We start from the raw sequence: 72089 nt of genomic DNA on the forward strand, positions 1-72089 counted from the left end.
TTTCCAACACTATTTTTTGATTGCCATTATGCCAAATTTCTTTGGCGTGCTGTGTTTGTTTTGTTTGGCATTAATCCTCCATGGAACACGAACCATCTTTTCAATAGTTGGCTAAAGCTAGGAGGTTCCAATCATAATCATCTATTATTGACTAGGGTTGCGGCGTTTTGCTGGGCAATATGGATCACAAGAAACGATATCGTTTTTGATAAAGTTCACCCAAAAACTTTTTTGCAGGTTCTTTTCAGGGGGACACACCGGTTACGATTTTGGGCTCTGTTGCAGTGCTCGGATGACGACAAGGAACGGATTCTTGATGCTTGCAAGCTACTAGAATCGAGAGCCATAGAGTTCTTCGCATCGCATGGATGGTCCTTCATTTACCATCTTGAACTTTAATTCTGAATCTGTAATAAGTTTTAATTATGGGTGTGGTACTGTAATAAGTTTGATGCTTCTTCTTCTTAGAAGAAGGCTGAGGCCAGAAATTTTCCATTATCTAAAAAAATCTACACCCTCCGTGATCGCCAGAATTATTTGTAGACTAAGCGCCAACGAGAGATGGCATATGGACAAGCAGGTAGTATGCTTAAGTATTTTGAAGACAAAATTGCTGAGAATCCATTGTTTTGGTATGCATTGCAAATGGATTGTGAAGAACAAATAACAAACATATTATGGGCTGATCATAAAATGATAATGGATAATGCACACTTTGGTAATGTTGTTGGTTTTGACACTACTTTTGGAACAAACAAGGAAAGCTGACCTTTTGGTGTGTTTGTTGGATTCAATCACTTTAGATAAACTGTAGTTTTTGGTGCTGCTCTCATGTATGATGAGACATTTGAATCCTTCAAGTGGTTGTTTGAGACCAAAGCTCATAATGGACAGCAACCTAAAACTTTCTACACAGATCAGGATGTACCAATAGGAAAGGCAGTTGCAGAAGCATGGCATGGATTATGCACCTTCCACATCATGCAAAATGCTAAACATCTACACGAAGAGAAGGATGAAGAGAAGGAAAAGGTGAAGAAAAAATAGAAGAAGAAAATAGAGAAGAAAATGGAGAAGAATGGTGAGAAGAATGAAAGCTTAAGTATTCTATCAGATTTTAGCGACTGCATGTTCGAGTATGAAGACATGGTACAATTTGAACAAAAATTTAACCTCGTGAGGCAAAAGGTAAGCAAGCAAATTTTGTTGGATAGTATATACAAATTGAAAGAAAATGAGAAGTACACAATTGAGTGTGAGTTTGAACAATGACTTGAAAATCCATTTCAAATCTGTCATCCGGTTCTTTAAGCATTTGATTAAAAGAAAAGTTACCTAAATTCTAAATTTGATTAAAGGAAAAGGTTACCTAACATGGGTATGAGGAGACCACCACTATGTCGTTGCAGGCTAGCAAGTTGTATACACCTATTATATTTGAACCTTTTCAAGGTGAATATGAAAGATCCTTTGCAGCTTGGACCAAGGCGTTAGATGAAAATAATGCATATCTAGTAGGAGATTGTACATACGAGGAGTATAAATTTGTTGGCGATCCTTTGAAGCAAATAGTTCTATGCAGCTACAAGCAATTTGATAGAATTGGGATATTGTGTGGTCATGCTCTGAAGGTTCTTGATTTGATGAATATCAAGTCACTACCACCACAATATGTGTTAAAGCATTGGAGACAAGGAAAGCATGGTATGGAACTGTACAAGACAATAAGGGAAGAAACATAATTGAAAATCCAAAGATAGATGTTAAGCTTCGCTTAAGATATATGTTCCATAAATTTCTCAATTTGGCACATCAAGTAGCCAACTTTCCTCAATGTGTTGTGCCAGTGGACAGCACACTTGACATCCTTGGCAAGCAAAATTTTCATCTGTTCCGGATTTTCTAGAGAGGGGGGGAAACTAAGGGGCAGCGACGGTCATGCCTCCTAGCTCACATGCCCTCCTATCTGGCTTCAAATTCAGGTGTTAAGCTTCGCCTTATCTGGTTGTCTTCTGACTCTAAAGCTAAAACTTTCTTGAGTTTAGCCTTAGTTCTCTTAAGTAATGCTTCTAGATCGTCAATGTAGTTTGTCAGAAGGTCAAAACCGGTCATACATTACCCTGCATAAGATATAAAAGTAGACAAAACAAGGGTAAGCCTGTTTGAGCATAGGTCAATGGTTATTTCGATCACATCAATAAGTATAAGTTTATCAATACTTCCTTTCCCTAGCTACCTTCGCCGGCAACAGTGCCAGAAATGTTTATTGGTATTTATTAACTTGTCACTTGTTTTAAGTAGCCACCTATGATATGCCTACATCTCCTAGCATTACTTGTACTAGGTTGTCATCCCTAATGACGGTGCTAGAGATGCTTATTGGTTTTACCTAGTATTACTACTAGAATAATACTAAGTAGTTCTTTATTATTTCATATGACTAGAAAGAATATATAGAAATAAAAAGGAATTCTGCAAGCGCACAAATAATATACCATTGTAGCACTTCACATGAGAGTATTCCAGGTATCGTTATTTATATTTTTACAACAGGGAAGGTCTGGCAAGGACATGTATTGATAACTTATACTATTGATGGAGAAGTAAATTATAACCAATATTCTATTCATAACAGGGGTAAGTCATAGGATAAGATATATATATATATATATATATATATATATATATATATATATATATATATATATATATATGGTAAGTATTGATCAATGATAATGATAAATCACTCAATCACTCAATGTACTTCTTTCTATGGCATTAGCATGGTCAGGTAGAATATTAGAGGAATAAATACTAAGTCATTCTTAATTACAAGTCAAAGCATACATTGATTAGTGCAATTATACCTAGTAGTTATTGCTAAGTTTATCTTCATATCTACACATAAGGGATACTACTAAGGAAGATTAAGAACAAAGCTTGTCTTCCTTCATAACCACATCCTACATGCACCTATATTCGGGGAGTGGACTACAAAGGACTCAACGGAAGTGTCACATCCGTGATCTACCACATGACCCGGAATATAGGGTGAATCCATAGGTAAACAACATATAAGCACCATGCTTACACAATGTCGACCACCCACCCATGGATCCTTAGACTGAGCGCTATACGAACTTATGCATGAACATGATGATAATCCAACTATACTAACCATATAATCAAAGTAGACTATGAACATTATAATGATGAACATAAATGAGATGAATATTAATATTGTCATAACAATTATAGCAAGCATATAAAAGTAATGGAGTTACAAAAGAGATGGGGTACAAAGATTATACCAAACCATGCTCTTGACAAGATCAGGAATCCAAGCGAAGCCTGCTTGCCTCTCTCTAGACCTAGCCTAACTAGCTATGCCCTAGAATTGATGGAGCTCTGAGGATGATTAGGGTTTCTGTCTTCTCAAATGACTTCTCTATCTCCTGATGGGAGGGGGGTAGGGGTTGGTATATATAGGTCGGAGTGTCCATCGTGAGCCTTTGGATCAAACCGACTTAAAGGACGGCGTAGATGCAACCTAGGAGGCAGTGGATAACCGACATTCGAAGGAGAGGCTGCCATGTGGGCCCAGGGGGTTGAGCGCCCTCCAGGTGAGGTCAGCTGGCCCCACCTAGCAACCACTCAGGCTCTGTCTCGGTGTGGAGTCGTCTCGAGTCTTCTAGAGTCTTCTGGTGTCCGTTTCGCTGTGGATAAGCTCGATTAATTCCGACATATAGGTCCACCTTGACGGTTTTCTGGATAAACCCTGTAGAAAATATAGATTCACCAAAACTCATAGAATTTGTTAGTCTAAACCCCTAGACCTTTGTTGGTGATTATATTTTATGCCCTTATGCATGTTATATTGACGGTTTATAATGGTTGTTAACTACCGTCGACACCCATCCCGTGCCGTGTCGAGAACCACCCCTACGCATACTGGCCAACACTCTTGTGTCGCTACGGCTTGAAGACGCCTCGGTGCATTTACTATTTATAGGCACCAAGCACCCCAACCTAAGGAAAGAAGCAGGCGCACATCCTGAAAAATCATGAACCACTCCCCGAGAAAAACGCCCGCGTCCCATCTAACTCCACACTGGGCCCATATACTCAAATCAATCAAAGGCCCAGCTCCGGTCGAGCACAATAGGGGTGTTGCTGGACCGGGGCCGCAAGCTAGGTACCCACACGTGCCTCCCTCCCCAAGTTTTAACATTGCTTCGACCCATCACGCTGGGCCCGACCCTCGAGGGGCTGCTGTTGGGGGGAGGTACCCCCGGCACCGCTCTTCTCCTAACCCATGACCCGGTGCTGGCTTAGCTAACCTGCCCTCATCTTGGGTACCACCCCCACAACGAGGGTGTCCTTCATTGGTTTATTCCATCTGTGCGTTTAGGTGGCGTGCTCGAAGGTCAGCTGCGCTGGAGGAGCGTGGCGAGAAGGTTGCAGGACGATGACGATGGGCGGACCCTCGCCGAGAGCGCACGAAGGTTCAGCGCCCACCATGGAGGGGACCATCCTGACAGCAGTAGTGGCCCCATCAAGGCGATTGGGCCCAGGAGTGGTTGGCTGGAGAAAGGAGTTTATCGCCGTACCCTTGGTCATTGTATAGTTCTCAGCCTCAGAGTCCTAGCCGTAATGTAATTCCACCATGTCCCCGGGTATGGTCTATAAATACCCGGGGCGCTCGTGTAAGGAGGGCGTTTTTCTCAGCTACTTTTCCAGACAAATTAATAAGCATATAATCCGCATTTTCACACCGTCCCTCTCACCCTTGCTGCCTATCTCGTCCATCTCCCTGTGGGCAACCCTCGGCCCCTCCTCGCGCATCTCAGCGAGGGCGAGTGGCTAGGAGTGACCATACAAGTACTTCTCCCAAATCGAATGCACCCAAGGAATATCCAGCCTGTTATAGAATTTGTGAAAATGCTTTAAGAGCAAACTTTCATTTTGTATGCTTAAATTCAGCACCCCCAAGCCACCACTGTCTTTTGGAAACCAGACTAACTTCTTCCATGCAGCCTTTGGTGGAGCCTTATTATTAATATCAGAGCCTCTCCATAAACAATGTTTTCCTTGCAGCTCGGGAACTGACTGACGATGACTCGGCCATGATGGCGAGGCATGAGCAGTGGATGGTCTAGTAGGATGACACTAAGAAGGCATACCGGTTCCAGGTGTTCAAGCCAACGTCAAGTTCATCGAGTAGTTCAACGCCGCCGAGAGCCGGAAGTTCTGGCTTGCTGTGAACCAGTTTGCCGACCTTAGTAACGAAGAATTCAGAGCAACCTAGACCAACAAAGGATTCAACCCACATGTGGTGAAGGTGCCCACAGGATTCCACTACAAGAATGTTAGCACCCTTGCGCTTCCGGCAACTGTGGACTGGAGGACCAAGGGTGCTGTCACGCCCATCAAGAACCAAGGGTGAAAGTGTAACAGGAATTGGGGAATACGTGATGTATTACTCAATAACCAATGTTGTGTACATATAGGCACGATGGGGAGCCGGGTACGGCAGGCCCGTGGGCCGAGGCACGTTTACAATCTAACAAAGGGCAGTGTGGTAAGTAAAATTAGCTAGGTGACCACACATGCACAATTCTCCTATGTGTGCATATATAATATGTTTTATTATTTATTACAGCACTGGATGATATCCATCTGATCAAAATGAATGAATGCAGGTTGCTGTTGGGCGTTCTCAGCTGTAGCTGCCACAGAGGGCACTGTAAAGATAAGCAGCGGGAAGCTCATCTCACTTTTGGAGCAGGAACTGGTGGATTGTAACGTTCATGGTGAGGACCAGGGCTGCAATGGTGGTGAGATGGACGACGCCTTCAAGTTCATCATCAAGAACGGTGGCCTTACCACCGAGTCTGACTACCCTTACACCACGCAAGATGGCCAGTGCCAGTCAGGATTTATCCAACAGCGCCGCAACCATCAAGGGCTTTGAGGATTTACATCAAAAAAGGGCTTTGAGGATGTGCCTGCCAGCGATGAGGCTGCCCTCATGAAGGCGGTAGCCAGCCAGCCACTCTCGGTGGCAGTGGACGGCAGCGACATGACATTTCAGTTCTACTCTGGTGGTGTGATGACCGGATCTTGTGGCACTGACCTAGACCATGGCATTGCAGCTATTGGTTATGGAAAGGACAGTGATGGCACCAAGTATTGGCTGATGAAGAACTCGTGGGGCACAACGTGGTGTGAGAATGGATTGCTGAGGATGGAGAAGGACATTTCTGACAAGAGGGGGATGTGTGGCCTTGCCATGCAACCATCCTACCCTACTGCATAAGCCGAGCTTCAAATGCGTAATCACTTCCCTACATTAATACACGTGGGTTCAATAAACTGATGGTGTCTGTATATTGTGTCATATGGATATGTTCTGTAAATGAATACCTTGTAATTGGTCCAGATGTGGAAAAAATGAGTAATAATTTGAAAGTACTTTTGTGGCTTCAGAGTTCTAATATTATACCATGTTTCCCTTTCTATTTATGGGTGCAACATATATAACTGGTTATTTAGTTCGTGTAAACTGTCAGTAGATTGTTGCCATCGTCTCTTGAACTACTGACTGGTGCTGGATTGTCTAGTATATTTTGAAGATGTTCTAGTTTGTCTATTGCATAGCTATTAGCTATAGGCTGATAGGTCCATTTTTTATATCGTTGGGTACGGTTCATACTATCATAAACTGTTTAATTTTGACCCAAGTGGCATATGAAAACCACTTAAAACCAACTCGGTGGTCAAAATAAATGGTTTTGAAAGTTGACGTGCCAACGTTAGACAAAAGTAAGAGCCGAGCGGCCCAAAATGGATTTAATCAATTAATTTAGTTTTCTTTAGATATTCATGAAATTTTTTGTATATTTAAATTACTTAAAATATATCAGAATTTTGTATATTAAAATATTTATCTATATATTATTGGATTTTTATATATTAGAATTTTTGTTTTGAATCCGAATCTAAATTTATTTAAAATATAACCTAAGTGTTTGAAATTCTCATATTTTGAAATCTAAATTTTTTAATTATTCGAATGAATTTGGATGGAGAAATAACCAAAACCGAAGTTGTAGACCTCAATGAGATATACAACTTTGTAGCTGATGACCTTTCTATTTGAAATCATTTATGATTCCAAAATTCTGTTTTATGTTCTTATATTTTGAAATTCAAAAATTTCAAATTATTTAAACAAATCAGATGAAGAAATTACACTACACCACAACACCAATATAGCGTCAGACATCTGACGCTAAAAGTGTATATTTACCAATGGGTAGTCAGACGGTAAAAGTACGTGGTGTAGTATTACCACCACTGGGATCTACAACTTAATAGTTGATGACTGTTTGAAGTTCTGTTATTTAAAATATTTTAATAGATATAAATATTTATCAATAAGTTAATCTAAATATATATTTTTTTTTCATAAATATCTAAAGATCTAAAGTATTTTTTTCATAAATTAGACAATGATGAGAGTTGAGGGACCAAAAATGGGCTTAATTCTTGATTTTATTTCCTAGTTGCAGGAACTTTCTGGTCATCTGAGGGTAACAAAAGAAATAAACATACATGATTTACATAAACAAAGGAGCCAAATAAAATACCGTATGCTCCTAACATTTCAAAGGTTACATGCACAAGTAGTAATCTATGTAAGCTAAGATCTATGATCTCCTGCTTGTCCTCAGTAGAGCACTTACTATCCAAAAAACAACATAACAATTAAATGACACACATCATGTGAGTTTACTTTTACAATGATTCCTGAGTGTTGAAACATTAAAATACCAACATCTTTGGCCTCCTTCGAAGTTACAGAAGTCGCAATGCAAAGACTTGTTATGCTCAGCAATATATAAATTCCATATCACTAGATGCTTATTGTTTGACGACATGATGGATATTTTGCAGCAAATTCAGCAATATTCTTGCCTTTTTTTTTGTGACTAGCAATATCTTGCCTGAGTTTCCTCCTTTCTGCATTGTGCCTTGTCCATATTCTGCATCCACATAGCAAGCATTCATCCCAAATTCACCCTTGCTATCGCCGTCCATCACCTCAATCGGCTAGGCATGGCCGGCGTCATTGAAGCCGTCTGAAATGGCGGCGACGCGGAAGGGGCTGGGCGGGGGCGGCGCGGTGAGGAGGGCAACGTAGCGGGTGGTGACGAGCGTGGGGCAGAGGCCGTGGCATGCGAGGCGGTGGGCCAACTGGAGCAGCATGGGGCTGGTATGGCCCTGCATGGCCATTCGGAACGGCAGGAGCAGCATGTGCTCGCAGTGGCTCTCGTTGGAGCTGGAGGCGGCGGAGGAGGATGAGGAGGAAGGCGAAGTGGTGGTGCCGGACCTCGGCGCGTGGTGGCTCTCCGTGGCCGCTCATTGGCTCCATCTGTTCTCTTGAGTCTTCTTGTTGGCTTGCAGCGAGTGTTTTTCTGTTGGTAGCATGAGGCGGCCGTTAAATAGGTCGGGCAGTGGAGTGGCGCGCAAGGTTCTTCGTCGTCCTGAATAAAGGTCAGAAATTGCGTGGTCTGAAAGCAAAGCTGCGTTGACTTGTGAACTGGGTGCACGTGCATCATGCCGGGCAACTGGGCCGTCGCTTCCTAGTTGCTTCCTATCCAGTCACTTATTTGGAACGAGCTTTCTAGCTGTGAGGTAATGTTTCCGACCATCTCTAGCTTTGAGGTAATGTTTCCGACCATCTCTAGCTTTGAGGTAATATTTGAAACTGAAAGTCACAACTCACAAGGCCGAAGGTAGTCTGAATACTATGGTTTTCAAATTCAAATGTTGAGGTAAACATCGTGATTTAAAAGGATTCAAGCTTCAAATTTCGTTTTCTGAATAATGATCTTGAGGGCACTACTGCAGACAAAGATTTCCCTGTCGGTGCGAAACCGATAGGGAAATGTAAAATACCATACACCGACAGGAAAACACCGGACAGAAACAAAGCGACAGAATATAGATTTTACTATCGGTCGAGGTATTTTCTGTCGGGACACCAATTTCCTTGTCGGTACGGCATCGACAGGGAAATTCCCGTGCGTCGACAGGAAAATTCACATTCACCTGGTATCGGGTTCATAAACCCAGGGTCCCTCGGGGACCGGCTTCAGCGCCAAGGCTTGGCCCAAGAGTCTAAAAACAACAGGGCAAAGGGGCGGTCTAGCAACCGACCGGAAGGCCAAGCCCAGGAAGAGCAACGCCCGCTCGTCAGCTACTTCGGCCCACCTATCCGACTGGAGCGCTCGATTCGGGCTTCAGCCGCCTCCAGACGGCCTCTTCGATCGGAAGGCCTGCCCCGAGCCCAACTTCCGACTCCGACCCCGCGTTCCTCCGACCGGGGGCTCGTAGGAACCCTGCTCGTTGCTCTTCTCCGACCGGCGCACTCAGAGCCGACTGGAGCCATCCGACCGGGGACGCCTGTTCGGTAGGAACCAGAAGACGTGCGGAGAAAGGCAAGGCAAGGCTCACAAGTCAAAACCACTGTACCAGGGACCATACCCTGCACGGAACAGTACTCTGCAGCCACCCTGACACAAATAGTATTGTAGGCGCCGACATCTCCCTCTACAGTATTGTAGAGGCCGCTAAAACTCCCATACGGTAAGGCCTCCGCGTGTCTCTTGACATCAATAGCGGTATGGGCACCAGGATTTACCGTATCGGATAAACATAGCGAGACTCCTCACATGACTCTAGGCATCAAACAGTATTTGTAGGTACCGACGTCCACCATCCCTGAAAAAGGCAGCACGACCTCCCGTGTGCATCTGACATTCTACAGCGACAGAAACAGTATTGTAGGCGCCTACCACTATCTTATACCCGTCGGTGTGGGCAACAAGGCTCGGTAGGCGTGGGCAACAAGGCTAGGTAGCATACGTAACCTCACCCTCTCACTTGTAAAGCCATCCCCTTCATATATAAAAGGGGGTGCGCTTCCTCCAACAAAGAAGACCGACAGAAGGATCCAAGCCCAGTTCCTTTAGATTCATTAGTCCAATAGCTCACAACCATAAAACCGCCAGGTTCAGACCGCAAGTACGCGCTTGAACACTTAGCTCATAGCGGAGTCTCCGTCGCTCTCGGCCCTTCCGACCGGAGCCAACCGGGCCTCTTGTACACCCCATCTTTCTCCTTCTCGTTTGTAACCCCATAGCAAACTTCGAGCACCAAGGCTTGGGAATAAAGTCACCGACTGACCCCGACTGGACGTAGGGCACATTGCCTGAACCAGTATAAATCTTGTGTCATTGAGTGCTAGGCCACCTCTGATCACAACGTATAGCAAAACTACAAATATTCACTAGTTGGTCACTTTCTGTACTGACACCAGGTCTATTGTCTATCATTGACACATTTTACCAATAGGGAAATATAAACCATCCGTCCCTTGTTTATGGGTTTGTCGTCCATCCCTGTGGCGGATACTCTAGTAGAGGGCTCCTGATAAAGACGGATCACCCTATACAACGCTAGAGTAGTAGTCGATAGCGTAGACGTGGTATCTAGGCTAGAGGCTACCTTTGTTTGTCTCGTGCTCCATGGTTGAGGGGTTGGCGGCAGGTGGTGATAGCATTGTCCATCCCTTGTAATCCCCCATGTCCGGGTATGGTGTAGAGCTATAGGCCGGTATCGCTTTGCAGACTAGGCGTAAGCCGGTGCCCAAAGTGAGCAAGTAGAAGTAGAGGTTATCTATCCTTAGACTCTAAAACCATAGGAATCCTCTCTACCCTCTACCAACTCTACCCTTGTGTTGTCCTTGGATGAACTAGATAGAAGATTTACCTCCGTTCCCTGTGAAAATATGATACCCTGAATACTTCCGGGTGAAGTGCTACAATGGTACTTCCATGCGCTTGTGGATTATTTCTGTTTACGTTAAGAAATACCAACAAGCATTTCTAATGCCATTGCCAGGGAACAGTTGCTATTTTCTTTGAACCTAGTTCATCCTCATATATGTATCTTTTCTTTTTATAAAAACAAAAAAAAATCTTTTACCTTCTTCACCATGAAGCCAACTTCAATTTCATACCCATCCGCTTCAAAGGGCAAGTTCCCTGAGCGACCACCAAAACCAAAGTTTTCATCTGGCTATGAACTCCACCCTGGTTTAATAGCCATGGTTTGGGCACAACCCTTCTCAGGGCATGATAATGAAAACCCCTGCCAGCACCTGCATGAGTTTGAGGAGATGTTGAAAGGATCTAACAATGCCTAGAGGGGGGTGAATAGGCGTATCTAAAAATTTACTGCAAATGCTAAGTTCAAATCTGTCAGCCACTGTCGGAAGTCTCGACGTTTGGGTCGGAACTCCCGACGTTGTCAGAAGTTCCAACGCAAACGTCAGCAGTTCCGACGCCTACATGAACTACAAAAGCAGTGCCAAATTTAACTTTGCGGATAAATAATCTTACAACCTCACTTCCTAGTGGTTTGGTGAAGATGTTGGGTCACTCCCTTGACGCCATAATGACTCCAAACCGTAGATCGAGTCCAAACCCTAAAATGGAGATTTTGGAGACAAAGAGACAAACACATACAAGTAATCTCAAGTAATCTCAAGCAATCACAACAACAGGACACAAGGATTTATCCTGAGGTTCGGCAACCCCACAAAGGAGCTCCTACGTCCTCATTGTTGAGGTGACCACTAAAGTCGGAGTCTTTTCCACCTCCTTGCCTCTCTCAAAGCCACCACAAAGATCACTTGAGCTTTTCACTAAGAAATCGAAGGGTGATACAAACTTCCCAAGGCTCTTCCACAAGATGGAAGCTCTTGGGCAACGCCTAGCCGGCTAGGGGCAAAGCCCCAAGAGTAATAGATGCAAAATCAACCGGCTTGACGAAGAAATCAAGTGCTCAAGCTTTCCAAAGTGATGCTCTCACTTAATCCACTCTCCTTTCACTCAAACCCTAAGGGAATCGAAGATTAGAGCAAAGGAGGAAGGAGAGGGGTGCTTTAGTTGCTTGGGAGCTGTTCAGCACGAAGCGAGTCAACTGTGAAATGGGTCCATAACGGTTAGAACTGAAGAGAGGAGTATTTATACTCCAAGTGAAAATTCAACCATTCAGATCCACGTCGGGAGTCCCGACGTAGATCCTGGGACTTCCGATGTTAGCAGAAAACACTGTTCATAATGGGTCAGAAGTCCACGGGTGAAAGTCAGTGTCAGAACTCCCGACATTCGTCGGGACTTCCGACGCACACAATTGAACAAACAGTCAGCACCACTGATGCTGGGACTCCTGGCTTGGGTCAAGTCAGTGTCGGAACTCCCAACAAACGTTGGGACTTTCGACGGTCGGAACTCCCGACGATCGTCGGGACTTTCGACGAGCACAGACAGCCAGCTAGTCAGAAGCATAGGTGCCGAGACTCCCGGCTTATGTCGGGACTTCCGACCGTCAGGAGTTCCGACTTACGTCGGGACTTCCGACACCGCCAGTCATAGAAAAAATATTCTATGTGCTCATGAAGTGCTAGAGTGTCCCAATTTTTATTTAATTATTATGCCTGAGCACTCTTTCTTCCTTAGACCAAATCACTTTGCATCCCTCTTTATAGTGCGGCGGATCCTAAACTTAAAATCAAAATTAAAACCTTTAGAGAGCGTTTGAGTTCGTTCGCCTTTATAACTTCAAGAATTGAGGGATACCATTTCATCTTTATCAACTCTTTGATTCTTTCACGGGACTAATAGCTGCGACATATCTCATTTAGATCACATTAGTCCCTAATTTGGATGTCATCAATACACCAAAACCCACATAGGGGGGCAAATACACTTTCAGATGTGTTCATGTCTAAGCATCTCAGGCATGACACAGGAAACACTAAGATGGAAATTGTTTTCTTGGTCTCTCATGGAGAAGGGGAAGCAATGGTACACACACGCCGTAGAAAGTACGAATGGGGACTAGGATGAACTTAAGGACAAGTTTTGTCTTGCATTCTTCCCCATGTCCTGTATCGTCTCCCTACCAAGGGCGATCCTTGACTTTGAGCAGCGCAAGGAGTCTTTAGGTGCAGCCTGGGCTAGGTTTTCAGTGTTGATACACGCCGGCCTAGACTTGTCTTTACCCGATAGCATTTTGTTATGACTCTTTTGTTTGGGTATTGACATAGATGCTGATGTAAGCCTAGACATGACTGTCAAAGGTCATTTCACACACAAATCTATGACAGAACAAGTAAAATTCCTTGAAAACTTCATAGACAGTCACACTTCTTTCATCATAAGAACCTAACCCCTCTATGCCAAAGTCATGTTAAGTGTTGAGGAGTCCTCATTAGTCGAATCCAAACCCATACCATCCTTAGATTTGACTTATGAGCCTTCACCCGAACCATAAACACCAAAGGAAAGAGTACTTCATCCTTCGGAGTTTCCTATCAAATTCAATGATTATGCCAATATGTCGAAGTTATCACGTCACAAAAAGCACACAAAGGAAGTTTCCCCTAGAGTGGAACCGTCAAAGGAATGGTTAATGGAAGTGAAACGTTCTTCTGAAGCAATTCAGATTGTTTCACCTTCCACGACCATACCTTGCTTGTTAAGGGAAACAAACATAGAAGCCCTACACAATCCCATAGTCGGGACTAGTATCATGTCAGAATTCCTAGCGAAAAACCTTTTGGGTAACATGCTGCTAGTCCCGACCAATAAACTCTTCAAAAGTCCTTTGGGACTATTTTTCGAGTGCTGTGGGATCACTAGGGTCGTGCCAGTCATAATTGACAAAATCGAGGTTTTCTTAGACTTCCATATCTATGCCGTCTTTGAGTTTGATATTCTCATAGGCTACCCTTTGGAAAATCTTATCTAAGAAAAATCTTCCCATGGGGGCCTTGATGAAAAGTTGGGAACAACTGCTTCCGCCACTCCTATCCCTTGTCCCGAAAGCCCAAAGGCGAAGCAGCAACCCAACCATGACATGTTCGAGGAGGTGAAGTTTATATCTCCATTCATTTCACCTAAGCTTGCTTATGAAACTAAACAATCATCGTCACCCTCACTCGAACCCAAGCCATGTCCCTCTGGCCATCCAAACGTCGTTCTCAATGGCCGAGATTCAACGTTGATCGTACATGATGTATCCTTCAAGAAAAAAACTTTTGTGCCATGGACATCATGCTTAGTACCGTGTGCAACTATGAGGATCTCAATCCTCATTTCAAAACTTTTCAAGAGGACGGTTGTGGATACTTTCATTTATCACAAGTATTGCAAATCCCGAAGTTGCATTGTGGTACTAACCTTGCAGCTTGAACATTATTGCTAAATGTTTGGTGGTAAAGTTGGGAACTATACCACCACCGATAGCTGCAAGATGAAGTTTCCATGGTCAAGCTTAAAGACCATAAATCCAGCACTGTCGGGAGATACCCTGGATTATCATAAAAAAATTTAATGATTATCGTAAAAAAACAATTTCCTTTCTAATAAAAGCTAGAACATGTTGTCAAGTTAGTATGCACCTTCGGGTATTCTTGGTTGCTAACCCTTTCAGGTTGAGATCAAGAAGAACAAGGTGCGTATGATGCTAAAAAATATGGGAGCTACATCAACAATACACATCGATGTTCTTTTGTGATGGAACACACTCAAAGGGGAACCCCTGACATTGCATACTTAACTTTTACACAAAAGTCCATGTGTGGGGGAGGGTGGTGAAATCTCACTACAAAGTTCCATCCACACAAAAGGCCATCTTGGGTTCAAAAGAAAAAAAATGATGTTAGCTCTACCTTGCTATAAAAAATAGAAATATAAAAAAGAGAAAAACAATATATGATATAAAAAAGAAAAAAAGAAAAGAGAGAAGGGGCCGCAAGACGGTTACTCGTCTAGACCTTTGTTGCTACCACCAAGGACTGTGGTCTATACACACTATTTGTGTGTGTGGCATAACCTTGTTGGTTGCCTGGGTAAAGGCCATACCTAATCAAGCCACCGCTGCAGCAGTTTCAAAAGCATCCATCCACATAAGCTACTGGTAAGTGTACCTAGGTCACTCATTGTTCACCAACTCCTTTACTCATATTTATCTCCATGTAAAAATAAAAATTGATCATACAAGTTCATGCTTCTTTTATTTATGACAAATGCTCTGGTTTGGGTATATTCGAATATTCGTATACCGATAGGCTTTTTAAATTAAGCATGATGCTTAGGTTAAAATAGCCTTCTTTAATCAAATTTTAACATGGTGTTGAATTTTGGTTAATGAACTTTTAGTTACTATCATAAACAATGGAAGTAATTTTTGATGGACGAACCAAGGCTATGTATACACTATAAAACTTTACTGTAGCCTTGCTTGAGTTATGCTAAAAAGATAAAAAGTTGGGTGAACAAATAAAAATAAAAAATAAATAAATTAAAAAGATATTAGTACTACTAATAATAATAAAAATAGAATTTAGGCTCCTCGGTAATTCTGCTAGAAGAGCCCTTGTTTGTTTCTATTTTTATTTTTCTGTTAAATAAAAGCAGGTACAAGAATAAGTGTGGGGGAGACAATCCACACAAGCGTTCAAAACCTCCCCCAACAGATCAACAATTCCAACCTCGGTTTGTGCACCCTCTCTCCCTATATTTGGATAAAGATTAAAACTAAATAAATTTAAAATACAAAACAATTGATGCTCAATCTCCATGCTATCCTTTGATTAAAATTGCATACTCTTTATTCCTCGCTGATATCCCTATAACTTGTGAACAAACTATGATAGGGACCCCATGTTATCTAAGTAATTGGAATATGTGATATAGTAGGATGAAAAAGAACCTTGCTCTCTCATGTGAAGAACTTGGGATTTATTTTAAAAAATCAAAATTTGAATAGAATGCTCCTCAATGATATGCAAATTCCTACCAAAGCCATATCTAGTGTTTAGAACTTAAGACCTCCAAAAGTATGCTACTGATACCTGCATTGAGTCTTGTCAAATCTTGTTGACCCTTGTTAAGAAAGTTATCATGCTCCCAAGATCAAGATCATGCACACCCACATACATAAGCTATTCCTATACTAGGAATACACTAAAACATGCCTCCATTCACCCAAAATTATGCTCCTATACTGGGAGTAGACAAAAAAATGTTTGTTAGGAAAATACTCCATGTTCTGAAAAGATAGTGATCTCTCTCAATATATGGTTCAAGAGACATGGGCTATGCAAAAGTATAAAAAAGAAAAAAATGGGACACATGAAGGTCCTAAGTTATAAAAAATTTGGGACACATGAAGGTCCCAAGGTATTGAAAAAAAGGTGCGACACATGAATGTCCCAAAGTATTGAAAAAATATATATGATGAGCACATGAAGGCTCATAGAAAAAAGAGAAAATGATGATAGCCATGTCTCAGAATAAAAGTTCATGAGAGAGATCACTCATATCAAGGAGTATAGTATAGCTTTAACATTGTTTTATCCACACACTGGCACTTCTTGATCTAACGGTATGACATCTTTCTCCTTGGATCCGAAATTTGACTTAACAAAATATGCAGAGTAAGTATGCCTTCATATCTTTCTCTACCCAAAGATCCATATAAGCTTTTTAGAGGTAGGAAAGAAAGAAGGTAACACTATGATATGCCTTAGGTGAGGAACCAAACACAAACTTGAGTGATCTGAGAGAATCATTTGAGGAGCTAAGTTATGTTTACATTTTCAAATTCAAATGAAAACCGAAGTTTCTAAACTGATTGATGCAAGGGGAATTGAATCTATGCTGTTCCATTTTTCAATCACCCAAGATAATGTGGTAGACACTCCAAAGTTTACAAGTGCAGATGAAGCTTGGAATAACTTGTATGCAGATGTCATATCAAGGAGATGACCCATCTTAGTCCTTAACTTTACTCGAGGATGAGCAAAGGGATAAGTGTGGAAGAGTTTGTTGGCGGTCCTTAACTCACATGTTTTACCACCAACATTTATATAAAATCCATCCAAGTGAACACCAAACTTATAAATAGGGCTCATAACTAACAAAGTTCCACGGGTTTTGATGATTCATCAATTGTAGAAGTACATGTCGGGATAACACAAGAAACGTGTCAAAAGTACACAAAGAACAAGGCATAACAACACCCAACATAAGCCCAAGGGGAGAAGGCCCACTTACCAGGCAAATCAGGGCCCAATCAGGTGGAGAAAAAAAGGCCAAAACCAATATCTAATCAACTCAAAATAGCGCAAAACTCTGCCAAACCAATCTAAAGGACCAAGGAAGGCAACCCCCCCAAAGATGGGGTCATTGGGGACTAGTTGGAGGCCACCCTGTGTGGCATGTCTTGGGCCCATCTTTGGTGGGCCGCCTGATACCGCCTCTCCAATGATGGTTGCATGGGTGAAGGCGGTTTGGTGCTTTCCATGAGGGGAGGAGGCATTTTTCAAAGACCCCCCTCTTCTCCACCTATAAAAAGAGGACATCCCCTCCTCATTACAACACCACAAGGAAGAAGAGCTACCACACTTGAGCAAGAGCATCACTCCAAAGGGCTTAGGCCCTAGCTAGCTAGAGTTGAGTAGTTGGGAGAGATGTTCGGGAGAGTTCGGGAAGTACCGGACTTGTCGGTATCCCCCCGCTTGTACTCGACGAACACCTGCACCTCAACGGATTCATCCGCTAAGTGAGTGTTCGTGGTTCTTATGTTATTAAGTCTTTTGATCAGTTAAGCTTTATTCTTACTTGTTTGTGGGTTCGCCGTCTGTCCCCGTGGCGGATACTCTAGTAGAGGGCTCTTGATAAAGACGGATCATCCTGTACAGCACTAGAATAGTTGTCGATAGCGTAGACGTGGTATCTAGGCTAGAGGCTACCTTCGTTTGCCTCGTACAGGCCGGTATCGCTTTGCAAACTAGGCATAAGCCGATGCCCGAAGTGAGCAAGTAGAAGTAGAGGTTATCTATTCTTAGAGTCTAAAACCATAGGAATCCTCTCTACCCTCTACCAACTCTACCCTTATGTTGTCCTTGGACGAACTAGATAGAAGATTTACCTCGGTTCCCTATGGAAATACGATACCTTGAATTTTTCCGAGTGAAGTGCTACAACGGTACTTCCGTGCGCTTACGGATTATTTCTGTTTGCGTTGAGAAATACCAACAAAGAGTTTTTAAAGTGGCTAAAAATTGAGAGCATATTTGTTGGGTTCCTCTATCAGTTTCCAAAAATATCTGTCCTATAATATAAAAAAATCATTTTGCATCAAGAATCTCGGACTATTTTAAAGTCACTATAACCTCTTTTATACTTTCTTTGACTCTTGTACATTCGCACGGAGAGCTCTGTCCTACTCCCTATTATTCCCCACGGTTTTCCACCTCCAAATTAGCCGATCGATACGCGCGTACGTGGTGGAGTAGATTTTCCCGCAAAGATTGAGAGTTTTAGGAGAGCCGTTTTTTTCAATCTTGCCAAAAAAATCAGGATTAGAAGTGGATTTTGGAAACTCCGGGAGATGCTCTAAGGTAGAAGACAATCAAAGGTAGAATATGACAAGAACCATCCTATCTAAATCTAATGGTCTCAACGCATCACCACCCACCACCCCAAAAAAATCCAACTAAAAGGTGTCCACACTATAGCAATTCTAGAAGAAAAGTGGCCGGCTTGAGGCTCCTTTATCTCTACCTGTCTTTTGTTTTTTAAGATAATATAGAACAAAGTTCTAGACCTATCTTTTGTTTTTTGTGGAGATATCATAAGAGGACTGAAGATTAAGTGTTATGTTTTATTGTCTATGGTGGTGGCTCTCAGTGGATCAGTATCGCTTTTGTTTATGTAACCGGATTTCATCTTTGGCCTCTTCCTTGGCCATACACATTCACATGTTGAATGTTGGAGGCCGGATATATTTGTTTTTCTTAATAATTAAAAAAAACTCTACCTGTCTTTTGTTGGCTTGGCCACAAAAAGGGGGGAAAAAAGAGAAGGCAGACAACTCCATCAACAAAAAAGGAAGAAGAGCTACCACGCTTGACCACGAGCATCACTCCAAAGGTCTTAGTCCCTAGCTAGCTAGAGTTGAGTAGTTGGGAGAGATGTGAGGGAGAGTTCGGGGAAGTACCGGACTTGTCGGTATCCCCCGCTTGTACTCGACGAACACCTGCACCTCAACGGATTCGTCCGCTAAGTGAGTGTTCGTGGTTCTTATGTTATTAAGTCTTTTGATCAGTTAAGTTTTATTCTTACTTATTTGTGGGTTCGCCATCCGTCCCCATGGTGGATACTCTAGTAGAGGGCTCCTTATAAAGAAGGATCATCCTGTACAGCGCTAGAATAGTAGTCGATAGCATAGATGTGGTATCTAGGATGGAGGCTACCTTCGTTTGCCTCGTACTCCACGGTTGAGGGGCAGGCGGCAGGTGGTGACAACCCTGTCCGTCCCTTGTAACCCCCCACGTCTGGGTACGGTGTAGAGCTACAGGCCGGTATCGCTTTGTAGACCGGGCGTAAGCCGGTGCCCGAAGTGAGCAGGTAAAAGTAGAGGTTATCTATCCTTAGAGTCTAAAACCATAGGAATCCTCTCTACCATCTATCAACTCTACCCTCGTGTTGTCCTTGGACGAACTAGATAGAAGATTTACCTCCGTTTTCTGTGAAAATACGATACCCTAAATTTTTCCGGTTGAAGTGCTACAACGGTACTTCCGTACGCTTACGGATTATTTCTGTTTGTGTTGAGAAATACCAACAATGAGTTTTTACATTGGCTAAAAAAATGAGAGCATATTTGTTGGGTTCCTCTATCAGTTTCCAAAAATATCGGTCCTATAATATAAAAAAATAATTTTGCATCAAGAATCTCGAACTATTTTAAAGTCACTGTAACCACTTTTATAGTTTCTTTGTCTCTTGTACATTCGTATTGAGAGCTCTGTCCAACTCCCTATGATTCCCCACGGTTTTCCACCTCCAAATTAGCCGATACGTGCACGCGTGGTTGAGTAGATTTTCCCACAAAGATTGAGAGTTTTAGGAGAGCCGTTTTTTTTTATCTTGCCAAAAAAAAATTAGGATTAGAAATGGATTTTGGAAACTCTTGGAGATGCTCTAAGGTAGAAGACAATCAAAGGTAGAATATGACAAGAACCATCCCATCTAAATCTAATGGTCTTAACGCATCGTCAAGTGATCTGGGCACAGTACTACTATATTCTCCAGGTTCATGTATGCCATAGCAATGCTTTTTCCCCTCAACCTGTCAACCAGCATCGTCAAGTGATTATTCTTTTGTCACTAACATAACATAAAGCTAAGCACTTTGACGCCGATCCAACACATCCCGAGCTCGTCCTCCTCCACCTCCATCCAGTCCAGTCCACGCCAAGCACGCCCTTTTCCCCACACCAAACAGCTCAGCCTGCCTGTCCCTTTCGCTAACTCGATCCAGCGAGCGAGTTTTATACTTTTAATTAAACCCTCGAGCTCGCGCCCGGCAGTGGCAGGTCAGCAGTAACATGCTCGCTTTGCCAATGGCCACTGGCCGCCACACCCACCTCTTCGAAGCCGACAAATCATCAGTGCTAATCCTGCGATCAGCCAGCACCTTGACCCCGCCTACGTGTCCCGGCTCGCCGGCGTATTATAGTGGCCCGGAGCGGCGCCGTGCCGTGGCCCGGGGTGGGATGGGAGCCCATGTGCGCGGCACCGGGCGGCAGCGGAGGGATCATTAGCCGACATGGGGCGAAAGCACGCACGCCCTTGGGAAAAAAAGAAACAACCCTAATCTTATCATCATCGGGTCTAATCCTAATCCTACTTCTTTACTGTTCGCCCGCCGCATCCTTTGCGCCGACGAGGGAGTTTAGCGGCGAGTGACCACATGGCTTGGCCCTGCGCGCCTGGGAGATTTGGGCAGCTGGCGGCTTGGTGCGCGTGCGTGCGGGGGCGTGGGTTGCTAAGTGCGAACACAACACAAAGCTAGCGAAGACAACACAAGTCTGCAAGGAACAACGCCTTACCTTATTTATTTATCGTTTCCCAAACACGGGACATCTAACTATTTGCCACTCTTACTGTGGCTGTCAACTTTATCATACCAATTACAAAATTGCCCGAGAAAATAGTAACCTTGCTAATATTTTGCCATTTTCGCTGACGTGGCACGCCACTTCAGCGTGCCAGCATGGAACTTGACGTCCCCGTCTGCCTAGCTAAACGGCGCTAGCAGCTCCCGTCAGTCCCCATCTCTCTGCTAGTGGAACCCAGTTATCAGTACCTTCTTCTTGCGCGTGAGGAAGCAGTCGAAGGTGCCGGCCCAGGCGTCGCGCTTGGTGAGCAAGCTCCTGAGGTTGAAGAGCTTCTTGACGGTGGCCGGGATGGAGGAGTGCTCGAACTCCGACATCGGGTATGGCCCCGACAGCCTATGCAGCACGGTCCCGGGCTCGATCCACGGCGACACGAGCAGCGCCGGGACGCGGACGCCGAGGCGGTCGAAGCCGAAGAAGAAAGGCGTGGCGCTGACGATGCCGTCGAGGCTGGGCACGACGCCGGCGCCGGCGGGCGTGGGCACGTGGTCGTAGAACCCGCCGTGCTCGTCGTACACCTCCCACTGCGGCCCCGACCGCAGCGCCTCGTACACCTCCTTGACGAACCGCTGGCCTTCGGCCACGTCATGGGACGGGTGGTCGTCGTTCCCCAGGAGGATCTCCAGGTCGAAGTAGCGCTGCTCCACGACGACGTAGCTGGGCAGCTTTCCCTCCCGGCAGTGACGCCGGAAGTCGAGGTCGAAGGCGTGGAAGCTGCCCGCGTACTTGAGCTACCGGAGGTTCGAAGGAGACGCCCTCGTCGTGGAGCGCGTCGAAGATGGTCCGTTGCGGGAGCCCCGCCACCAGCGCCTTGGTGTCATTGCTGACGAGGCCGTGGGAGGTGGCGGAGTGCACGAACAGCCGGTTGGGCTGCATGGACGCAGGGTTCGACGCAAACCACCGGTCGCACACGGCGAACTCCTTCACCAGCTCGCGGTACGCGGGCACGGCGTCGGGGCGAAACCCGCTCATGACGGTGCCGGACATGCCGGCTTTCTCCTTCTCCGCCTGCTGCGCGAAGCCGGTCATGGGCAGCGCTGGCACGCCTGGCGGGGTGATGGGCGTTGTGGCGGCGTCGATGAAGGGTGTCCCGTACACCTGCGCGAAGCTGGTCATGGGCGGCGCTAGCAGTGAGTAGCAGAGAGGGAAGCTAACGGGCAAGCTGCGTGGAGGAGGCGAACGAGCTGATCGAAGCGTATAACGGCAGGCTCGCGGCGAGGGTGGACGGCAGCGTGGAGGAGGGGGAGCTGGCGAACAGTTACGGGCGCCATTGGTCAGTGGAGACGGAGGCGTTAACTTCTACGCTGACGCGCTGATATGGCATGACACGTCAGCAAAAATAGCAAAATATTAGTTTCTCAAGTAATTTTGTAATTGGCACGATAAAATTGGCAAACACAGACCGTAAGAGTGGCAAATAGTCAGCCTCTCTTCACTGCGTAGTGCGAACACAACACAAAGCCAGCGAAGACAGCAAACAATGGGGAGCACGAGAGCCACCAGCACCACCTCGTCTCCCTCCTCTGCTGCCCGCGGGGGCGGGGGCGGCGGCGCACACGTGCTGCTCCTGCCCTGCCCGGGCGCGCAGGGCCACACGAACCCGCTGCTCGAGTTCGGCCGCCGCCTCGCTTACCACGGCCTCCGCCCCACGCTCGTCACCTCGCGGTACGTGCTCTCCACCACCCCGCCTCCCGGGGAGCCCTTCAGGGTGGCAGCCATCTCCGACGGCTTCGACAATGGCGGCATGGCCGCGTGCCCCGACCTCGACGAGTACTGGCGCCAGCTCGAGGCCGTCGGCTCGGAGACGCTGGCGGAGCTGATCCGCTCCGAGGCCGCCGATGGGCGGCCCGTGCGCGTGCTGGTCTACGACCCGCACCTGCCGTGGGCGCGGCGCGTGGCGAAGGCGGCCGGGGTGCCGGCCGCGGCGTTCCTGTCGCAGCCTTGCGCGGTCGACGTCGTCTACGGGGAGGTGTGGGCGGGGCGGCTGCCACTGCCGGTGGTGGACGGGAAAGAGCTGTTTGCGCGCGGGCTGCTGGGTGTCGAGCTCGGGGCCAACGATGTGCCGCCGTTCGCGGCGAAGCCGGACTGGTGGCCTGTGTTCCTTGAGGCGTCGGTGCGGCAATTTGAGGGGCTGGAGGACGCCGACGACGTGCTCGTTAACTCATTCCACGAGATCGAACCCAAGGTGAGCTCACCCTGACCACGGCCGGCACCTGTTTGTTGTTTTGCTCAAGTGATTTTTCGGTGCTACTTGCACATACTCTGTTTTTCTTTTACTAAACAATCGATTATTGTTCTTTACAAACGTCAAGATTTGTCCATATTCACGTTTCTTTACTGAATAACCGATGATTGGTCTGTTTGTTGTGATTCTTTCATTCTACTTCACCATCATATGATTGATTTTCTTTTCGACACATTTGCATTGTTAACTGAGCAGGAGGCAGATTATATGGCACTAACATGGCGTGCAAAGACAATAGGCCCAACCTTGCCATCGTTTTATCTTGATGATGACCGTTTGCCGTTGAACAAGACTTACGGTTTCAACCTCTTCAACAGCAGCGAGTCATGTCTGGCTTGGCTTGACAAGCAGCTTCCGTGTTCTGTAGTTCTTGTATCCTATGGTACTGTCTCTGATTACGATGAAGCACAATTAGAAGAGCTTGGTAATGGATTGTACAATTCTGGCAAACCATTCATTTGGGTTGTGAGGTCAAACGAAGAACACAAGTTGTCCAATGAACTTCGTGACAAGTGCAAGGAACGTGGCCTTATTGTTTCTTGGTGCCCCCAGCTCGAGGTTCTAGCACATAAAGCCACAGGTATGGGAAATGGATATTCTTCTACATATAAGGGAAAATGAGACTAACTGATACGAAATATACAATTTAGTTGCGTACTTTTAATATGCAGGTTGTTTCTTCACACATTGCGGATGGAACTCGACACTGGAAGCAATAGTTAATGGTGTGCCAATGGTGGCAATACCACACTGGGCAGACCAGCCGACCATATCAAAGTATATGGAGAGCATGTGGGGCTTGGGTGTCCGAGTGCGCAAGGACGAGAAAGGCTTGGTGACGAGAGACGAGGTGGAAAGGTGCATCAAGGATGTTATGGATGGGGATAGAAAGGATAATTATAGGATGAACGCCACTATGTGGATCCAAAGGGCCAAGGAAGCCATGCAGAATGGAGGGAGCTCGGACAAGAATATTACTGAATTCGCGGCAAAGTATTCATCAAATTAGTTTTCAATGTCAGTGCATTAGTTACTTCCTATCTCTGTGGATTGTATGTGTTACTGTATGTTACATTATGTCTGGGGGTTGTTGGTGCTACTTTGTGATACATACATAGGAAATGCTTCTGTGCTCTAGTACTCTAATGAAATAGGGATCTTCCAGATATAAAAATATATATACTCTTATGCAGCATTTGAAAGCTTCTAATAGACTTAGTGCTTAGTTTGGTGCATGGTTTATTTCTTTGTTTTGTTTGCTCTTTGAGAGCTTGCTTTTTTTCAGCCGGAGGTTGGACTTGTAATAAGGGACGGTTAAGTGCATTACTTATGCAGAGGCTAGAATAAAAATCCCTTCCTTTTTTTATGCAGTATTTGAAACGTTGTAAGCATGCATTTTTTTTTTAAAAGAGAGCATTATCCTGTGCCTTGTACATGTTACATTATATTAATTTCAGAAGAACTCACATGCAACAAAAAAAAACCCGATGAACCGCAAGTTCCTTGCACCGGAAATACCAAGGTTTCATTCATGTGTGTTTACAACAAAAAGAAAAGAATAGCGAATTTAAGAGCCTAGCTACCAACTAATTTTTGTAGGAAAGCATTACCAACTAAATTTGTTACTTAGAACAAAACATAATCTCTATAGAACAAAAAAGGGGCTAAGGTTATCAGCAACCGGCCAAGAGGAATGGAGTATAGATGTCTAGATGGACCGGGCCAAATGTGCTGGCACAAGGCCCACAATTTAGGCCCCACCTCAAGAATGAGCACTGCCTGAACTTTATTGGGTCGGGCTAGCACGGTCCATACTATAGTGTCGTGCTTGGGCCTAAGGCAAGTCCTATTGGGTAGCATGGGCACGGCCCGATATAACGATTGGACCAACTAAACCCATTACCCCGCCTTGTATGTAACAGGCGACTCCCTTGCTTCTGGTTGCTCCCGCATCTCCCAAACCCTAATCATTGCGCCCTCTGTCCCCCTCATCTCCTACCGTGACAGTGGCTCTGTCACCCTTGTGGATCGTGGTTGCGGCCTCACCTTCGGTGTGCAGCATCTCCTCACTCTCCCATCAATCCATCTACATCCACCTGTCCCTCTCCTTTTTCTACATACCCTCTCGGGCTCTCGGCTCTCACCGTTCACCTTTCTAGCTCTCCTAGCTTTTTCTTCTTGGTTGATCCTATATCCGGTTTCCGTCATCTATCTCATGGAAAATAGGAAGATGTTGTCTCACAAATTGTGGCAGAACCACCTAATCTAATGCCTCACAGGAGTGCTTGTCTTCCATTATACACTAAGCACTTGAGGGAGAACACTAAATTACTCGGTTGTGTCGGGCACACCCCAGGGGAGAACCCGAAAATCCACATTTTTGCCATCAGATCACAAATGAGAGAATAAAGCTTACATCATTCTTAACCATTTCTTACATCACTCGTAGTACAACATCAGAGTATAATATTTAGCATTATAACAGCAGAATGTAATCATATTATCAGAGTTATAACCAGTTTAATTTAACAGCGGAATATAAACATGTGATAGAAATTACAGCGGAAATAAATAGATATTCATAGCATGATGAAGCATTAGTATATAAGTTATGACAACAGATTATAAATCTTTCATTTATGAAAACATTTGGTGAGAGTTGTAAATAAACTACGATCGCATCGTAAAGGAATCATCGCTGAGCCCACCAGGAGGTGTCCACACACAAGGGTCAGCTCTAGCATCCACCTGTCACCTGCAACAGGGGGAATAAAACCCTGAGTACTCAATTGTACTCAGCAAGACTTACCTGACAAGAGAAAAGAAAAGACTCCAAGGATATGCAAGGCTATCTGGCTTGTGGGTTTATTGTAATTGCAGGAAGCATTACTAAGCGTGCGTCCTTATATTCGATTTTTATTAATGACCGCATTGGTTCATTAACTAACCATTCTATGTAAGCACCTGTACTACTTTCAAGCAGGTGGTATGCAATCAGATTTTCCTTTTCTTTCCATCTTTCATCTTTCAGTTCTTACTACGGTGCTAGGCATGAAACAAGCCGTACTGGATTGCCCGGTGATTCGCGAATCAATGCCCCCAGCTGGGTACCCCAAAAACACATGCCCCGCTTGTACCCAAGGCATAAGCAGGACCAACCCATCACTCTTCTATCCCGGGTGTCTAGGTCCCCGTCCAAACTTGGACTCCAAGCCCCCGCCCCTGAGTCCCGGACTCAGTGCGGTGTAAGGACCTCCACCATCTCCACCTCCAATTAGTCGGTCCGGAAAGAGCCGGATCTGCAACAAGAGAGCAACAAGTCTTCGAAGCGCCCATACCCATGTATGTGCTCGGGATAACAAGTCGGTGACTTGCCTCGATGGCTTATGCAACGATCGGTCCTTAACCGACCAGACAGGGAATGCAGTGTAAGCAAGCCATGCCCCGCGTCCACGGCGACACGACCTCTTACACCCACCAATACCCAAACCATATCCTTGCCCAGTCACCATTTTTCTTTCCACCATTTATATATTCCAAGTGACAATAATCTAATAATATATTTCCTATCTCTCGCGAGTGACAGTCAATCACTCGACTTCTACCGGAGTCCTGTAGCATAGCATTCTACACAATCATGTCATACTAGTAAGACTCATAGGATAAAGATATATATATGCAAGTGGGTTTCATTCAACTCCTTAAAACTTAATGCACAATTATACTTTAAACTGCAGAAAAGTAGGGGTTATGCACCGGGGCTTGCCTGGGTAAGATATATTAAAAGTTAGTATCTGCATCTTCAGATCATCCACCATCAACTGAATAGAAAGCTCATTGCATCATCTCCTGGAGAGAATACCAATACACCACCTTCGGATTCCCAATCATCCTTTGATCGATCTGTTGATCCATCATCGTACCTATATGATATGCATGCGATGCAATGCAAACATGTAATTAATCCACTGCAATCGTGATTCGTAAAATATGACGTACGCCTCTCGAGTTATCGGGCTAGTTCTAACGACGACCGTACTTAGGCTACATATACATGTTATCGGATAAGGCGTTATTTTCCAGCAATTCTTTTAGTTATATAATCCCAAGTTGTTTCTTTATTTCATTATATCGATTTAATCGTTATTCGAAATAGAGCATTATTATTTATTTAGCAACTAATGATTCTAGAGCTACAAAGATTATGGTGAGCAGCTAATATTGCTAGGAACCTACTGTAAAGATTTCAGATCCAATACTATTACCAATTTATCAAGGAAGTTCCTACAAGTTTATATTTTGCAATATTAAGTATCTTGGATTAATTATATAGCTCCCAAAAATATTATCGAACTATTTGAACAAAATATACTAATAGGTTGATCCTGATTTTAGAGACTCATTAAATCTGGTTTCATAATTTTTGGACAATTGCACAAATGTATATTGATTTTACAATTTTATTCCCGAACTAAATTAGCTACTTGTTTTAGAAAATCAAGGGACCAGCAGGCACCAATTGGCCCAGTGGAGACCGGCGGTACTAGGCCAGCCCAGCTGGCGAGCGCAACTGGCAGCCCAGGCGGCTGAGCGGCCAACCCACGTGCGGAAACAGGCCGGCCCAGCGGGGCGCGGCCGGCGGCCCAGCACGCGGCAGTGACACGGCCCAAGCGGGGACAAGGCGCGGCACAGGGCGCGCGCGGCCAGCGGCCCACAGGCGCATGCGGCCCAGCACAGTGACGGGGCACGAGCGGCCCAGCAGCCAAGAGCATGCCGGCCTATTATGCAAAAATGCCCCTGCGTTAACCTCTATTTGACGCGAGATCCCTAGGCACTATTCAATTGAGTCGCGTACTTCGCATTAACCACCCCGTATAATTTTTTTTCTTGGATTCTTACCCTTTACCTTGTATTCTAAAGCAGAGCACCGGCAGGGGAGCCACCGGCCGGTGGCGACGGAGGTGAAACGGCTCCGCGGCGGGGGCATTTCGTTGGCTCCAGGCAGCAGGCGGACCCGGCCGAGCTCGGCATGGCGTGGCCCCGGCGGATGCGAGACACTGCAACTGCGGGCGTGGCCACGACGAGACGCGGCGCGGGCACCGGGCGTGCCTGCGCGCGACGGCCGGCAACAGGCAGGCCCCCACCCTCGGCACCGAGCGGCCTGGCACCGTGCCTTAGTGCTGTAGGCTACAACACCCAAGCGAAAGAGGGAGCGAAGGGCCGCGTGTGGCTCGGGCGTCGACGGGAGCTGCGGTCTAGTGGGAAAGAAACGGCAGGGCGCCGGCGCACTGGCGAAGGTGGCCCGGCGGCATCGGACCGACCACGGCAACACGGGCAGCAGCGGGGCCGAGGGCGCGGCCAGCGTGGAAGGAGAAGCGAGGAGGGATGGCGCCGTGGCTCTCGTGGGCGGTAGTGGAGCGGGTCATGGGGCGGCGTGGAGTTGTGCTCGACGCGGTCCTGGGCAGTGGCGGGGGCGGACACGACGGAGACGTGGCGCGGGGAGGAAGAGGAGGGGTACCGGTACTCGCGGTCGTGGTGCCGCTGCAACCCGTGATGGTGCCGTGATTGTGGTCAGGGAAGGAGGCAGAGAGAGGAAAACGGCGGAGGCAATGATGAGTGGCAGACAACGGCTCAGACTCGGCGCTCAAGAAGTACGCGGGCAGGTGCGGTAGGTGGATGGCAGCTCGGCAATGCAATCGGAGACAGAGGGCAGACCGGGACAAGACGAGGCAGAGACGTGGGAATTCGTGAGTTGAACTTTGCTCACCGGCTACGGAGACAGCAGAGGCAGGGAGACGTCCCGTCGATCAGTTCACTTGAACTAAACCACGACAGCCAGCAGCTTGGCACAACGTCGACGGTGCCGGTGCACGTAAGGCCGGGAGTGGACATGGCGTGGCAGTGGTTCGGCAGCTGCGCGCCAACACACACAGAGCATGAGAGGACAAGGCGAGGACAGGGGGAAAGAACAACGTGCTCCAAATAAAAATTTCGGACCAGACCACCAGCTTCGCAAGCAAGAGATGAGCAGTCGGTCAACTTGTACACTCTTGTGCAGAGACGACAGACAGGGACGGTTGAGGACGATCAGAGATAGAGCAAGCAAACAGCGTGAGGGTTCAGCCAACTTCATCGATGCAGGGACAGCGTGGCGCGACGCAAGTAACTCGGGTGATCGATTCAGAGCAGGGAGAACGACACCGTCGTACCCGCGAGGCAGGTGGGACGAGTGGCCAGCAGCACTCTCGTTTTCATTTCTATTTCATTTTAAGTTTTAACCCGATTAACTTGTTTAGGAAATTTTTCTTAGGCCTAAATCGCAGTGCTAAACAGGATCGTAACACTAGGGGTGTTACACAAATCCACTTGTATGAAATGATCTTGACATTTTGATCACAATGTTATGTGACTATTTAAGAACACTCTGGGCTTCAAGGAACTCTATAAGGAGCTTTAAGATACTATTTCAAACATCTAAGATATTTACAAAGCTCACAAACATAATAAAAGTTACACGTGTATGATGTACAATACATGAAGAACAAACTGTGTATGAGAGTGCAGAAGGCACATATATGATTATTCAAATACGAGCTGATGACGTTTTCTAACCCGAAGAATACTCTTGGTTGTTTTCTACTCAGTCGGGTAGGAAGGCTTCACGGCAAGACCACACATTCCCCGTTTGTCAGAAATGTCCTTCTCCATCCTTAGGAATCCCTTCTCTCCCCCATGTGGTGCCCCATGAATTCTTCAAAATCCAATAGTTTGTGCCGTCACTCTCCACGCCATGATCCAGCTCAGTGCCGCAGGAGCCAGTCATCACACCACCGGAATAAAGCATAAAAGTCCTGTCACTCGACAGACACGGGTTGATTGGCCACGGCCTTCATGAGTGCAGCCTCATTGTTTACTGGCACGTCCTCATGACCCTTGATGGTCGCGGCGCTCTTTGATCCGCCCTTGCACTTGCCATCTACTGCCTTGTATGGATAGCTGGACTCTGGTGGCGAGGCCACCATTCTTGATGACGAACTCAAAGGCACTGTCCATCCAGCCACCCTCGCAACCCTCGTCCATGCTGTGGGTGTCACAGTCCACCGGTTCTTGCTCCGATAGTGAGATGAGGTTGCCGGTGCTCAGCTTCACAATGCCCTTCATGGCAGCTACGGCCGAGAACGCCCAGCAGCAACCTGCAATAATAATTGTTCGTGTCAGTCATTGTAGATGTCATCACAGGAGCTTAATCCCCATATATATATATATATATATATATATATATATATATATATATATATATATATATATATATATATATATATCATCTCGGAAACAATCAAGTCTTTCAAGTATGACCAGAAATGCACATTACCACATTGGCCTTGGTTCTTGATAGGTGTGACAGCTCCCTTGGTCCTCCAGTCCACAGTCGTTGGAAGCGCGCTGACACTCAAGTTCTCGTACTTGAATCCAGTTGTTATTGGAACCTTTTCTCCTGAAATTGGTTTGAAACCTTTGTTTGCTTTGAAGTCTTCAGTGCTCAGGTCGGCGAACTGGTTGACACCAAGCCAGAACTTGTTGTTCTTATTGGCGTTGAACGACTCAACGAATGCGACATTATCCTTGAACACCTCAAAGCGCCACGCCTTCTCAGCTGCATCCTTATAAACACGGCCATACTCAGCCATCCACCTCTCATGCCTCTCGACCATGGCCGCATCGCTCAGCTCACGAGCCGCTAGGACAGAACTACATAAGCAGGCACAACCAAGGATGGCAAGGAGGAAAGCCTTGGAGCCGACCATGATCTACTCTGCTGCTGTTTCCAACTGGTTGCTGTTGCTTTTGTGTACTCTCTTTGCTATGGATGTGTGGAAATGAGGAGTGTGGTATGTCTTTATATAGCCCTCCTATTGCCGTAATGTGTAAATCAGTGAAGGTGTGGATTTTTTTAATGCTGCGAGTACATACATATGGACCGCAGCGTGCAGGTCAAGTGTGTTACTCATTATATATTCTTGTTCTTGCTGAATAAACGTATGGTATCTGCTGAGAGTGACCCACAATCAGCTAGAAATACAAATTAAAGTAATCCTAGAATGCGCGTAGTAACCTCCACATTAGTTAACTGAAGAATTAATATTTACGTCACAGAACGTACACCCGAATTACACACCGAACCAGCTCCTCCAACTTAGCAAATTTCTACGTCCAGGGGCGTACTCCGCCCAATGCCCTCCATTGCTGATCCAGCGGCAAGAAGCAAACAGCCATAGAACCCAGCACTGACGAGTGAGAAGGAAACAGGAGCAAAAAGGGAAAAGGCACGAGAAGATTTAAAAAGTGAGAGAACTGCACAGACGGAGGGTGAAGGAGTGATCGCCGGGTTATTCCATCGATGGAGGGGACGATTCGTTGGGTTATTCAAGCGCTCGAGTGACAAGCTGCCCTAATCTTGTATTCTGTACCATGGAGACTGAAGAAGAGGCTAACCAAGTGAATCGCGATCTTAACAAGTGAGTAATATAACCCCTATGTATTATTTGTTACTTGATATCAAATGGATTTTGTTGTTTCAATTCCATGTACAGCACTACAGCTACTCTTTGCTTATATATTCTTTTTGCCATGAGATCTAGAATTAGTAAAAGAATTTTCTCTGCAATTGCATTAGTCCCCAACATATGTTAATGGATTGTATTGTTTCAATCCCATTTACAATGACTCTTTGCTTATATATTCTGTTTGCCATGAGATCTAGAATTAGTAAAAGATTTTTCTCTGCAATTGCACAAGTCCCCTGCCCATGTTATGTTTTCTGTTCTTGAGAAATGCTACCTGGTTTGGTACCTCACGTTGGCATGGAATTTGGAAATTTGAATGAAGCTTGGGCATTTTGGCTTTTGCTATGGTGGACAACAAGGCTTTGAGGGCATACAAACTAAAGAACATCCAATGTCAAGATTACATCATGCAAATTTGTTTGTGCAAATGAGGGTCATCAATTGCCAGACAAAAGACATCATCTAACAAAATGCCGTCAAGCCAAAACTAGAACAGATTGTCAAGTCAACATGAATCTGAAAATGGATCGAGAGAAGGGAATTCTACAAGTGTCTGCGCTGGTTTTGGAACACAATCATGCACTACACTTAAATGTGTCACAAAGGAAAATTTCAGATTTACAAGCTTTTGAAATTGAAACAGCAGATGATGCAAGAATTGGGCCAAAAGCTGCCCATGAGTTGGCTACTCGCCAAGTTGGTGGTCCACTTAATCTTAGCTACACCCTTCTTGAAGAAGGGGGTGATACTGACAAAAGACAATCTTGCTAAAAGGAATTGGAATGGTAGTAAGGCTTGTTGTTTTTGTAGCACACTTGAAACTTTCCAACACTATTTTTTGATTGCCATTATGCCAAATTTCTTTGGTGTGCTGTGTTTGTTTTGTTTGGCATTAATCCTCCATGGAACACGAACCATCTTTTCAATAGTTGGTCAAAGCTAGGAGGTTCCAATCATAATCATCTATTATTGACTAGGGTTGCGGCGTTTTGCTGGGCAATATGGATCACAAGAAACGATATGGTTTTTGATAAAGTTCAACCAAAAACTTTTTTGCAGGTTCTTTTCAGGGGGACACACCGGTTACGATTTTGGGCTCTCTTGCAGCGCTTGGATGACGACAAGGAACGGATTCTTGATGCTTGCAAGCTACTAGAATCGAGAGCCATAGAGTTCTTCGCATCGTATGGATGGTCCTTCATTTACCGTCTTGAACTTTAGTTCTGAATCTGTAATAAGTTTTAATTATGGGTGTGGTACTGTAGTAAGTTTGATGCTTCTTCTTCTTAGAAGAAGGCTGAGGCTGGAAATTTTCCATTATCTAAAAAAATCTACACCCTCCGTGATCGCCAGAATTATTTGCGGACTAAGCGCCAACGAGAGATGGCATATGGACAAGCAGGTAGTATGCTTAAGTATTTTCAAGACAAAATTGCTGAGAATCCATCGTTCTGGTATGCATTGCAAATGGATTGTGAAGAACAAATAACAAACATATTCTAGGCTGATGATAAAATGATAATGGATAATGCACACTTTGGTAATGTTGTTAGATTTGACACTACTTTTGGAACAAACAAGGAGAGCTGGCCTTTTGGTGTGTTTGTTGGATTCAATCACTTTAGATAACTATAGTTTTTGGTGCTGCTCTCATGTATGATGAGACATTTGAATCCTTCAAGTGGTTGTTTGAGACCAAAGCTCATACTGGACAACAGCTTAAAACTTTCTACACAGATCAGGATGTAGCAATGGGAAAGGTAGTTGCAGAAGCATGGCATGGATTATGCGCCTTCCACATCATGCAAAATGCTAAACATCTACATGAAGAGAAGGATGAAGAGAAGGAAAATGTGAAGAAGAAAATAGAGAAGAAAATGGAGAAGAATGGTGAGAAGAATGAAAGCTTAAGTATTCTATCAGATTTTAGCGACCACATGTTTGAGTATGAAGACATGGTACAATTTGAACAAAAATTTAACCTCGTGAGGCAAAAGGTAAGCAAGCAAATTTGGTTGGATAGTATATACAAATTGAAAGAAAATGAGAAGTACACAATTGAATGTGAGTTTGAACAACGACTTGAAAATCCATTTCAAATCTGTCATCCGGTTCTTTAAGCATTTGATTAAAAGAAAAGTTACCTAAATTCTAAATTTGATTAAAGGAAAAGGTTACCAAAAATGGGTATGAGGAGACGACCACCTATGTCATTGCAGGCTGGCAAGTTGTATACACCTATTATATTTGAAGCTTTTCAAGGTGAATATGAAAGATCCTTTGCAGCTTGGACCAAGGCGGTAGATGAAAATAATGCATATCTAGTAGGAGATTGTACATACGAGGAGTATAAATTTGTTGGCGATCCTTTGAAGCAAATAGTTATATGCAGCTGCAAGCAATTTGATAGAATTGGGATATTGTGTGGTCATTCTCTTAAGGTTCTTGATTTGATGAATATCAAGTCACTACCACCACAATATGTGTTAAAGCATTGGAGACAAGGAAAGCGTGGACTGCAACTGTACAAGACAATAAGGGAAGAAACATAATTGAAAATCCAAAGATAGATGTCATGCTTCGCTTAAGATATATGTTACATAAATTTCTCAATTTGGCACATCAAGTAGCCAACTTTCCTCAATGTGCTGTGCCAGTGGACAGCACACTTGACATCCTTGGCAAGCAAAATTTCCATCTGTTCCGGATTTTCTAGAGAGGGGGGGGGGGGGGGGGGGGAAATTAAGGGGCAGCGGCGGTCATGCCTCCTAGCTCACATGCCCTCCTACCTGGCTTCAAATTCAGGTATTAAGCTTCGCCTTATCTGGTTGTGTTCCAACTCTAAAGCTAAAACTTTCTTGAGTTTAGCCTTAGTTCTCTTAAGTAATGCTTCTAGATCGTCAACGTAGTTTATCAGAAGGTCAAAACTGGTCATACATTACCCTGCATAAGATACAAAAGTGGACAAAACAAGGGTAAGCCTGTTTGAGCATAGGTCAATGGTTATTTCGATCACATCAATAAGTATAAGTTTATCAATACTTCCTTTGGCTAGCTACCTTCGCCGGCAACGACGCCAGAAATGTTTGTTGGTATTTATTAACTTGTCACTTATTTTAAGTAGCCACCTATGATATGCTTACATCTCTTAGCATTACTTGTACTAGGTTGTCATCCCTAATGATGATGCCAGAGATGCTTATTGGTTTTACCTAGTATTACTACTAGAATAATACTAAGTAGTTCTTTATTATTTCAGGTGACTAGAAATAATATATAGATATAAAAAGGAAATATGCAGAGCTTGTCTTCCTTCGTAACCACATCCTACATGCACCTATATTTGGGGAGTGGACTACTAAGGACTCAACGGGAGTGTCACATCCGTGATCTACCACATGACACAAAATATAGGGTGAATCCATAGGTAAACAATGTATAAGCACCTTGCTTACACAATGTCGACCACCCACCCATGGATCCTTAGACCGAGCGCTATACGAACTTATGCATGAACATGATGATAATCCAACTATACTAACCATATAATCAAAGTAGATGATGAACATTATAATGAAGAACATAAATGAGATGAATATTAATATTGTCATAACAATTGTAGCAAGCATATAAAAGTAATGGAGTTACAAAAGAGAGAGGTACAAAGATTATACCAAACCATGCTCTTGACAAGATTGGGAATCCAAGCAAAGCCTGCTTGCCTCCCTCTAGACCTAGCCTAACTAGCTATGCCCTAGAATTGATGGAGCTCTAAGGATGATTAGGGTTTGTCTTCTCAAATGACTTCTCTATCTCTAGATGGGAGGGGGGTAGGGGTTGGTATATATAGGCCGGAGCGTCCATTATGAACCATTGGATCAAACCGACTTAAAGGACAGCATAGATACAACCTAGGAGACGGTGGAAAACCAACATTCAAAGGAGGTGCTGTCATGTGGGCCTAGGGGGGCGGGCGCCCTATAGGTGGGTCAGTTGACCCCACCTGGCAGCCACTCGGGCTCCGCCTCGGTGTGGAGTCCTCTCGAGTCTTCTGGTGTCTGTTTCGCTAAGGATAAGCATGATTAATTCTGACATATAGGTCCACCTTGATGGTTTTCTAGATAAACCCTGTAGAAAATATAGATTCACCAAAACTCATAGAATTTATTAATTTAAACCCCTAGACCTTTGTTGGTGATTATATTTATGCCCTTATGCATGTTATATTGATGGTTTATAATGGTTGCTAACTATCGTCGACACCCATCATGTGCCATGTCGAGAACCACCCCTACGCATATAAGCCAACACTCTTGTGTTGCTACGGCTTGAAGATGCCTCGGTGGATTTACTATTTATAGGCACCAAGCACCCCAACCTAAGGAAAGAAGCAGGCGCACATCCCGAAAAATCATGAACCACTCCCCGAGAAAACACCCGCGTCCCATCTAACTCCACACTAGGCCCATATACCCAAATCAATCAAAGGCCCAGCTCTAGTCGAGCATGATAGGGGCGTCGCTGGACCGGTGCCGCAAGCTAGGTACCCACACGTGCCTCCCTCCCCAAGTTTTAACGTTGCTCCGACCCATCACACTGGGCCCGACCATTGAGGGGCTGTAGTTGGGGGGAGGTACCCCCAGCACCGCTCTTCCCCTAACCCGTGACCCAGCGCAGGCTTAGCTAAGCCGCCCTCGTACCACCCCGCGATGAGGTTGTCCTTCATCAATTTATTTCATCTGTGCGTTCAGGTGGCACGCTCAAAGGTCAGCTGCGCCGAAGGAGCGTGGCGAGAAGGTTGCAGGATGATGACGATGGGTGGACCCTCACCGAGTGTGCGCGAAGGTTCAACGCCCACCATGGAGGGGACCATCCTGACAGCAGTAGTGGCCTGTCAAGGCGATTGGGCCTAGGAGTGGTTGGCTAGAGAAAGGAGTTTACCGCCGTACCCTTGGTTATTCTATAGTGCTCACCCTTAGAGTCCTAGCCCTAATGTAATTCCACCACGTCCCCGGGTATGGTCTATAAATACCCGGGGCGCTCCTGTAAGGAGGGGTTTTTTCTTAGCTACTTCCCCAGACAAATTAATAAGCATATAATCCACATTTTCAAACCGTCCCTCTCACCCTTGCCACCTATCTCGTCCATCTCCTTGTGGGAAACCCTTGGCCCCTCCTTACGCATCTCAGCGAGAGCAAGTGGCTAGGAGTGACCATACAAGCACTTCTCCCAAATCAAGTGCACCCAAGGAATATCCAACCTGTTATAGAATTTGTGAAAATCTTTAAGACCAAACTTTCATTTTGTATGCTTAAATTCAGAACCCCCAAGCCACCACTGTCTTTTGGAAACCAGACTAACTTCTTCCATGCAGCCTTTGGTGGAGCCTTATTATTAATATCAGAGCCCCACCATAAACAATGTTTTCCTTGCAGCTCGAGAACTGACCGGCGATGACTCGGCCATGATGGCGAGGCACGAGCAGTGGATGGTCTAGTAGGATGACACTAAGAAGGCATATTGGTTCTAGGTGTTCAAGCCAACATCAAATTCATCGAGTAGTTCAACGCCGTCGGGAACCAAAAGTTCTGGCTTGCTGTGAACCAGTTTGCCGACCTTAGTAACGAAAAATTCAGAGCAACCTAGACCAACAAAGGATTCAACCCACATGTGGTGAAGGTGCCCACAGGATTCCACTACAAGAATGTTAGCACCCTTGCGCTTCCGGCAACTATATTGATTATATAGGCCATAGCGTTTAGTTCAACAATAGTTACAAAAGAGAGGGGTACAAAGATTATACCAAACCACGCTCTTGACAAGATCAGGAATCCAAGCGAAGCCTGCTTGCCTCCCTCTATACCTAGCCTAACTAGCTATGCCCTAGAATTGATGGAGCTCTGAGGATGATTAGGGTTTCTATCTTCTCAAATGACTCCTCTATCTTCTTATGCGGGGGGTAGGGGTTGGTATATATAGGCCGCAGCAGTATCATTTCTGGCTTATTCCAAAATAAACGCATGGCTCCTGATCTCCCGGGCCAAATTCTATATAATACCACAACAGTATCATTTCTAGCTTGCTCAGCCTGCTTACTTCCCCTTCTTTCTTGAGCAAACTTCAATAGTCAAAAGCCACCACCGCCAATGTCTTAACCCTAGCAAATCCTCTGTTCTAGCAAACTACCGTTCAAGTAACCTCTCTTAGATTCAGATCCATTTCGGCTACAATGGCAACCAACGACCATGTTCCTGAGGTACGCCTTCAAACTTCTGCCTTTCAAGTGTTAGCCGCTACTCTATATTTTCCTTTTTCTTAAATTCATCCCAACTGGTTTCTAGGAAATGAGGAACAAAATTTTGATTCCATCGGCTATTATTACTAATGCCTATTATCTTGGACCCATGGGTGACCCTAATCCATCCAATTTCATCAATCAAGAAACCAACCAGATCCCCTTCAAACAACCTACATTAGATTTGTCTTCTTAGAACACCAAAACTCCTCTTAGAAACTGGCCCAAATGCCTAAGGAATGGAAGGATTGGTTCCATAGGGTATCAGAGAAAAAGGCTGGAGATTGGGAAATTTATGACTTAAATCAATGACTGACACTCTCACTGTCTGGAATGGAGATGAATGACTCGCTTCTGATTTCTACATCTTACTTTTGGTCCAACACTTTGAATGCTTTTGTCTTTAGTCACGGTCCAATGACCATCACTCTAGCCGATATTTACATGTTGATCGGCCTTAGAATAACAGGATCAATGCAACCCTATGATTTCTTAAGTGCTGGGTCCAAGAAATTAGCCAAAATATAAGACTGTGAAGGATAGGCAAGCTATATTCTGAACCATATTGGGGATGGATCAATTGTTGATGAAAGAGAGCATGTAGCTTTCCTAAATATGTGGCTAGAAAAATTCAACTTTTGTGGGTTATCTTGCAGACCAACTTATAATCATAAATACATGGCAAAACGTTTAGCAGCTGGCAATGAAATTCCCCTCAGAAATTATCTGCTAGGGTCTGCTTATCACCTGATGCACCAAGTATCTATTCAATTACTGAAAAATGAACTAGTGCATACTATTAGTGTCCCTTGGTGGTTAACACAATTGTGGTTGAATTTGTACATGCATAAAATTGTAAGACTCAATCTCAAGAATCCGAGCTTCCCTTCTTCCAACTTTGCTGAAGATTATAAAGGAAAAGAAGGAAGAACTCGACAGTGTATGAATTATGGTCAAGCTGCATCAACCATAACAATTGCTGTTGATATAGGCCACCTTTTCAAGAATTTTTTTAGAGGGTTTGATGCAAACATCTTGACTTGGCTACCTTATGATGAGGATGAAGACAATGAACTAGTCCTGCTAGTTAAATTTCGGTTTGAAACAGGTTGCTTAGATGAAATAGTTGCTACAATTTTTAGTTGTATTATCAAACCCTATGTACCATTAGCCGAATTTTGCCATGGCCATGGTAAAATGGATATTGGTTCTTTTCTCCCAGATAACCTCCCATCTTATGAATTCCATAATCCTTCTTTTGTGGCCCGTGCATTCAGCCTTGGTCAACTACCTCCTCGACTATTCTTTAGGAACACTCTAAAGCCAAGAGAAGGTATCAGCGAGATGATGGAAACTTCTAGAGTTTTTCAACTAGGATCAGACCTTTCTTCTCTTTACCTACATGAATAGACAATAGCTATCTTCTTCTCAAATTTGTTTGCTTCCTAGTGGCAAGAATGACACTCTCACCTCTTCTGCAGTCCAATTCATCCCAACTGTTTAGCCCTAGATGAAGAATTTGCTTCTAATAGTGAGGTAATTTACTACTTTTTCTTTTAGAAGGATTATCTAACAAGTTCTCCTATCAATTCATCTAACAAATTTTTTTGCAGGATATCAAATTTGATCCGCCAAACGTGGACAGGAAAGGGCATCCCATAGAATATTATCCACCATGTCCAGCCCCAAGAATGGGATCAACTGCACCCACTTTGAAAAGTTGATAAAAAACCTAGCTGCCCCAACAATACTCACATATCAGTCTTCAAAATGCAAGGCAACTCAAGGTGTTACTTAGAAAACCACCACTAGGAAGAGACTTCGCAGAACAAAATCATCAATTGCTCAGGTAACTTAACTTATCTTCCCCCTTAAGATGATATCCAACTTCTAATTCAATCCCTTTCTTGTAGTCATCAACTATTGCATCTCAATCTACCTTGGGTGCCGAATTGTTATCCTAGGCATTTGAATCGGCGTCTACCAACCTCTCATCAGTTAATCCTCCTAAGGAGCTGATTACAACTAAAATAACCAATGCTTCTAACAGACCCAAAATAGCAGAAGATGAGAATCTCTCTACTTCACCTCCAGATGTCACCAAGGTGTCTCCTCAAGACTTAAAATCTTATGTAATCCTCACTCATCTCTGATCATTCTCCTTTATCAGACACCACCTGAGAAAACATCAGCACAAGAGCAAAGGTCTAACAATCCAACAGTTGAAGATGATCCTATTGATGCTATTACCCAAACCATTGATTCTCCAACTCAGCAAACAGTCGATGGTAAGAAATTCATATGCTCATTCCTGTCCTTCTATAACAAATATAAACCGAAAAACTTCTTGATGCTTGCAGACACCAACATCGAAAGTCTAGAGCCAATAAAACCAAATGTTGAAAAAGATGTTGGCACATCATTGGCTCTTCCTTCTCCTCAGCTAGAGTTTCTTCTAGAAAAGGTATTGTGTTCCCCTCACCATTCATCTCATTGTCAACCCATTTGTCATTTCTAATAAGATTCCACTTGTTCACATGTAGGCACTTAATTCTCTAGCTCAGAGCTACTCCTTCAAGTTTGAAGAATACATAGATGAAAGTGAGATTAGCTCATTAGCCATTTCTTCCCAAGAGACCTTATCAGGTGAGACCAAAAATTGGCTAAAAGATATGTTGCCAATGCTCGAGGGAAACATAGCAGATTTGGTCTAGGATGCAGACCCAATGAGAAAAATTTTCTTAGCCATCAAGGATAATCTGACACCAAATCTTGCTGAGGCCTTAATACCTATATCCAACATCGAAGACCAAGCTCCCAAGGTGAAAAAGGCTCAAAGAAATCTGATTGACCGTGATGCTTTGATGGCCAAAAAGAATTCTAACAAAAAGGAAGCCAAGAATTAGCACAACTGATCGACAATTTCAAGAATTCTTTTTCCAAAATTGAACCAGAACTAAATCAGCTGAGAGTTAAGCGTGCTAAGCTTGAAAAAGAACTAGAAAGTGTGAAAGCCACCATTAAACGTCTTGAGTCCAACTTGACTCAGATCCCCAATGCTATTAAACAGAAGAAACAAGAAATGATGACCAAGGTCAAAGAAGGCTAAGCTATTCGCAGCAGTCTTGAGAGCATTCCTGGATCAGCTGAAGAAGATAAACAACAAATTGCAAAAGTTGATGCTATTTGGCTAAAAGCACTATGAGCCATTCATGATGATCTTAACTTGTAATTTACACTCCAATATCTATAGCACATAAACCTGATATAACTATACTTTTTGGTTCGACTAGAAGAGCTGATTTCCAATTTCTAACTTTACTCTAACCTAACTGAATCTAAAAATGGCTTTTATCACAAAACCCGTTTGAATCCCTTCTCAGTTATCAAGGTCGTGTTCCCCTCAGTATTAGTGAAGCGGTGCTTCCCCTTTCATTAATTGGGGTTGCTTTCACACGTCCCAAGATATCTACCATCTCGCCTTCATGGCTATAAACACAAGCCAAGGGCTTTGGCCTCAAACACATCTACATTTGCAACTACTCTTATTCTCTTACATCCTTCCATCATCATAGACCCTATAGCAGTTTCCTCTTCTCCTCCTAAGATCTAATAGCACCCATGGCAGCGCGAGGATAATCGTGGTAAGCGTGCGGTAGAAGATCTCCTAGAGGAGGAGATATCGGTGAGCCAACGATTCCGTTGCATGAGGTAGGACCAAATGACTCCTGCTCCTATCAATAAATCACCTTCTAATGTGTCTACGGGTTTGTCTTGAACAATAGGCTTCCTCCTCCTCTCGAGGCCGGTGAGCCCTCTAATGCTGCTTCCGCTGCCATCCCCACGCCAGAATTGTCATCGGATTCCTCTGACTCCTACACAGGAAATGACACCCGGTGCTTCCTCCAAGAATGGAGGTTAGCCAAGGACTGTTACTGCGAGGCAACTTGGGAGAACGGTCAGCTTGAGATCTGCCTCGAGGTCTTTCAAGCCGCCCTCCTCGTCGCCGAGGAAGAAACCAACACCGCCCAGGCACGGTTGGCTGAGTCCGACACCATGGTGATGGGTAAGATGGATTCCAAGAAAACCTTTGCTCTTATTTTCTCTACCTTTGTCTTGATAGTTTCTTTATTTCTATGATTATCAGCCCGGACAGTGCAGTTGGAGAACCTCCAACTGGCGGCGAACACGGTTATGATGGCCCTCAACGCCCACGGCCCCTTACTCATCAACCGCCTGCATGACGTCCTGGCACGCGCCTAGGAGATTGCCCTCCATAGCATTTGCCGTGGTGTAGCAGTGGTCCTAGCAGTGGCACAGGTCTAGACCGGGCACAAGCTCCGCACCATGGAGCCAGACATCCCGATGGCCGACGACCTCGACATAAATGTGGAGTTGATCAAGGACTTCGATGATGCGGCTATAGCTATCGTGGAGATTACATCCGCTCAGGATGTGATTAATAAATTTTTTGATTAGTTTGTACTAGGAACAAACTATCAATGAATAAAATCTCTACTTCTCTTTATGAATGCGTTTTTTAATCTACTGAAATATAAACCTGATTGTCTTTGTGTTTGTTTTTTCTCTATAGGCGATACGTATCATATCGGCTTTTTCCCTTAGGGCTGATTTTTAAACTAAAGGCGACACCCTCCTGGTACCGGGTACTAGAGCCGAAGACCAAACAAATCAGCTATCAAGTATTAATCCAAATGCTAGGATATTACTTCTTTAGGAATTTTTCATTGATTGTTGTATCAAATTCCTCTTCCCCTTCTAGCATTTCCAAAATATAAGCATTACCAGGCGCACAACGTTTAATCTAATAAGGACTTTTCCAATTAGGCGACCATTTACCAAACCTGCTGTATTTAGACCCAATCAGCAATCTTACTTTCCAAACTAACTCTCCTTCGCAAAACTGTTTGTTCTTGGCCTTTTTATTATAATGCCTTGCAACCCTTAATTTATTGGCCACAATATTTTCAAGAGTGCGCAGCCAATGACAACTTAAGTCCTCCAAATCATCCATCATAAGGTTTTTATAGACTTTGGCTGTCAAATCATTTTTGCAATGTAACACGTCTTGATCCAGTCTGAATCTCCCAAGGAAGAACTGCATTATGCCCATATACTAACTCATAAGGTGATGATTTAATCGATCCATGGAAAGCCATCCTATATGCCCACAATGCTTCATTAAGTGTCAAGTGCCACTTCCTTGCTTGCTCTTCAAATTTCTTCTTAATCAACTTAATCAAAATTTGATTGGATGCCTCTATCTGGCCATTAGCTTGAGCATAATAAGGAGAAGAATTTAGCAATTTAATTCCCATACTGGCAGTAAAATCTCTAAATTCCTCTGATGTGAACATTGTCTCTTGATCAGTAGTAATGGTTTGAGGAATCCCAAAACGATAAATAATATGCTCCTTGACAAAATCAACCATATTCTTTGAAGTTACTGTTTTCAAAGAAATTGCCTCGACCCACTTAGTAAAATAATCTGTTGCTACAAATACAAATTTATGCCCTCTACTTGAAGGTGGAAAATCTAGCCAATTAAATCAATTCCCTAGCCTCAGAACGGTTATGGCTTAATTATTAGGTTCATAGCTGATGCAGGCAATTTCTGAACATTACCAAAACACTGACAATCCAAACAACCCTTGTCATATTCAAAACAATCTTGTAATATTGTTGGCTAGAAATATCCACACCTACAAATAACCCATTTCATTTTATAAGCCGATTGATGAGCTCTGCATATTCCTTCATGTACTTCCCCCATCAATACTCTTGCTTCTTCTTGACTTAAACATTTAAGCAAAACTCCATCGACTATTTTATAATACAACTTATCATCCAATAAAACATACTTAGTCAATTTATATCTCAATTTTCTAGCAACTTCTGTATGGATTCTTGAGGTAATCAGCTATTTCAACTCTCAAATCATTAGCCAAGGTCTCACTACTTAAGATTTCTTGAAACACTCGATAGCCTAACGCATTCTGAGCTAACCGATTGGCCTCTTGATTCTGTACTCTCGGAATATGCTGAATAGAAGTAAGGGGAAACCCCTCAAGTTACTTTCGACATTCATCATAATATCCCTTCAGAATATCATTTTTACATTCATACAGGCCGATCAACTGATTAATAACTAACTATGAATCTCCAAATATTTCAATTGACTCGGCCTTTACTTCCTAAAGAAGTTGAAGTCCCTTAAGAATAGCTTCATACTCTGCTTGATTATTGGTGGTCATTAGTTTGGTTTGAAAGGCAAATTGAAAACTTGCCTGTCGAGGCAAAATAATAACAATACCAATGTCACCCCCTTGCTTACACGATGATCCATCAAAGAATAATGTCCAAGGCATAGGTTCCACATAGCCGATGCTTGGTTTATGATGTTGAGTAATAAAATCGGCCATCACTTGCCCTTTGACTGTTTTAGCTGATTCATACCTCAATTCAAATTTTTTATAATGCAAGAATCCACTTTTCCATTCTCCCATTTAATATCGGCATTGACAACATGTGTTTGATCACATCAGCTTTAGACACAACTGTACACTCAACCGATAATAAATAATGTCGCAACTTAGTGCAGGAGAAATATAAGCATAAGCATCACTTTTCAATAGGAGAATATCTTATTTCTAAATCCAAAAGTCTTCTACTTAAATAGAAAACAATCCGTTCTATTCCTTCAAACTCTTGCAGCAAGGCCGATCCAATTGTTTGGTTATCGGCCGACACGTACAACTTAAAATGCTTACCTTGCTGAGCAGAAACCAGCAGAGGTGGAGATTTTATATACTTTTTTATCTCTTCAAACGTTTTTTGTTACACATTGTCCCATTTAAATTCTTGATCATTTTCAACTTCAACAAAGGAGAAAACGACAGAATCCTTTGCTGACATATTTGAAATAAATCTTCTAATAAAATTAATCTTACCAAGTAGAGATTGCAATTTTGTTTTATTAGTTGGAGGTACTGCCTCATCAATTGCTTTTATACTTTTCTGACCAATCTCAATTCCTCTCTCATGGACAATAAAACTCAAAAATTGTCCAGCTGACAATCCAAAGGCACACTTATTAGGATTCATCTTTAAACCATGTTTTCTTGTGTACTCCAAAGTCTCCCATAGATCTGCCAAATGTTCTTTGTACCCTTTGGATTTCACCACCACATCATCAATATAGATTTCAACAATCTTGCCGATCAACTTATGAAAAATATAATTCATTGCCCTCTGATAAGTTGCACCAGCATTCTTCAATCCAATAGTCATCACAACCCATTCAAATAGATTGCACTGGGGCACCTAAATGTTGTTTTTGCTATGTCTTCCTTAGCCATAAAAATTTGATTATAACTTGCATTACCATCCATAAAACTAATTACCTTGTGCCCGGCTGCTGCATCTACCAACATATCGGCTATTGGCATCGGATAACCTTCCATCGGTGTAGCCTTACTCAAATCTCTGAAATCAATACAGACTCCCAACTTCCCATTTTTCTTATACACAGGAACTACACTCGATATCCACTCTGCATATTGGCAAGGTCGGATAAATTTTGCTTCTAGTAGTCTTTTAGTCTCCATCTTAATGTCATCAAGACCATTTAGATTAAATCTCCTTGGAGCTTGTTTAAATGGCCAATGTATAGGTTTGATTGGCAACCGACGTTCAACAATTAACTGATGTAAACCAGGCATTTCATAATATTCCCAAGCAAAACAATCTTTAAATTCCTTTAACAAATCTATCAATTCTTGTTTATACTTAGGATTTAATTTAGCACTTACATATGTTGACGTAGGCCTATCTCCAGGACCAATATCTATTTCTTCTAACTCATCGGCCAATGTAAAGCCATGTCCTAGTTTACCATCTGTACCATCTATTGGATTATCCATTAAAACAAACTTTTAGAGCCGACTACTCAGATCTACTGTTGGCCTTCATGATTGATCCTAATGAAGCCTCCTTCCCATTGCTTGCTAGAAAAACACTCAAAATCTTCTAGTTCCCAATACATTGGATCAACTGTTACTCTACTCACAGAATCATCAGCATGAACTAGCTCAACATTGTCTCCATGCCACTGAATCAAGCATTGATGCATAGTCGATGGTACACAACAATTGGCATGAATCCAATCATGACCAAGGAGTAAACTATATGAACCATTTCCATCAATGACAAAGAATGTAGTGAGCAATTCTTGCTTCCAATTGTCAATTTAACATTTATTGCCCCTGGTCTTGGGCGCATTACCCCCAAAATCCTTAAGCATCATGTCAATCTCAATCAGATCTTTTGATGCTTTACCAAGCTTTTGAAAAGTAGTATAAGGCATTAAATTAATAGAAGCACCTCCACCAACCAACATTTTACTCATCGGCTTCCCATCGATAAAACCTTGCACACATAAAGCCTTCAAATGTCGATGCTTAATTAGTTTATCAAATATAGCTTGTTGTATCAATGTCAACTGGGTTGCCATCTCTTCATACTCTGATTCATCAAAATCCGAACAAACATCTTGATCTACTGGAGCTTTAAATTCATATGGTAAAAGAAAAGTCATTTGAATATTAGCCGATGGTTGATCCTTATTCGGTTGTTTGTTTAGCACGCCATACTTACGGTTTACTAGATTTCTAAGCCTGTTCTAATTCTCTGCTCCTTAGGTGTTGTACTCTTCTCTTCTAACTTCTTATTAAGCCTCCTAGATATCACTGTCCTTCCCTGCCAAACATACTCTTCATCATCTTCTTCTTCATAATCGGCCCAGTTCTGATCAACAACTCGATTTCTAAGCCGATCATGAATGCTTCTATTTTTAAGCACCAATTCACATCATTACGTTGATATTCAATTCGATCATGGATAGACCGGTGGTTGACTTGAGATTGACTAAACTCCCAATATTGTTCATTACATTCTGAACAATTATTTCTAGTAGGCAATCTCAAACCTTCGTTCCAACAATGTCTAAAGAAAGGATAATTCCAATGTAACTCAACTTGTTCTCTTTCATATCTCACTTCTTCTTGTTGACGTTCATATTCCTTCTCTTCTAACCAGTGTTGATAATCCTTCTCCTTCTATCATTGCCATTTATTCAACAGAATTCGAGATGTAACACATGGTCTCATTGTACCATCTCTTGACATTTCTCCCTGCTCATATCGGCTCTTTTGTTGGTCACGACACCTTTTAATTTCTCTATATTCTTCAGCAAATATTTGCATCTCTAGATCAACTGTTCTAGTTTCTCATGCTCTGGCTGATGTTAAAACTTTAGCTTTCCCTTTGAACAACTTAGCATCAACCATATTTTGATCCATTAGGAAAGGATTATCATCAATTTTCATTTTTCGGGTTGTATCAAATTTAATCTTCCCTTGTTGAATAACCCTCTAAATATGCTGCCAAAAAATCCTTCATTAGTAGTATGAGAAGTAGTGTTATGGTACTTGTAGAACTTCTTATTCTTTAACTGATCGGGAGGTAATCTAACATGATTGGTAGGCAGTTTAATCTATCCCTCCTCAAGCAAGAAATCAAAAAGTTTGTCTGCTTTTGTAACATCAAAATCATAACTTTCTTCAACTTTTTTCCCCAAGGATTTGGAACCATTACTATCTTTTTACCCCAATTCCATTTAGCTATGGCAATTTCCTCCTCTTCATCATCATCATCGACTAAATATGGATTATAAGCTTTAGCAATTGCAGCATTCTTCTAAAATTGGGTATCTCTGCACATATTCTGGAATTGGCTATTAAGTGCTGCCACCCGTTGAGCCAATTGACGTAAATTATCAAATTCTTGCCCAAGCAACTTTTCTCTCTATGTCGGCAACATTCCTTAAATGGCCGATGCAACTAGCTGATCATTAGTCAAATTCAACAAAAAAGAATAAGTTTCTAGTTTCTCAGAACCTCTAAAGGAACTCAGCACCTGATTCATTAGCTCTTTGCTTTATAGTTGTCAGATCTATTATCTTTCTTTCCCCTGTCCCAGTGTAGAAATATGTATGAAATTTCTTTTCACGATCACTCCAATTGGCAATAGAATTAACTTCTAGTGATGAAAACTAAGTGAAAGTTGGTCCTGATAGGGACAAAGAGAAGAAACGAACTCGATGCGCTTCCTCAATAGAGGCTTCACCCAACCGAGTAAGATATCGACTGATATGTTCTATTGTACTTGTGTTATCTTGACTAGTGAACTTAGCAAATTCTGGAAGACTGTAATTCGTAGGAAGGGCCATTAAATCATACCACATTGGATATGGACATTTGTACGAAAAGGTCTGCCCTTTTGGTTTTAGACCAAACTGATTTTTTATCATTTTCGTTACATTGAGCAACAATTCATCTACATTTGGGTTTGAATTTCATGGCAACTACTGACCCATCTATAGATTGAAATTCTGAGTGCCTTGATATTCTAGATTTGGAACCATATTAAGAGTATTATAATCTGAACCATAATGATATCCTTATGGGATCTCTATCTATCAAGCTCCTTACTGATTTACTGCTTGAAATTTCTGACTAGAAACATTAGAATCTATATCTCTATGAATCCTTTGAACCGATGGTGCTATTTTTTGAGCAAACGGTGGTATTTGGCCTGACTGTACCAAAATTAACCATCTGATTCTGAACTTGCCCTATCAGCTATTGCACAAGCTGCACTGATGATCTAGGATTATATTGCATTTGATTAGTAGTAGCACCCTGAATTTACTCAGATGAATTCTGAATTGCTTGGGCATCATCACTCTTAGCTAGTGTTGCTTCTTGATGGCTAGTACCGGCTTTATTAGTCTCCTGAGTTGATAGATGTGGAATATTGTAATAAGTCAGTCCAACCCGATCATGTGGAAATCCATGAAACACCTCTTTCATGGTATTGTGGAATGTATTCAAGAAAGCCGTATTATGATTCAGCATTGCATCATAAACAGATTTGTTGACAGCTCTACAAAGAAATGCCTATCATCAGCTTCGTCTATATTTGATTGTCCATGCATCAAAACTCTTGGCGGTGGATATTTCTATATAACTTTATTGTCACGTGTTTTGGTGTATGACAACAAGCACTTGTTCTGAAACTCCTCTATAGTTTTACCAATGACATCTTTATCCTCAGTAGGTAAGTCTTCATAAGGTACATCTATAGGAGGAGGAAGAGATTATGCTACAGATTGAAGAAATGGCTAGGGTTCCAACAAAGATGATGGAAGATTTTGTACCTTTGAGAAAGACACATGCTTCCTGTTCTTCTTTCACCTATTTTGTACTTACCTTAGTTCTTGGCATGCTCATTGGCAAGTTGCTTAGTTCACCGCAGTACATCCAAATATTAATTGATGTGTCGGACTAAAATCTATCACTATTGTACAACTATTGTTGAACTAAATGCAAGGTGATTAACCAGGTGTTCAATTATTGAACTATAAATGATAGTAGATCCAAGTATTAATTGATTTGTTGGAGGCATCCTACTTCCCTAGACACTTGGCCCTGGTATAGGGGCAACCAATTTATTGAACTATATATACACTCCTATGGTCCTACCACACCTTCCTCCCATCCATTCCCACTCTACTCTCTTGCTCTGCTTCACCCTGCTAGCGTCGGATGAAAGGTAGCCTCTCGTGTGCTCACTATTCCTTCACCTCCAACCTCGCCAGTGCACAAATCTTCAGCGCGCTATACCTGCTTCTCTGCTCCATTCGAATCTAAGATAACTACACTGGATCTATTCCTTCACCGGATTCTATATTCCTTTGTATTGCTCTCTCGTGCTCTCTGTTCCTTCACCTCCAACCTAGCTACAGTAATTTTGTTGGATCTACAGATGAAAATGCATCTTCTTGTTCTAGAGTTTATGGCCTTGTATATCTATGGAGTGCAGCTTGTGAGCCTTATTGTCCTCAGTATTGGTTCACCAAATTAGTTGCAAAATTTCCAATCCCATGCTTGAACCCTCCCGCGTGGAACAAATGAAAGTTTGATTCCCGCATGGCATAAAAGTTATGTAGAGAGCAACCAACCCCTAACCCAACATCCCCCCGTTAACCCTTCCCCCCGTCGCCGCCCCCCTCCCACCCCCCCACACACATAGCTTTTCTTGTCTTCATTGTTGTTGTTCATCATCGCCGCTCCTGCTCATGACCACTAGTGCACGAGCTACAACTATCACCGACGTTGCCACTCGTGCTCACCATCGCCAGATCCAAAGGCAAGTTGTTGACACAAAAATATAGCGATGTGATCAACACATAGCAAGCCAGAAGATCTGAGTGGAACGAGACCAGAGATCTGCTTAGCTTCAACATAGAACTAGCCGATTCTAAAACCCCAACGCCATGCCAGTTAATTTGACCTGCAATTGATAAGGAAAGAAAATCTTATCAGTAATTGAAGGTGGAATATGTCGGTGTTGCACCAAACAGTTCCAAATGTATGGCTAGATGGCCGATTCAATGAGTATATCGACTAAATAGTCGATATCCAACGTATCCATGAAATGAAGATCTTTAAATTGAGGATTATTGGCTAATATTAAATGATAATGATATGAATCAAAATAATCGATGCTCATGGAACATCAGAAAGCATCATCGGCTAAATGGAACATGATTGATATAAAGCATTGAGCCGATAAGTCTGATGAAAGAGCATAACATGCAAGTAAATTGATTGTCTAATATAAATGAATCTACAAACAATCATGAGTCTAATCTATTATCATCAATAGTGAGGTTCGATTGGATCGATGCAACTATGATATTGATAATAAACTAAAGCCAAAGAATCTATAAAACCATCTATATGTTGACAAATTCATGAAAACATGATATATGCAGTGAGAATATAGGCAAATCGGCTAAAATAGCCAATGCAATCATAGCAAACAAACATAGTACATATCTTGATCTTGAACCGGACCACTAATCGATAATTTCTAATCTAAAGTCTTACCAGTGAGGTTCAACCGGATCGATGCAGCTATGGTAGTGTCATTAGATTAGATCTCATTAACTAGTGAGTTTATTCAAGATTGAAACATGTCTTTGGATGCATACTATGTTTGACTGGAATAGAGATAAAACAGCCGATCTAGCGGAACTAAGCCATCAATTATAAGATTTGAAGCGTGACCGGATCAAAGGATGACTAATTAAGATAATATGATGCCGATCTATCTCTATCTCAATCAGGGTGATTTTGTTATAATTAATTAATTATTATTTATAGCAAGATCGATAACTGGTGAATCAACCAAAAACAGCAAGGAAAATCTTACCAATCTTAGTAGATTTGATAACTGATGATATTATACTAAACAACAAGTTATTTAACACAAGATTGATAATTTTGATATATATTATGATTCATAAGAGATCAATTAGCTGATGCAGCCTTACAAACTACAATACAGATTGATAACTAACTTATATTATGGCTCATAAAAGATCAATCAGTTGATGCAACTTTACAAGCATAATGCAAGTCATGACTGGTACTCACAAGCAAGCTGGAGGTCAATCAGTCGATGCAACCCTGTTTGCTGAAGAACTCGTCGAGATCTACAGTACTCCTCCTAATGTGATGGTGAAAGCTAGAAAGATTGTATTGATTGTGTGTTTGTCCTTTTTTTACAATAACCAGGGTCTAATATTTATACCCAGAACCTAAATATGAATCCTAGTCAAGTACGACTCATTACAATTCTTGGAATAAAAGAAAACTTCCTAACATAATAATAACCTGGACCCCAATTTTTCCTTATTTGTAGAGTCTGACACATCTTCCTAGCGCCACTCAAGTATAGCCTATTAACGTCGTCTGCTGACATCATCCATCAAATAGTCGATTCTGACATCACATCTAAATCAGCTGACACCGATTCACATCTAGTCAATTCCTTGATGATACAATCCTGGAAACTTCGAGTTCCCACGTTCTTCTTCCCAAATTTTGGTGTAAACACAAGTGTAATAAGGCCTTACTTGCATTATCGTCCCTTCTCCTCAAAAGTCATCTCCTTACTAATGTTTATTGACTGCAATTCCACGGCAGGGCGGCCTCATCTCTTCGACTGGTGGTGTCCTTCTAGATGAAGGAGGCCCACAACAAGAGGAACTGCAGTGGATAGCCTCTCAAATGATGTGCTTGCTGACATCTTCAGCTACCTCCACACCCGGTCCTTGTGCTGCTGCAAGTGTGTCTGTCGCTCCTAGTCTGTCGCTCCTAGAGATGCAATCATCTCTTACTCCTATCAACATAAGAAGCTTTCATAGACTATCATCGGCTTCTTCTATGGCAGCTGGTGGAAGGGCAATCGTCACTTCACCAGCATCATCAGGTGAATGGCCCTCCTTGTCCTTCTTGCCCTCCCCCCTTAAAAAGTCCTAGTCTTAGATTGTTGTAGTGGCCACATCCTTTGTTGGTGTTCTGGGCCTAATGGATTATGTCGCTATGTTATCTGCAATTCGATGACCGACAAATGGCATGTACTGCCGCATAGCATCCATTATGTTGATCAGGCTCGCTTAGGTTTTGAACCAATGTCCTCGCGCTTCCATGTGATTGAATTTGTTGAGGTGGAGGGTGCATGTGTCGGTGTGCAGATCTACTCATCTAAAATTGCAGCATGGATCTTTAAGGAATCTAAATGGGGCGAGGGTATTATTTTTCTACATTCAAAATCAAGAAGTGTTTTTCTTAATGGTTTTATGCACATGGTTGAGTACTCTGTGATAGTTACTGTGGATATGTACGGAAAGACCTAGAGGACAGTTTGTAAACTAGATGGTGCTGAAATGTCCATCCATCAAGCTCAGGGTCACATGTGTGTGCTGTGCTGATTTTTGCAATAGGTCTTGGCTTTTAGTGTGAATACTCTAAGACCATGGTACTAATAACTAGGAATTTAAAGCATGTTGTAGACACGGAGGAACTATTTGGACACATGAATATTAAAGTTGATTCTGAGCTTTGTGATGAGGAGTACAGAGTGATTACAGTTCACCCATAATGGAATTTCATTTTCCTTGTTGGGAAGGATAGAACACTGATTGCATATGACATGGACCACAGAAAGGTTCATGTCATCCATGCCCATGTCATCCGCTTTTGTAGATTAAGAGGGTGTTTCCATATGAATAGGCCTTACTATCTTCCTTATGTTCCCTTGTTCATGGAGTCATTAATTGAGCAGTAAAGGTGCATTTCCTGCATTTCATCGTCATGACAGTCTTTGTTCAGGTAGGCAGTTGTGTTTCATTCTATGTAAGTATGGGCCAATTTTGGCTTGTTAACTAAAGGAATGGTATGTTCAATATTATTAATTCTACTGCTTTGTTCAGGTTGTGGATCTAAAATGAATAAGAGGGGTTCCATGGTGCATTGGCTACCAATCCAAAGGATGCACTAATTATATTCATTTTGCCTTGCAACTAGGAGTGCCACATATAAGGAACACAACTACATCATTTCGTTATGTAAGTCTATATAGATCAATACCTTTAGTATACTCTATGTACCACTTGTGTTAGGATATCCATGAAATTTTGTCACCGTCGCTATAGGTATGATGCAACAGAAACGACCCCAATTTCCGTGAAGGGAAATCCACAGCGTCGAAGTGTAATAAGATCATTGTAGATCATATTACCCAAATTCCAGTCGAATATCACATCCATACAACGATAATATCAGAGTACAAATAGTGCAGAATTACATAATTTATTACATCGCTGTATTGGCGGAATCAAAAGTAGCATTCATTCAGAACAGCTTGAAGATAAGATCGCCAAACTCGAGCGTAGGCATGAACCCCTCATCCGTCAAACTTCTCAGAACTATACTCCTCAGCAGAACCTATGTGCCCAAAATTTATTAGTACGATTTGTACTGGCCACTCCCATCCCTATGAGCATTGCTTTGTGGAAATTGGATGCAAGTTGGATATAAGCAAAATGAACCTATAAGGCTGGGGTTTCCTATCCAATAGCATATCAAGTAAATAGTAATAGTTCGTCAAGTTTTAACACCATTCCCACACACATTCCACTCCATTCCCTTTTCCGAGCCAGGTTTTGATCCTGGGATCGATATACCACCATCTCCTCACCATCACCATACCATAACCATACCATCGCTCAGTCGACAGGCCAACTCCCTCTCGGCACTATCTCAAGGCTCGTAGCCCCTGGCTACGACCGACACTCTCTCACGGGGGAAGAAGAGAAGGACTCATCTCACTATCTAGTTTAAGCGAAACCCAGGAAAGGTCCATAGCCGACGAGTCAGCACATGTATCGATCGATCAACCATACACTCTGCAGAGGTTTTACATAACCACAAGATCCGCCTTCCTCGCTGACTGTCATCAACTAGGCTGATTCCGGCTGCTTGCTAGCCTAGGATAATGCTACTCTACCATTCAGCCCTGGTTCACCCCAAGTCAAGTCTGGGGTGGCTGAAACTGTGAGTCATGAGCTGGGTCCACAAGGTCTCCATGAAGTCTTGAAGGGTGTGGGGGGAATCCTCCGTGCCCCTGTACCTCCTTACACTATCCGCTATCAACCTAGCAGTAGTGGCAATATCCTACCAAGTAGTCCAGCCGTCCCGCACCATATAGGGCGAGTGGTACGTAAGGCTTCTCAGTGAATCTGAGTACTAGTAAGTCCTTAGGGATGACCAAGCCAGAATGTCTCCATCTGGGTTTCCATTCATCAGTGCCACCATAGCACCTCCATCTCGGGCTCCACCCAGTCATAGGTTTTACACCCAGGTCCACCTCAAATACCATTTTACCCACCATAGGTATCTATTCTAGGGGTGCCCAGGTAGCACCCCATGGCAAGACTTGCCCCAGGCTTGTTGTATACTCCAACTTGGTTGACACAACCCTCACCCTCCACACACCCAAGTCACACACACAGCACTCTCCCCATAGTCCAGGTAACACCAGTTCCCACCACGCACATAGTATAAGCGTAGTAGAAGTATAAGTAATGAAATATATAGTAGCAAGCAGTGTGTCTAGCCTAATAGCAGGGTATGCAGGGGTAAGGTTGCGTCAAGGTAAAGGCTTTTAAGCAAGCATACTACCATGCAAGTCCTAGCATAATATGATTGTAGCAGTAAAGTAAAGCGATATCAGTTCTATATTAGCCATGCGTAATAGGTGCTACGAGATTTGGATGGGATGTGGCACCTTTAGTGTAGTCGTCTCCGTACTCCTCACTGGTACTCACGGTCCTCGTCCGTTAGGTTCTCCTCTGAGTCTGCAACATTTGCATTATAGTCGCGTTAGCGACGTCTATAGAGTAGCACAAAGAAGTAATGAAAATTCAAAAGAGTCAAATGCACTCAAACATGAGTTCATTGCGTAGAGCTTGATTTCAGATGAATTTTGGTCCTGGTCTCGTATTTTTCCGAGGTCGTATGAATTAGTTATGAATTTCTGAAGATTAAATCTATTTCTGAAAATGGAAAGGCTGAATTAATCCTGGGCTGACTCATGTCATGGTGTCACTGGTCAACATGGCATGCTAATGTTAGCATGACATCAGCATGATGTCATCGTCTCGGTTTCGAGCTGACAGGTGGGTCCAGGGGCTCTTGGGTCGCAGACATGTGGGTCCTTCATGACGTCATCATGACGTCAGCATCTGACGTGTGGGTCCATCATGTCTATGCTGCTGACATGTGGGGCTAGGTCAACGGTCAATACATGCCGGGTCTCAAACGGGCCTTGGTGGGCTCAGGTTGGGCCAGTGTGGGCCGGGTCAGGCCAAACATGTGGCGTGCTATGGCGCAGCCACGTCATGGCCGTGGGCTCTTATTGGGCTTCGTCCGTAGCACGGCTCACACCGTGTGGCTCATGGTGGACCAGTGCTCCTGATCCATGGTCCTAAGGCAGGGTCCATGGTGGACCAAGCCCATCGTCATTTCTCCTCGGCTTGGCTCATGTGCACCGGGTGCAGGGCTGCGCTGCTCACCTTGCCCCTTCTCTGTTTCTTCCACGGCGCTGCTTCCGCTGGTGACATGCTCACCGGTGAGCTCCCGCAATGGCTCAGGCATCCAATTGAGGTGGGGAAAAGTCTCCCTGTGCCATGGCAACTGCAATGGTGGAGTCAGGGCTGACGGATGGTGCATCCTAAGTCACTAGTCACGGTGAACGGTGGCTCGAGCACACCCGGCGTGCGGGAATGGCACGGGTGCAGCAGCATTAGCCGGCTCTGTGGTGCGCATGGGCGTCATAATGCTCCAGTAGGCATGTTGGTAGGTCGAGGGGTCCTCTAGGGCCTTCAGGTGGCTTTGGCCATGGCGGACGGCCTTCTGATCATGTCGGCGGCGTCGGTGTGGGGGCTATGGCCTCGGAGGCATCACAGTGGGGCATGTAGGCTCCTATGGATCCGTGTGGATGCGATGAGGGCGTCTAGAGCTCCGGGCAGGACTTTCGATTCCTAGGTGGCTGGTAGGGTCTTCTCGGTGGCCATGGCAACATGGTGATGACGGCGAGGCGCGTGGGTCACTATGGGCTCCTACGGAGTGGTCACGGCGTGCGCGTGAGTTACCCGTGGCTTCAGCGAACGGAACGGGCGAGTCAAGGAGGCGCCAGGCGCTCCCGTCGGTACTGGCCACGGCGGTCGGTGCTTGGACCGGTGGTTTGGTGCTTGGACTAGTGGTCGGGTGCTCGAACCAGTGGTCTGGTGCTCGGACTGGTGGTCAGGTGCTCGGACCTATGGTCTGGTGCTCGGACTGGTGGTTAGGTGCTCGGACCTATGGTCTGGTGCTCGAACTGGTGGTCAGGTGCTCGGACCTATGGTCTGGTGCTCGGACTAGTGGTGGCTGCGTCATGGCGGCGGTGTTGCGAGTGCGGCATGCGTGCTCGGCTACGGCATCCGAGGAACCTAGAGAGGCCTACAGCATCCAAGGGCTTGGGGATGGTCACGGTCAATGTGAGTGTGCTGTGCTAGTGTGCCTAGAGGCCGGGGATGGCCTTGGCCTACGTGCTCATGGTATGGAGCGCCATGGCCGGAGTAGCAAGGTCCAGTGGCGAGCAGGGAATGAACGGGGCTCACCGTGGGTGCTGTGGAAGAAAGGATGGTGGTGCAGTGTCAAGTTGCGGCCATGTAGCTCCGGAAGCAGTGCCGTGCAGTGCCGACCTGCGATCGTGATGATGACGATGGCGTTGCCTTCGGCTTCGGCGACTTCGGCAGCGTGCGGGGGCTCCGATCCTCCTCTCACGATCTCCTTCTCGGCCCTCTACTCTCGGTGTGGTGCGGCTGCTGGGCCACCAAGCAGTGGCGGAGGCTAAGGGAGAAGCTAGGGTGCCAGGCGTGAGCAGTGTGCGGGCTGGCTTTATAGCCGAGCGCCATGCCTCCCAGGGCGGATGGCATCATGCGGTGGAGGCGGATGCATCGCATCAGATGGTGGTGTGGGGTTGCGTGGGTGCGGCGCAAGGGCATAGGGTCATGCCCTGGGTGTGACCCCCTGGCCTGCCCCTGCCACAGCTATCGGGCGCCGGTCATGTAGGCGGTTGAGGCGTGGGTGAGGAAGACGACACTGTAGACGAGGGGTGCGGCTGACATGCGGGGTCCAGCAGCCAATGGCTGCGAGCGAGGCAGACGGGTGCGCGAGCATGGGCGACGCGTTGGACCGGATCGTGGGCTGTGTACGGGCGTGCTGGTGCAAGGTGGGCGCGGTTGGGCTGGCTGGGCCGCGAAGCCGAGCAGCCTGGGCTGCGAGGCCTTCTTCCTTGTTTTCTTTTTCTGTTTTTCATTTCATCTCTTTTGTTTGAATTCGAATTTGGTTCTAGAATCTGAATTCCAAATTGGTGCACCTAATTTATTGGAGTTGTTAAGCATATCATAACTCAAATGGAAATCCAAATCACAATTTAATGTATGTAACACTTATTTGTTAGAATTTAAATAAACGCAATTAACTAATGACATGCCATGCTTATGTGTTAACTTGGGTTGGGGTTAGACCTAATGCATTTCTTAGGTTGGGTTACTATACATGACACTCATCATCACACGGAAGTTTTTAAGAAAAAATTTGTAGTTGGTATTTTCAGTGTGTGGATTTTTGGGTTGTTATAGCAGCAGGGATCAAAAGTATATCAATGCCGAATCCTTTAGTAGCCCTGACACTGACTAAACGATCATCAAAGGTGGATCATGGTGCAATGTGATGGTGACCATGACCTTTGTACTGGCAGATCATACACTGAAGCGACGGTGGTGTTAACCTCTACATAGGCGTCTCAGCCATCAAACCTACAGTGAACCCGCACCGCTGACAGTCGGGTCGAAGTACAAGGAAACGGTGCTAGTGATCACTACATAGGTGGTTGATTTGCCCACACGACGGTTTTGATAGCCTCGACACAGTCGAATCATTTGTCCAATGCAGCGGTGTTAGTTTACATCCATAGCTGGGTCGTGCTCCAATGCGACTAAAGTGAGGACCTAATCATGGATGGATCAAAAGCCAATTGGTGGTGTTAGTGTACACCGTAGTCAGTCCTAGATGGCGACGGTGAAGGCTATGACCATCACTATCGACAACTTACTGTCAAGGACAAAATTGGACTACGATGTGGGTTACGACGCGGCTACGAAAGGTGCGAGTGTAGTAGTGTCTATTTTGTTTTCTTAATTTATACAAGATTTACATCTATTCTGAATTCTCCCAAGAGGGAGGAAATAGAGGGGCGACTAGCCGCTACAGCTCCTGGCTCATGCGCCCTCTACCCACGCGCGAGAAGAGGCCAAGGCCAGCCAGGGCGTGGCACTGGGCCCTACTTCACTTGCCATGGGGGCCATATTTAGGCAGGTGACATTGTAGATAATGAAGTTTTTCATAATCTGCTAAATTTTGGGAATTTTTCTATGTGTGATTTTGAAGTCTATGAAAAAGGGAGTTATAGTGTTGCTATTGTGAACTGGTAGTGCAAACAGTAGATGCTTAAATGTAGGCTTTGGGGTGCTATAGTGCGTATTTGTTGTTGTATTTGCTTGCATGAGTGAGAATTGCTTGTGATCATATGGTAGCACTTCGAAACGTCGCTAGTGCTTTTGATCTTCTTCGATAAAGAGGCAAGTGATGTAGCCATGGTTTGCTACCATTTTGGCTTGTTATTTTCATCATGTACAGCATAATGTCTATAATAATGTCATACTACTAATAATCAAACTTTGTGAACTATGTTTATTCAATTTTCTTCAATTGTTGTCTTAATAATTTATTTATGATGATGCTATTGTTGAATATTGGTATATGTGGTTAGCCCATACCCTTGAAGATGTAGTTGAAGTATCATTGGAGGTTTATGTTAATTTTTAGAGCAGCACACCATGTGTGTTGCATCATTCATTTGCATTAGAAGTTTTTTTTGCGAGTCATTTGCATTAGAAGTTATGTCGTTGACCTATGGTCATGACCATATTAGTACAGCATCATGGGATGCAGCTCCACACCTCGTTGGGTGTGGAGGTAGGAGTCATTTTGCATTGCATTCATATGCATTCATGGAGTATATTGAAGTGGTATGCCCCTATTGTTATGAAGCTCTATTGTTATAAATTGGAAGCCACTCATTTTACAATGATATTATATCATGTTTATTCTATAAATGAAACTCCATGTTGAAACATTGTTTAATTCAACTTGTGGTTTAGATAGCATGCCACCATGTACTTGATGCTTGCTTGCAAGGGAAGGGGATTAGCTGCATGTCGCACACTTCATTTAGGGACTTGATTATTTTGTCAAAGCTGACAGGGTTGGGCTTGCCAGTCTTCTGCTTATGGACTCTATCGACTGTCGTGACAAACTCGCTCTCATGATGCCTCCAGCTATCTTTCCTGCCCTTCCCACGCTGAGCACAGTCCCTGACCTCGTCCATGGGCTTGGCCTGGGCCTTGCCCTTGTATTTGCAGAAGATTGCTCGGACGGACCTCCTTGTCGAAGGCATGGCATGTTGCGAGGTTGAAGAGCTCCTGCATTATTCATGGTTTGTTGCGTCCAAGCTCGTGGACAAGGGCCTCAGTCGGTCATGCTAGAGATGAATGCTCTGATCACATCTGCATCTACGATGTCGACAAGCTGATTGCACTACTTGGAAAAGCAGCGGATGTACTCACATAGAGTTTCTCCCGCTTTTTGCTTGCAGCCCTTGAGATCCTAGGAGTTTTCGGGGCGCACTACATGCCCTAGAAATTCCCTACTGAAGATGCGCTTGAAGTCCGCCCAAGAGTGGAAGCTGTCTGTGGGAAGGTCCTCGAGCCACGTGCGGGCGCTTTTCGTGAGGTAGAGCGACAAGTATTGGATAATCAAGAGGTTGTCATCCACTCTGCCTGCTCGGCAGGCGAGGCAAAAGTCTTCTAGCCATACGGTGGGGTTAGTGTCCCCGGAGTATTCGGCAATGTTTGGCGGCGCGAGGAACCACCCTGGGAATGGTGTTTGTCAGATCTTCTTTGCCAACACTTGTAGGCTGCAAGCATTTGGGCTCGGACTACGCCAAGCATCTTGGATCTTGGTGTGTCGATTGTGGTTATCTAGATCGCTATCACTGTAGTGTAGCTAGTCCCTATTTGCCAAGCCTGGCTCATGGCGTCTAGCGCCTTGAGTCGGGCGGGTGTTGTGGTTTCTGACAAAGCAACTGTGCGCTGGGGAAGGTTACCTCCTACACGCCAGCTTCGTCCTCTTCGGGCCATAGCATGGTCGGCATGTGGTGCCCCTTGGGGGTGCCTAGCGTAGAGGAGATGTGCATGACACTGGCCTCGGGGTATTGTCTCTTTGTAGAGCTTTGAGCCTATTGTACCACCGTGGCTTCCAGTAAATAATGTAGCTCCTTGTAAACGTGCTTTCCCTCATCAATCGAGGGTTCTAGAGTTGTTCTCATGATCATGTCCGCCGCAACGACATTTTGGCTGGCTTGGGGGAAGATGGGTGTCCCCCCCCTTGCTGCGCTAGATCTAATCGTACACATGCCGTGCCCACGCCCGGGCACCCTCAGCGTCGAGGTGTTGTGGACTAGGGCATCCATCGTCGTGATGTTCGTTTGCCTATTCGACTTCATGATCCTTGCCTCATTCAAGCGCTCTTGCTCATACTCCGCGTGCTCCCCGAGGTGCGTGGAATTGGGTTGGCGTTGTCCTCCTTGTCTTCCACTATTGCTGCCCCATCTTCCGAGAGGTGCAACATGTTGCACTCCCACACCGGGTGAGAGCTCCCCTCGGACCAAGACTCAGAGTCCATGGCGCCTGGGGTCGACGACGGGAGGTCATAGACGGACTCGGGTTTCTGTTCCATCATCCCCACAAACCCAGAGAGGCTAGGCATCATTAGATGGCAATTGTGTCTAGCCATCTCTGGTTCGAAGAGCATGGCAGCATCCCTCGGTTCTCAGGGTAGTGCAATGTAGGGGTTCTAGAATTTTATTTTAGGTGGCATGAGCCTGCCCCCCAAAAGCTAAGCAAAGGCATTGACTAGCACATGGAACATGTGCCTAGCTTTGTTCTGGCTTGGGACTTGTCCTGAGGTAGGCGTTGATTCCGTATGCTAGTGCATTAGAGTCGGCGATCGTGGGGCTGGCACTGGCTAGCTTAAGGTTGGGCAACGGAGTGTGCGGTGGTGCCGCATCCCTATCCTAGAGATATGGTTGACCTACAGGGGTTGGCATGAGGTTTTATGATGGGGTGTGCAGCAGTGTTGCATCCCTATCGTAGAGATGTGGCCGACCCACAGGAGTCGATGCAAGGTCCTAATATGGCTAGAGGGGGGTGAATACCCTATTTAAAAAACTATAAGATCACTAGAGCAATTTGATTAGTATGACAAACAACGTAAAGCAATTTTGCTCTAGCTCTACTAGGGTTGCAAGCCACCTATCCAAACAATTCTAGTTGCTATAATCACTAGGCACACACAAGAGCTAAGTTGCTACTCACTAAAAGCTCTCAAACTTACTGCACTAAAGAGCTCCACTAGATGAACTTAAGCTACAAAGCAAGCTCTCAATTCTAGCTACACTAAAGAGCTTGCTACAACTAGTTTGCCGAAATGTAGATGAGTAAGGTGATTATACCACCGCATAGAAGAGTGAACCAATCACAAGATGAATACCAATTCAATCACCAGGAGAATACCAAAGGGCAAGAGACAACCAATTATTTTCCTGAGGTTCACATGCTTGCCAGCATGCTAGTCCCCAGTTGTATCGACCAACACTTGGTGGTTCAGCGGCTAAGAGGTGTTGCACGAATCTCGTCCACACAATTGGACATAGCAAGAACCTACCCAAAAGTGAGGTAACTCAATGACACAAGCAATCCACTAGAGTTTCCTTTCAGCTCTCTACCGGGAAGACACAAGACCCCTCACAATCATCGGAGCCGGCCATGAACAATCACCAACTCATGCCAAAGCTCCTCTGCTGCTCCAAGCCTTCTAGGTGGCGGCAACCACCAAGAGAAACAAGAAATCCACAGCCACAACGATCCTCAAGTGCCACTAGATGCAATTACTCAAGCAAATGCAACTGGAATCATTCCCAATCTCACTATGATGATGAATTAATGATGGAGATGAGTGGGAGGTGTTTACTTAGGCTCACAAGGATGCCAAGTATGTCAAAAATGCCAAGAGAGTCAGCCAAGAGCTGGCCAAGACCTTTAAAAAGGGAGCCAACTATGAAAGAGTTGTTGGCCCCTAGCTCCCTGCTTTCATGGCCTGACCGGACGCGCAGGTGGGTGTGACCAGACCTAGCTTCCTCAGCATCCGGTCGCTAGATCACCGCCACGTGTCCCGCTTTTGAATGTCATTCGTTGATCTTCAACGGTCAAAACTTTGATCGATTGTGCACTAAGTGATGACCGGACTCAACTCTATGATAACTAGACTCAGGGCGTCCCAGCATCAGATCAAGTCCAGAGAGCATCCAGATCTGTTTTTAGTGACTAAATGTGTCAGGTCAGAGCCGACCTAACACACCCGTGTGTTCGGTCAGTGCACCACTCGTGCACGCGGTCGCCTAAGGCTAATGTAACTGTATGTAAAACATGACCTGACATAGCCCCTACGTGTCTAGTCATGCCCTAAACCCTATGTCCGCTGGCTCAAAGAAGTGACCAGACACGCTGGTCCCAACGTCAGGTCACTCCGCGACCCTCTCGACCAGTGCAGTATCGTCGCCTATAATTGACCGGACATGTCAGGGGTGAGTCCAATCACCCCACAGCCAGTGTCCGGTCATGGACAGTCTCCTCCTTTTCTTTCTCTAAGTCCACAACCATTTCACCCTTGCTTCTAACTTGCTAACCACAAAGTGTAGAACTTGTGTGCACGTGTGTTAGCATTTTTCAAAGCATTTTACAAGGGTGAAGGTTGGCACACTAGGTTCCTAAATGCATATGCAAGAATCATGTTACCTAGTGGCACTCAATAAACCGTTTAGCCAAAGATTTCCCATCTTTATAGTACGGCTATCGATCCTAAGTCACTCACACCCTCTATGGTGTCTTGAGTGCAAAACAAAAACCTATCATATACCTTTGCCTTGATCATCTTGGTTTTTGTTTTTCTCTTTCTTCTTTTCCAAGTTGAGCTTGATCATCATCATTTCATGTCCACCTTCAACTTCATGGACCTCATCTTGCTCAACCACTTGGATTGCACTAACCTAGCTCATGTCATCGCTCATGACAAAGGTTAGTGCTAGGTTTCATCAATTATCAAAATCAAACTAGGGCTTTCAGTCGGCATGAGGTTTTGCAATGGAGTGTGTGGTGGTGTTGCATCCCTGTTGTGGAGGTGTAGCTGACCCTGGTGATCCGCTATAAAGTCTAGGTCCCAAGAGCAAAGAGCTTGGTCGGGGCAAAGACTGAGGGCGGGTGTCGATGAAATATGGTCGGCAGTCTACCTAGGGGTATGCCCAAGGTAGTAGATTGTTGGCAGACAGATGCGTAAGCCACAAACAAGATGGTGACGCAAGACAGACACGAGGTTTTATCCAGGTTCGGCCGCCAAGAAGGCTTAATACCTACGTCCTGCGTCTGATTGTATTGCTGTATGTCAATGAGAGATGTTTTTTAGAGGGGTCCCCTGCCCACCTTATATAGTCCAGGGGGTAGGGTTATAGATCTGGAAACTAATCCTAGTCAGTTACAATTGCCATAGGTGACTGGATAAGGATTCCTATTCTAACCGACCAAGATCTTGCTTGATCGCCAAATCTGTCTTGACTCCTTGCGCGGGACTCCAAATAGGTTGGCCAGGCCATGCTTCATCTTTTGGTGGATCAGACCCACTGATCTGGGCTGGCCCAATCTTAGCCGTAAGGGTATAGGGGTTAATACCCCCACAGCTAGTCCTCGAGCACCATGTATTATGTTGTGACACGCCATTTTAACCTTCTACGAATAGTAAGGCTTGAGTCCTTGACATTTCTGACCACCATTGCCGCCAAAGAAGTAGGTTGTCCGAAGAATGTATGGTGCTCTTAAGAAAAAAGAAAAAGATTTCCATCCCGTGAAGTGTGCCCACTTGTATTTCTAAAAAGAAATGTAAGTGAATCTTGAAGCATAGCATCCTTGATCATCAGAGGCGTAGGGGTCGAAAAACAAACACATTCACTGCAAGGTGAAGTGTGCCCACTTAGTCCCCGAGCCTGGTAGTAGGTGACATAGGCACGTGGTGCCAGGGTCTAAAAAGAATTCCCAGCTAAGTTGAGAATCCAATCGTCGTACAGGCGATATGAGATGCACCGGCAGGTGCATCGTACCGATGTAGTCCCCGAGCTTGCTGGAAGGTGAAGTATGAGCCTTGTAGCAAGGTCTAAATAAATGTCTCTCAACTGTATGTGAGTACAAATCACACGTAGCCGAGGAGAGCGGTCTCTGAGCAGTGGTCAGGATAGTCCCCGAGCACACTAGTGGTTGGAGCAGTCCCCGAGCACGGTAGTGGTCATAGCAGTCCCCGAGCATGGCAGTGGTCATAGCAGTCCCCGAGCATGGCAGTGGTCTAGGCAAACCCCGAGCACGGCAGTGGTCTGGGCAGTCCCCGAGCACGGCAGTGATCTGGACCATCCTTGACCACAAGACATGCAACAAAAAAATGAATGCCGCTTGTACTATTATTTGGTGTATTTATTTATCTTCTTATTCTGTCAAGTCCAATCATACATGTCTGGTCAAAAAAGCAAATAGGTATAGCATGTCATACTGTCTTCTTGTCCTTTCTAGCAAACAGTCGCTTGGCACCTGTAAAGAGGTGCGTCAGTGTGGGCCCTCTCACACTAGCAACGAAGAGGCGCGTACACTGGTAACGAAGGGGCGCGTTTATTGGCATAGATCTCGAGGTTGTGAAAACAACCGTCTGCAGCGCCTGCGCACGTCTCCCAAGAATCTCAGGTGGGCGAAATGACGGAACTCTTGGTTATTTATAATATAGAACTAGTAAGTTATTTTTTACCAATCCCCATTGTCATTCGCCACCACAGCCTTCTTCTTCCTCTTGCTAAACCCTATACCTTCGAAATCATCACCAATCACCCCTCCACCATATCCACCCCTTTAGCAAGGATAGATTAATGGCGAAGAGGGACGCCCAGAAGAAAGCCGGAGTCATGGCGAAGGAGTGGTGGAAGTCAAGGAGCAATGAGCAGACCATCGAAGACCTCATCATCATGGGAGTGCTCCACAACAAGGCACTTGCGGGATGGCGCACGTCGGAAGGAGAAAGCTACCCCGATCCACAACCAGGTGAGATTGTGGTGTTCGAGGATTTCTTCAAGCGGGGTTTTGGGGTTCCAGTGCACCCTTTCCTTCAGGGGCTCTATTTGTATTACGAGATTGGGATTTGCAATCTGCATCCCAACTCAATTCTTCTTGTCTCCACCTTCATCCATCTTTGCGAAGCATATGGTGGCTTTCAGCCCCATTTCAACCTCTTCCGCCATCTGTTCTGTCTGCGGAAGAAAGGAAGTGGCGGCTTAAAGATAGCTGGAGGCATATACCTCAATCTGCGTGATGGGATGAAGGCCCAGTACTTGCACTGCCCTTGGAACACGTCGCTGGATGACTGGTACAAGAAGTGGTTCTACATCCATGAAGAGTCAAACATGATCACCCTATGCGATGTGGGGTTCATTCTGGAGAAGAAGAACAGCTGGTCGGAGAAGCCTGAGCACTTGGTACAGATCGTAGAACTGCTTGGGATGATCCCATGGGGGAAACTGGATGGTCCAAGCATGGTCAGGAACTTCATCAGCCAAAGGATCCAGCCCTGTCAGAGGAGGGTACATCCGGGCTACGAATACCAGGGTAGTGCAGATCCAACGAGGACCAGGAAAGAGGCGCTTGACAAGATAGAAATCAAAGCCAGGATTGGAGAGCTATTCAACTTAGCTGATCCGAATTATGTCAAGTTGAGCAACATCGAGCACGCCTTCAAGCTGGCCCGACCTCCCCCAAAGGTAAATTATGCTACCTTGTACCTGTAGAGTTATGTTGTAACAAAAATTGACTGTGTTGTCGCCTTTATGTTTCCTAGAGTAATGGTCGTGATAGGGCAGCAGTGTTCATGTCTCCACCCCCTGGTGTGGATTCGCCGCAAGTTGCCGGCCCAACCGCCTAGATTAGTGCTAGGGCCGAAGACGTCGACTGGGCCGTACTCGGGGTTGAGGAGGAGGCAACGGCTAGGGCTGCTAGTAAGCGGCCGGCGTCCAGCAAACGTCGTCAGTGATGAGTACAGGCCCGATCTTCCGAGAGGTAGCCGGTAAGTTCGATTTGTGGAGATCTCGACGTTGGCGATCCGGCTTCAAATCAGACACGATTCGAACCTTGCAACCGTTACACCACTGCTCCGTTGGTTATCAACCAAGCACAACTTGATTGACCTCGCCAAGAAGGCTTTTCCTGCAAGCGAATCGAAGAGCACAAGCAAGAAGGTAAAACACGCAATCTGAAATTGCAAATATGAATGACGCGAATATCAATAGAGGGTTCAAGAACTCGGTTCCAAAGGACTAATCGACACAGTGGAGGAGATCAAGAACGAGGGCCCTGGATCACTGTAAAAGGATTTGTCACCACAGTTACAATGAACGATTCAGTTTCTCGATGGAAAACTAAACTCTAAACAAAACCCAATTGTGTAGCAGCGGCGGCGGCTGTGTTTATAGTCTAAGACTCGACCTAGGGTTGGGGACGGCCAGGGGTTGGGCGCCCACAACTTGGGCTTAAGGCCCGACACGATACATGGCCAAGTTGGCCCAAATAGGTGACGCAGCACCTTGCCGTGGTCACACAGAATGATCCACGGACCTTCTGGAGCTGGGACCAGATCCAAAATGACGGCATCGTCGTCCCCTTTCCAACGCATCCAAGAACGGCCCGTTTCGATGTCGTATGAGGAAGTTATGACCGAAACAGTGACGACGTGTCTGCTGAATCCGAGGACGACGTGGCAGCTGAGTTGGAAACGAATTGCAACTTGGGGAAGACCATGGCGTCGGTGTGTCCAGTGTGGCGATGTCCTCATCATCCTCCCCTTCTCGAATTGGAGTCGTCCTCGACTCCATCTTGGCGATGTCCTCATTATCCCCTCCTTGTAGAATTGGAGTCGTCCTCGACTCTATCCCATCATCAACGAACTCCTGCAAAAGGTTAGTGACAGCAGGCAATGCACCAGACATAAAAGGTTGACAAAACATAGTATAACATGGTGCATCAGGATTATCACATAACTCAGCAGTAGCAGGAGTTGTAGCAAGAAAAGCACCTCCTTTTAACTTAATCCCATTATTTTTAGCAATGTCTGTTGGAGGTTTATTTTTTATCTCATTAGCATGTTTAATAATATCCGTAGGAGACAAAGGCAGCAATGTAATTTTCTTGTCCTTATGTATGATAGTGTATGTATTAGTTCTACCATGGTGTAAAGCATCATTATCAAATTCCCATGGGCGACCTAACAAAATGGAACAAGCTTGCATAGGAACAACATCAAAATCAGCAGTATCATGATAAGAGCCTGTGAAAAAGCTAATGCGTGCTGATTTAGTTACCTTAGTCTTACCACTATTATTGAACCATTGAAGTTTATATGGATACGAATGTTGTCGTGTGGTCAAGCCAAGCTTGTCAACCAAATCTGAACTCACCAAGTTGTTGCAACTCCCGCTATCAATGATAGTGAGAACACGACAACCCTGCACAATGAGATACATGTGGAACAAATTGTGGCGTTGGATCTTCATCTCTTCTTCATGACCCACACGTGTACTCAACACACGCTGCACAAGAAGGCTAGGGTAGTCCGCGGCAGCAGCCACAGAGTCAATTGTGATGGCCTCCTTGTCATGATCGCCCTCGATGGGATCTGCATCAATGTTAGCAGCAAGGGCTAAATCATCTTCAACATCACTAGCACTTACATATCCATCCTCGGTAGCAATGAAAGCGCGACGACTGGGGCATTCCTTCATGACATGTCCCATGCCTTTGCATCGGTGGCAAATGATTTTAGAGCTGGATGAGGAGGAGCTAGTAGAAGCACCCGGAGTGCCACCTTTCTTCAGCTGTGGAAACTGCACATTAGACAATTTACTTACCCCAGAAGAAAATGGAGGTGTAGATGGCTATGGTGCAACAGGAAGCTTGGGCGTTTCTGGCTCGGAACGCTGCTGAAAATTCCTCCCATTGTTAGACCTGAAAGGCTGGTGTTGTTTGCGTCCCTGTACTTCTCGTTCGGCCTTAATAGCAAGATGATACAATTGGGAAAAATTGCGCCATTCTTTGTAATCAAGTATGTTCTGTATATCATGGTTTAAACCACCAAAAAATCGAGCACTAGCATCATCATCATCTTCATTTATACCACAACGTGCTAAACCAATAAGCAATTCTTGATAGTATGCTTCTACTCCTTTATCACCTTGTTTTAAAGTTTGTAGTTTCAAACGTAAATCACGTTGGTAATAAGGAGGAACAAAACGAGATTTCATACGTTGCTTTAAAACATTCCAAGTTTGAGGCATAGCAGCAGCATTATTGGCATTGCAAAGATCACTCCACCAGAACAAAGCAAAATTAGTAAACTCACTAGTAGCAAGTCTAACTCTATGCTCAGCAGGAACATTATGAGAATCAAATTTTTGTTGAACAGCAAGCTCCCAATCTAAATATGCCTCTGGATCAACATTACCAGCAAAAGGTGGTAGACTAAATTTAATTTTAGCAAAAGGATCATTATTACCATGATTATTACCTGCCATACCACGACGATTAAAGTTGAGGCGGCGACGGGCACCACTGTCAGCATACGCATCTTCATCACCAGCATCTTCATCATCAGCACGATAAGGTGGAGGGCGTTGCTCAAGCTGTTCAATGCGGGTGACCAGATTGTTCATGTTGCGCATCAGCTCGGTCATAAGATTGCGTTGTTCAGTTATGAACGTTGCAAGCTCGCCCTTGGACACGCACTCATTGAAGTCCGTCGGAGTTCCTGCCATGGTTAGAAGATAGAAAAAGACAACACGAAAGTATTATCCCTATCAACTAAAAGGAAACAAGTGGTGGTGATGGTGGTGAAAGTGGAATGCAAAATCACAAGCGGCTTACCACCGTCTTGCCTGTATTCTTACCAACGCCAAACAGGAGCAAAACCAAAGTGACGAAGCAAGCTGTTGTTGAGCGTGGGTAACAGTTGCAAGATGAACCTGTGCTGACAGAAGAATATGTGGAGCTATGGGTAGGCACACAATATGACAGCAAGGATTAGCAATTAACGAGTGCAGAGTAGCGATTGTTCAATCTGGATCCAAAGTACAAATCACAATTGCTGGCTAAGACGTGTCGAGACGTAGCGCAACAAGGTGAAAACAAAGAACGATCGAAAGAACTCACAGAACAAGCAAATAGCCCGGATTTCTCCTTTTTCCTGAATTTTTCCCGGATTTTCCCAAAAGGCACTAGTAGAAAACAAACTTTTTTTTTTACTATTTTTTTTATACTTTTCTCTGAACAAGGATCACAAAAGATGCAACCACAAAAATTGGCACCTACAACTGAGGTGGGATGTGGTCTACAGAAATTCAGCACGTTCTCTGAAAAGCGTGCAAAAACTTTGACAATTTTTTTTCTATATTTTCCCAAATTTTTTTGGCAATTCTGATGAAACCAAACAGGGCAAAGCCGAGTTTGGGTCGGGTCCAAATGGTGTCAAGAAGCTACACAAAAAATTTCAGATTTTTCTGATAAACGAGCGAAAAGTTATGCCTGTTTTACCGAAGGTATCTCAAGGTATGTTTTCCGGGAGGCACAACACGGCGGCGGCAGTTAGGGCAAAGCGTCCCTAAACTCTAACACCGATCACAGCAGTAGGTATTCACCTGATGATGTAAGGAGGGCTGCGATGCAGGCAAAATAAGAGCGGCTGGCAACCTATCTAGGGTTTGCGCGGCGGCGAGAAGTTACACAAGGCGGCTAGCGGGGCAAGTCGAGTAATGTGGTGGCTTCGACTTGTTTGGGAACGGTGGATGGCATAGCGGCGGAAAACAAAATCACAGCAACGGGCGATTGAACTACGACCACGAACACAATCCTAAACCAGCAACAAGACTCGACCACGGACACAAACTCAACAACACGAATCTGAAACGAAATTGCAAAGGTACAAAGGGCGATAGGACAGCGGAAATTGAAATATTTTTGGGCTTTTTGTGGACTCTAGGTAATGAACAAATATGAATCTAAGGCAAACGAGATTATACCTCATGGTAAACCTGAAATATCTGATACCAATTGATGAGTACAGGCCCGATCTTCCGAGAGGTAGCCGGTAAGTTCGATTTGTGGAGATCTCGACGTTGGCGATCCGGCTTCAAATCAGACACGATTCGAACCCTGCAACCGTTACACCACTGCTCCGTTGGTTATCAACCAAGCACAACTTGATTGACCTCGCCAAGAAGGCTTTTCCTGCAAGCGAATCGAAGAGCACAAGCAAGAAGGTAAAACACGCAATCTGAAATTGCAAATATGAATGACGCGAATATCAATAGAGGGTTCAAGAACTCGGTTCCAAAGGACTAATCGACACAGTGGAGGAGATCAAGAACGGGGGCCCTGGATCACTGTAAAAGGATTTGTCACCACAGTTACAATGAACGATTCAGTTTCTCGATGGAAAACTAAACTCTAAACAAAACCCAATTGTGTAGCAGCGGCGGCGGCTGTGTTTATAGTCTAAGACTCGACCTAGGGTTGGGGACGGCCAGGGGTTGGGCGCCCACAACTTGGGCTTAAGGCCCGACATGATACATGGCCAAGTTGGCCCAAATAGGTGACGCAGCACCTTGCCATGGTCACACAAAATGATCCACGGACCTTCTGGAGCTGGGACCAGATCCAAAACGACGGCATCGTCGTCCCCTTTCCAACGCATCCAAGAACGGCCCATTTTGATGTCGTATGAGGAAGTTATGACCGAAACAGTGACGACGTGTCTGCTGAATCCGAGGACGACGTGGCAGCTGAGTTGGAAACGAATTGCAACTTGGGGAAGACCATGGCGTCGGTGTGTCCAGTGTGGCGATGTCCTCATCAGTCAGGCCATCTTCCCACTGTCAGATGATGAAACAGAGGATGCAGACATCTTTTGACTTGTCCCTCGAAAGAGGAGGAGACAACTGGAGTCGACGGAGCAGGGTGGCTCCTCCGTGCCAGCGGGGATCGCATCACCGACCACTGCAACGCAGAGGACAAGCGGCAAAGGGGTCGAGCACCAA

The 72089-nt window shown here is 44.6% G+C and overlaps 1 protein-coding gene and 3 pseudogenes across 1 annotated transcript; 2 read left to right on the plus strand and 2 right to left on the minus strand.

The window, feature by feature from the left end:
- Positions 1–5126: 5126 nt before the first annotated feature.
- LOC136494609 (senescence-specific cysteine protease SAG39-like) lies at positions 5127–6319 on the plus strand (annotated as a pseudogene).
- A 14834-nt stretch (positions 6320–21153) lies between these two features.
- On the minus strand, positions 21154–22138 carry LOC136494528 (non-specific phospholipase C4-like; annotated as a pseudogene).
- Positions 22139–22578: 440 nt separating this feature from the next.
- Positions 22579–24530, plus strand: LOC136494526 (UDP-glucosyltransferase UGT13248-like). The gene is made up of 3 exons (XM_066490679.1): positions 22579–23294; positions 23550–23934; positions 24026–24530. The coding sequence occupies exons 1-3, from the start codon at positions 22590–22592 to the stop codon at positions 24361–24363; spliced, it is 1428 nt and encodes a 475-aa protein (XP_066346776.1). The 5' UTR covers positions 22579–22589; the 3' UTR covers positions 24364–24530.
- Positions 24531–29990: 5460 nt separating this feature from the next.
- Positions 29991–31159, minus strand: LOC136494645 (senescence-specific cysteine protease SAG39-like; annotated as a pseudogene).
- Positions 31160–72089: the final 40930 nt, after the last annotated feature.

The sequence above is a fragment of the Miscanthus floridulus genome, chromosome 11, assembly GCF_019320115.1.
Source record: "Miscanthus floridulus cultivar M001 chromosome 11, ASM1932011v1, whole genome shotgun sequence".
Taxonomy (NCBI): Eukaryota; Viridiplantae; Streptophyta; class Magnoliopsida; order Poales; family Poaceae; genus Miscanthus; species Miscanthus floridulus.

Excerpts from the sequence above, each read along its gene's own strand:
- LOC136494526 (XM_066490679.1), top strand. The coding sequence starts at position 22,590 with ATGGGGAGCACGAGAGCCACCAGCACCACCTCGTCTCCCTCCTCTGCT. Across the intron at positions 23,295-23,549 it reads TCCACGAGATCGAACCCAAG|GAGGCAGATTATATGGCACT; the intron begins GTGAGCTCACCC and ends TTAACTGAGCAG. Across the intron at positions 23,935-24,025 it reads TCTAGCACATAAAGCCACAG|GTTGTTTCTTCACACATTGC; the intron begins GTATGGGAAATG and ends TTTAATATGCAG.